Genomic DNA, 72,089 nt, shown 5'->3' on the forward strand with positions numbered 1-72,089 from the left:
AGGGGTGATGGAGCGGGCTGAAACCACACCGTCGCTACACACTGTAATGGCCGCCATTTTGGAGCTCCACACACGATTCACCGCCACCTTCCAGGAGATGATCATAATTGTCGATCGTATAGCTTGGGACCGGACTCCGGCCCTTTGTTCCTGGAGAGCCGAGATACTTCTTCCGCGGAGAACGCCTTGATTGTTACCGAGGACCCTGTGCAGGATACCGCCACGGAAATCTACTGCGACCCTAAGATGGCGGCTATCGAGCCCGATGGAGCTGGACGTTTCTTTAGCCCTATGTCGACCCCGCCCGAGATGGAAGTGCCTATCTTTGTAAGCCATTGTGACTTCTCCAACGTCTGTCGGACTACACCTTTGCCTCTTTTTGTGAGTGATCAAAACCGCTTTGCTGATTTTTCGCTGGAGGGCAGTGGATTTGCTTTGACTTTTGAACTCTGTGCCCGTCTTTCCTGCTTTCCCTCCTATCGAATTGATCTTGACACTCTACTATTTTCTGTTAATCTTGTTGTGATGGCGGTTCGGCTGGACAGAGCCTGCGTGGAGAAACGCAGCGACCTATTTGTACTGGACGGGTCATCGTGATGGATCGCGAGGGTTTGGGCTGAACTTGATTGGACTTTGATGCACTGTTTCTTTTGTCTTTGCTGGGTGGTATCTGAGGGAGCGAGGGCCAGATGTGAATCTGATTGTCTGATTATTAGTCTGATATGCTCGGGAAGGGCTTTGCTGCCTCTGCGGTGCCGGGGGTCGGGTGGGATGGTCCTTTTTCTGTTTGCGGCTCCCCTACGGACTGTCTTTTGATTTTCTGAACTTTGCTTGATACTACGGTGGGGGGTGTCTGCTTTTGGCGGGGGGATGGGAGTCCGGGAGCTCGTATCATTTTGCAACATTCTCCTCCTCCAACTTTTTCCCTTCCTTGGGGCGTAGTTTAGGGGGCGACAGGCACGCTGCTAGTGGGGTTAGGTCGTAGCCATCTGCAGGGGTGTAGGGTGGGGGGTTGTGGGGGGGGGGGGTTTATTTTTCCTTTGTTATTTTCTATGACCATTCTATTTCCCTTTTCCTTTCTTCAACAAGAGATGTGGCGTATTCTCCTGATTTTTGCCTAAACGTATCTGGGTGTCATATGTCTGCCTCGTATATCCTGTGCTCCTGGTGGGTGGGTACTGTGGGGGGGGTGCCTGCGGTCATTGCTACCTCATTGTTTTGCTTCTGCTTTACGCTGGTATTGATTTCTTTGCTGATTCTGACTGTACGGTATTTCTTCACTTCGCTTGCCCGTCGACAGCTGTGTTGTATTTGTTTATGCCATCTGATATGTATATTTCTCCTCCTGTGTTATAATAATAAAAAGATTTATAAAAAAAAAAAAAATAATCTATATGGGGACCCATCAGTTACTGTCTTAGACATTAACATCGAACAGTATATGGTGAGGCCGCATACTAACACAAGTAGTTAGATGAAGGAAAATGAACATTATAACGTAGTCAAACCATTAGTAACCGAGACATTACAAGAAGAATTAGTCAAAATGGCCATAAGTGGGATTAGATCAAATGGGGCTCCGGGTCCCAACAGGATACAAACTCTGTTTTTAAAGCGAAAATAGTTCTCTGGTCAGAAATGTTCACCTTACTGTTCAAAGACGTTATAAAATCTAAAATGGTCCACAATCATGGCAAGGCAATATAATTAAGCCAATCTATAAAAGCGGCCCATAATCCAGTTAACTATCGGTTAATTGCCCTAACAGATATTGAGGCGAAAATCTTTCCTACATGTTTGCTTAAGGACTTGGAAGACTGGGCTGCAAAAGAAGAAACCAATCCAATATCCCAAACTGGTTTTCATAGGGTCAAGTCAACGATCTCGAACTTGATGTCTCTGACGTTGCTGGCAGAAAGAGCAAAGCATAAAAAGCAAAAGATATACATCTGTTTCGTAGACCTTAAGGCAGCTTTTAACTCTGTTCCCTGTAACCTTCTTTGGGCAAAGCTAGCTGCATGGGGTATTCCTAAACAATTGTTAGGCATGATTTTGTTGTTATACTCTAATACATAGGTCCTGGTCAAAGTGGGGGATGGCATATGCACTACTCACCACCTGTAAACCCAAGGTGGTCTTAAACAAGGATGTGTTGTAGCGCTATGACTTTTTAACCTTTTTATGGAGGACAAAATATAAAATATTTACAGTATGCAGATGATAATATATTGCTAAGCCATACTGCTATAGGCCTGCAAAGTTTGATAGAATTATTTCATAATTATACTCTAGCCAATGGTTTACAAATGAACACAGAAATGTTATCCAGGTAAGCAGCGCTGAATTACTCCATCCAGGACAATACCTGGTTGACCAGTCTCTGGAATGTGGCAGAGGCGTTCTTCAACCCAAAGGGCATGACACAGAACTGGAAGTGCCCCTCTGGCACTGAAAACGCAGACCTAACTCTTTCCCCATAGGTCAAGGCAATCTGTCAGTACCCAGACAATAGATCAAACGTGCTAAGGTACCAGGCAGCTCCCAGCCGATCAATGAGCTCATCAGCTCTGGTGATGGGTGCGCGTCAGTCCTGGTGATGGCATGGAGCCCACAGTAGCCTACGCAAAATCAGAGTTTAGAAGTGGAACCGGGTGCAGCAGCTTTCAGAACCAAGACCCCTGGGCTAACCCAGGGGCTACTGGAGGGCTTTATCATCCCTAACACCAACATTTTGGAACCTCTTCCTTAATGCTGGCCCTGACTTTGTCAGTTACTCTACAAATGTTATGCTTCACAAGTAAACTGTCTCCAGTGTCCACAATATGGACACACCAATTGGTCATTCCTGGAGTAAGAGAGAACAGGGAGGCAAACTGTCCGAGCACTTGGTGACAGTTCCTCTGCTGCTCTGGGGTCAGGTTGGGAGAGAGCTTCACTCCATCCCCTGCCCTCATGTTCATTGGCTGACAGGAGATCAGTAAGAGGCTCACTCTCCTCTTCCATTCCATCATCTGTAGCCAGGAGCATTGTCACTTCAGACCTTTCAAAGTGAGGTTTGAGGCGGTTCACATGTAGGACCCTCAAAGGAGTCCTAGGAGTCCGCAAGTCAACCAGGTAGGTTACATCACTCTTGCGTTCCACCACCTCAAATGGACCAGTCCACTTGTCTTGGAGTGCACAAGGCTCCACTGGTGCATTCACCCACACTTTCTGGCCAGGCTGAAACTTAACCAGAGTGGCATTCTGGACGTACCATTGTTTCATCTCCTCTTGGCTGGCTTCCAGATTTGCCTGAGCAATGTTCCTGAAGCTTTGAGTCTGGTTTCTGAAGCCCAGCATGTAGCTGAACACATCTTGGGGGTCTTACCCGGAGTTTTCACCCAGCCCTCCTTCACCAGACTCAGAGGTCCTCTCACAGGGTGCCCATACAGCAATTCAAAGGGACTGAACCCTAAGGATTTCTGCAGTACCTCTCTGTAGGCAAACAACAGGCATGGTAGAAAGACGTCCCACTTACATCTCATGGGTTCTGCAAGACCCTTTATCATGCCTTTCAGGGTTTGGTTGAATCTCTCAACCAACCCATTCCCTTGGGGATGGGGATAGTAAGGAGTGGTAAATGTGTACAATAAATCGCACTCCTCCCACAGTGACTCATTTATACCTGGAAATGAAGTTTGTATCACGGTCAGAGATCACCTCTCTGGAGAACCCTACTCAAGAAAAGATCACCATCAATGCACGGCTCACCACTGGGACCATGATTGTCCTGAGAGGGACAGGTTCCAGGTACCGGGTGGCATGGTCCACCAAGACCAAGATAAACTTGTTGCCTAAGGCTGTCTTGGGTTCCAGTGCCCCACAATGTCGATGCCCACCCGCTTGAAAGGGGTGCTCACCACAGGAAAGGGTGAGAGGGGAGCCTTAAACTTCCCTCCAGTCTTGCCACTTGCCTGGCCAATCTGACGAGACCTACAATGTGTGCCAACATGTCTCTGCATTTGGAGCCAGTAAAAGTAGGTGACAAGCCTGTGATAGGTCTTGTCGCACCCCAAATGTCCTGCAAAAGGCACATTGTGAGCCAGACCCAGTAAGAAGGTCCTGTAGCACTCAGGTACCACCAGCATACAGGCTGCCCTGGGTTCGGCAACCGTAGGGTCACTGTAAAGGAGACCATTCTCCCAATAAAATAAATGGGATCCAAATGGACCACCTGCTACCTGGTCTGCAGCCTGCTGATGCAGACGAACAAGAGTAGGGCATTCCATCTGCACCTTGCAGAACTTCTCCCGGGAGGGACCTCCTTCCTGCTGCCAATGGGTCAGCTCAAGCAGGGTGCCTAGTTTGGCCACTTGTTGCCCTGTAGGTTCCAGGGCATTCCCCTCAGGTTCTGCCTCCTCCAGGACTGTGGGCACTTTGAGGGCTGGTTTCCCATGCCCCCTGCCCCCTGCCCTTCCTCTTTCTGGAAGGTACCTGGGTCACTCTTTCATGCTCCAAGTCCACTTAATCACCCTTACTGATTGTCATTGACCGAGTGGTAACACAGGCCCACTCAGGCAGTCCCAACATTGTTAAATGAGCCTGGCGCCCCACCTCCCTCCAAGGCGTGCTCTCCAGATCATTGCCAAGCAGCCAGTCAACAGGCATGGATAGACTTACAACGACCTTCAAGGAACATGAGACTCCCCCCCCCACTCAAAGGGAACCTGTGCCACCTTACACGGGTGCTCAGAGTTGTCTGCAGCAACTACAGGGTGAAGTACATTGGGGATGACCTGCTCTTCAGACACCCATTGACAAGTGGTAGATGTCACACTGGCTCCTGTGTCTCTCAGAGTCTCCACCCTCCTCCCATTGATGGTCACCCACTTTGGGTCCTTTTTAGTGTTATCCAGCAGGCAGGGTTCCAGGACCATCTCTCTATCTCCTAATGAGATACAGCTCATCACAACTGGCTCCCCACAATCACTAGGAACCAGCTCCTACTCCACCACTACACTAACTAACCCCAGTGATGGTGCACTAGTGGGTGCTGGTGGTACCTTGGGGAACTAGTGATCATTCTGCATGTAACCCTCCTAACCACATGCATAACACTTACGTGGACCCCATGTTGTCTGGCATACCTTCGGGGGTGATGGCTTATTAGAACTGGGGGGCTGGGATTATTTACCCGGGGAACTATTTTTGGGACCTTTAGAGAACTCATTTTGGTTACCCTTGCCACCCCACTCTTCTGCTGGGGACCCTGCCCACATTTGGCTGGGTTTCCCACATACCCCTTATGGACCCTGGTACTGGTCCAGTAGTCTGCCTACTGAACAAGCTTCCTGGAGCTTAATATCCATCAGATGTTGGTGCAGATCTGGAACACAAAGACTACTCAAGTGCTCCTAACCAATCAGAATGTACAATCCTTGGTAATCAGTTACCTTGCTGCCGTTTATCCAACCATTCAGTGCTCTGCAATAAATGTTCACACACTCAACCTAAGTATTGAACTCAAGTTTCTTGAAGTACCTAAACATGTCCCTGAGCTGCTCAGGTGTGAGCCCATACCTGAGGCCATAATGCCTCCTTCAAATTGGGATAGGTCAGAGCACCCGCTTCCTCCAAAGGTGCCAGGTGTTCCTCCCACTGGCCTCAAAGTGTCTGCACAGGCCCGCCCCCCAATTCTTCTCACAGTCCTCATTCATTTGCAGAAAATGTCTCATAAGATGCACACCATGCATAAATATCCTCTCCTTCTGGAAATTCTGTACAAGGTCCTTGGGAATGTAAACCTTGCCCATTTGAATGTGTACTGGACTCCACCTGTTTAGCTTTAGTGACCAGTTCTCTCATGCTAAACTTATTGGACCAGATCAATTTCTTTTCCTCCAAAGCACAAGTATTATTGCTCTCCTCTGCCTTGGTCTAGAGCCTCAAGACCTCCAAATCATTATCTCTGGCCCCGCGCCTTTCCTCCATTTCCTCTGGCGCCCAATTTCTGGAAGAATGATTGCTGCCAGACCTAGAGGCTGCTCTCCCAACAGGCAAATCCTGGGATCTGAAACCATTATCTGGCGCACCCCCATTCACATCTGCATCCCCTGTCTCTTCAGCTTGTCTGGCCTCCCTCCAGGACCCTAAGGCCTTCTGTAGCTCCTGTTTCCTAGAGTTGCTCTTTGTGGGATATCCAAAGCTCTTGCAGAATTGCTTGAGTTGCTCTACTTTGTAACTAATTAACATTTCAATGTCAAAGTCCAATTCTGCAGGCTCACTAGCTGATTTACCATTTAGAGACATGATACATCGATAACTCAAGGGTCAGATCAAAAATAGAACCAAAAATAAAACACAGAATGTGGTTGCTAGTGATGTACACCAATGATTGTGGGTCAAGTACAAATACAAGTTCAAATCCTTACCACTGAACACCAATGTTAGACATGGGGGTCTCTAGTTGGCAAAGGTAGGTACCTTTGTCCAAATAGGGACCCTTGATTCTAGTCAGGGTAAGGGGGGATTGTTGGACTTGGCCCTTTTCCCAAACTTTTTTGCTTTTCGACCCCCGGTTTGAGGATGTCTCCCCCATGGTAGAGAAATATATAGGTCATATGTGGTGTGAGATGCCATGTTGAATGTAATGCAATGGTGTACGCACCTATAATTCCCCCATCATAAGAATGCACCCTGGTGAAATGTCACTTTTAAAATGGATGCCATGGCTGTGTGTGGTGCCACCTGACTGTGGTGAGTTAGCAGTCTAGTTGTTGTTTCCCAGCACCCCTAGCTTTTCGAGGGCATCCTGGCACCCAAGGAGCTCTACTCATCCCCCTGAGACAGTTAAAACCAGTTCCCCAGACACTTCTAGAAGCTTCTGGAACTGTCTGCTAGGTGGGGTGAGGGGCGTATAAATAAGGGGACTGGGCCACCATGTCCTCAGTCAGAGCGTGGACCTGAGAGAGAGGGGACCTTCTGCCCTCCACTGACCACAGGGCCAGTGAGATCCCGATGCTGGAGTTCAGGCTGCTGTACAGGAGGAGTGCCACGTTACAGAGGAGGATGGTTTCTAGGACCTACCGCCCTGTCGTTATGAGTGCCCACTGACTGCTGACCTGGCCCAGTAGTGCTTGCTGCTCTCCTGCCTAATGACTTGTGAGCGCTACCCCTGGGCCCTGACTGCTGGCAAGCGCCTGGAGAAGAAGTGCGCTTTACCTGACTGCCAAGGAGCACCTTTGACTGTGCTCAGAAGGAGGTGAGGAGCGCGACCTGTTGGTCCTGAGTCTGCTGGTGGACCTAGCGCTTCATGAGCGCTATAGTTGGTGGGCGCTATACTCCAGTGACTGTCTCCTGCCCTAGCACCATGGGGAGTGCCATACTCAAAGTGCCAGTAAAGAGGAGTGCTCCCACCCCAACCTGCGATGCTGTGCCGGGAAGTGCTGATTGAGTGCTGCATTGGATGTGCCAGGGGAAGAGGAGCTGAGGCCTAAGCGCTGTATTAAGAGAACTATGCCCCCTCCCTGTGCTGTGCTCCTACAGCGCTGTCCCCTAAGAGCGGTGTGGCCGAGAAGAACTGTTTTATTTGAAAGCGCCACGGGTGCCTACCCCGCGTGATCGCGCCCTTCACACTATTCAAATTTCCGCGGTAGCCTACACCACGTTGTCACTGCTAGCGGGGGCCTACCCCGCATGTGTGCCCCCTGGGTAGTCTATTTTTCACAGCGGGTGCCCCCCCCACGTAATGGCGGCCCTTGGCACGTATCAAAATTAGGCGGGAGCCTAGCACGCACTTCGCCGCCACTGGAACTAGCCCGGCAATTACCCCATTGACCCAAGGCCTGGACTAGGGCCGCCGCATTGCCTACGGCGGCCTGGAAGAGAAGAGGAGTGACCATGAAGTTGGCGGGGCTCCCCGTGTGCTAGGAGAGGTCCGAGAAGAAGGGGAATCGCCAAGGATCACCGCTGTGGGCCCTGGGAGACCCCTAGTGCTGCATGAGCTGAGGCCAGAACGGAGGGCGAGCGCCTACCCCACCTCCGCCGGTGCAGGAGAAGCTGTGGGAAGTTGGCAGGGCTGCCGTGGGGAAGGGAGCGCCCCGCAGTGCCCGGAGTTGCCTGGAAAAGTATGAAGGGGGGCCTCGAGGCACATTGTCGGTGCCTGCCCCCTCCGCCTTGAAGTACTGGAGACGGCCCGGGCAGGGAGAGATAGGAGCCACGCACGAGGAGCCGGGTGAGTGGGGCTGCGTGCCGGGCCCAGGGGGGGTTGGTCAAGGCACGGGATCGGTGCCTTCCCCCCGTGGCCCCAGCCCTCGAGGAGGTAATAATCTTGTTCCCTCCAGCTGCCCCGACCAGCAGTGGGCAGCTGCAATGTTCCACCATAGTTGTTTGGAGTCCCCATGGGGCCGCCCTATGGACAAGGCCACACAAATAGTGGGGGCACATTCTGAGTAAAGAGAGGAGCCTGGAAGTGGCATGGTGGTTGGGGGTGAGTCGGGGCACATTGTCGGTACCCGCCTCCGGTGCTGAGTACCCAGCTCGCCCTGTCTGACAGTGGCAGCTTCACGGTGTTTGGGCCTTCGTGAGTTTAGAGGCCCCTTTGTGACTGTGCAGTGCGCCAGAACCTCATCTGCAGCGTAGGGGGCCAGGACTGTAGGCGTTGTTGCAAGCTGACTGCGATGATGTTCATGCCAATGGTTTATGTCCCCCTACCAATGTGATTTAGGCTGACGCAGTAAGCCCCCATGTTAAATGTGTTTATGCTAATGAGGTTATTTTCCCTGTTGGGACTTGTGCCTAATGTCTTGCTCAATGTTATACCTAAGATTGTGTTTTATACCTTGTGCCCCTGGTTCTATGCCTGAAGTGTATGCCTACTACTAACTAGGTACAGGCAAAATGTACAAATGCTGACAGGAGTAGGTAGGAGATGTTTATGCTCCTGGGAAACCTCACCTAAGGTTGTCTAAAAGGAACTGGGTGCAGGTCTGACATTGACGCCCCATGTACTACATGAGGTGATTTATGCGGGTAACCAGGCCTGATGCCATTCACCATGTGTCTGATGCCCCTAATGGTGCCTAGAGTGATGTTGCCCACCCGTATGGTGGCCTATGCTACTGCGTGACCTACTAGGAAGGTTTAGGTTAAACCTGGTGCTCCTGGGCCTCAATATCATTCATGTTTATGGCTTCATGATTTAAGCCTACTGCATTTCTATGCCAAATCTAATGTTTTCCTCTTACAGCTTTCCTGCCTCAGGGGTTGTTCATGTTGCTCATGCATAATGTTAGGCCTGCTCTCATGCCCCATGTTAATGTCTTATGCTGAGGTAATGTTTTCGTTATATGCCTAGCGACCGCTTTCATGCCCTGATGTTTTCATTACAGGATTGAGACTGATGGACTTACTTTTTTCTCTTTTTCTTTGTCCTTCGCAATGGTCTGGCAGCAGCGCGATTGGCCCTGCCGTGTAAATAATCCCCCTGTAAATATTGCCTTGGTGCCAGTTGGCGCAGTATAGCGATTATTGTGATTACTATTGTATGTTTGACACAATACAAAAGTTATTCTTCTCACCTAATCTGGTGTGGTCTCTTTTTGTGGTGTGCCTTGTGTGTCGCCTGTGTGTACTGCGTGAATGCTTTGCACATGTCCTCTGGAGTTTGGCCCGCCCGCTCTGCACCATGCTACCCTAGCTCTAACAGGGATATACACTTTAGATAACCCCTGCTCACCCCTTGGGTAGCTTGGCATGAGCAGACAGCCCTATCCCAAAGGCAATGTGTAAATTATTTTTACTCAAAACACACAGTAATACAGTGATAACACCACAAATGGACACCACAACAGTTTAGAAAAATAAAGTATCTTTATCTAAACTCAACAAGACCAAAACAACAAAAATCCAATATACAAGTATTAAGAATATGAATTTGAAAAGGTTTCAAACAACTTGGTCCATAGACAGGTATGGATGCGTAATTTCTCTGAAAGTACCTGTAGTTGCAACAAGGCCCAATAGCCGCAGAGTTGGGAAGCTTCAGAAAACAAAGATGCGTCAGTTCCTGAGACCATGGGGAGGCGATGTGACAGTTCTGTTGCACACAGGAGAAGTGATGCGACTAATCCCGTCTGAAGGGGGAAGAGATGCATCAATTTTGAGATGGTTCTGGTCCACAAGTGATGCATCAGGAAAACTTGCAGCACAGGTACGATGCGTGGAAATCAAGGATGCATCGGCATCAGTTTCTTCAGCCGCAATCCATCAATGCCTTAGTTCTTGCAGCGACGACAGGCCTTGTGTCAGTTTTAGCAGCAGTGCTGAGATGCATGGAGATTCTTCTCGCACAGCAGGACTGCCTCGGAAAAACAGCCGCAAGTAGAGCGATGCGTCAAGTTTCATAGTTCTTCAGGCTTCTTCCAGTTCCCAGCAGCAAGCAAAACCTCAAGTGGCCCAGAACTGGAACAGGCACCTCCTGGCAGGTTCAGAACAGCCAGTAGAGTTCAGGGGAGATGGGGGTGAAGTCTTTGTGGCCCATAGACTTCAGAACAGGAGGCCAGCACACACAGGTCCTTGGAGATCACAAAGCAGGTTCAAAGCAAAGCTCCAGTCTTTGTCCTCTCCTTTGGGAGAAACAGCAACTACAGGCAAACCCCACATAGCACACAGCAAAAGGGCAGCACTCCTTCTCACAGCTCTTCAATTTTTCTCCTTAGCAGAGGTTCCTCTTGATTCCAGAAGTAGTCTAAAGTTCTGGGGTTTTAGGTCTAATACTTATACCCCAAAATATATTTGTTCTCTTTGTGCAAGGGCCTCCGAGCCCAGTCCAAACCAGTTCTTTCCTCATGGGTGTAGTATGACCACAGAGGGTGGAGACAGCATTGTGCAAGGGAGACGGGCCCTATTCAGGTGCAAAGAAATCTCCTCTCACTACTCTAAATTCAGCCAGGGTCTATTCAGCCCAGCTCTGAATCATCCTGGATGTTCCAGGCACACCTCAACGCCCCAGTGGCTGTCTAAAGTGAATGCACATCCCCAGCCCCTGTCACTTCAAAACCAGAGAGCCAATACACAAACAGGCAGAGGCACACAAAATGGTTGGACAAGAAAATACTTACTTTCTGAAAGTGGCCTTTTCAAACACACAATTTAAAAACCTTCTTTACTAAAAGATGTGTCATTAAATTCTGAGTTCAGAGGCTGAACTTTATTTCACTATCTTGTCCTAATGGGAAGTTATGCGTGAAAGATATTACGAAGCATTTTCCATTCTAGCCTATGTGCAAGATAGCCTTTCAATAGTGAAAAACTAAATTGGCAGTATTTCAATATCAGGACATGTCACACACACCAGTACATGGCCTACCTTTCACATACACTGCACTCTGCCCAGGGGGTACCTTGGGCCTACCATAGAGGTGCCTTACATGTAAGAAAAGGGTAGGTTAGGGCCTGGCAAGTAGGTGCACTTGCCAAGTCGACATGACAGTTCAAAACTGCGCACAGACATTGCAGTGACAGGTCTGAATTACCTTTTTAGAGCTACTGATGTGGGTGGCACAATCAGTGCTGCAGGCCCATTAGTAACAACAATAATAACCTAGGTTCCTGTGTCACTTAGATTCTATTCATTTTAAGAAGAGAAACCACACTATTTTCTGTTGGTGGTTGGGTCATTTATTTTACCCACATTTTTTCAAATTCATTCATATATGGTAAAAGGGGGCAACTGTTCTCCACAGATTTACACCCAAAATGTACCTACAAACATTTAGAAATACATACACTGCTTCATACATTTAACACAATTCAATGAGACAAATAAATTCCCAACTTTTTACACACAATGTTCACAATTACAGTCAATAATACAATGTGGGCCAAAAGAACATTTTTCGCACGGCCAATCAATTGCACTGCCAGTCTGTGTAAATTTGGACAATAAGAATGTTTTTCGCAAGGCTAATCAATTGCACTGCAAGTCTGCTTAGACAATAATCTCATATCAATCCAACTCGGCGGTATTCTCTCTGTGCCTCAGCGGTATTCTCGCTGTGCCTAACACAACTCAGCGGTATTCTCGCTGTGCCGACGCGTTTTGAGACACACTTCTGCCTTAGTGTGCTCTCATCAGGGCATCCTACTTATCCACATTTCGGTGTATCTGCCAATGTGGTAGAGCGTTATTTAACTGGGGTTTCTAGACCGCTGTGTCCAGTTCAAAATAAGCAATGATTCTTTTTTAATTTATGCCAGACTCGAATCGAAACTCCTTTGTTCTTGTTCCTCGTTGTTTCCTTATGGCGTGTGTTTTTCTCCTTCGCCTATTGCAATGAAACTCGGGAACTCGTACAGTTTCTTACTCAATTTCCCATGGACGTGTCTCAACCTCCTTCTATCATTATTTCGGCCGCGTAGCATGAATCAGCCATTAGCATTTAATTTACAGGCCCTGGCACACTTCAGTGCACTTTAATAGGGACTTACCAGTAAATCAAATATTGCAATCAGGGAGAACTAAGTGTAACAACAGTTTACACAGGGAGCACGTGCACTTTGATACTGATCAGCAGTGGCAACGTGCCGAAAGCATCTAAGCCAGCAAAAACGAAAACAAGCACAGCATCAAAAATACAGGAGGTAGAGTCAAAAAGTCAGGGGAACCCTCGCCAAAGATGCCAAATCTAACAACTGTTCATTCCCATGTTATATACTTGCAATGCTTCACATTACCATACACCATTCATTTAAAGCCAGACTTGTTGGCATTGACAATACTTGTTTGGTAAACCAGACACTATATATATATTTAAATTCTTGTTTCAAAAAATGAACTAATCCAAACCTCTTAGTGAAATCAGGACAACCAGAAAAACACAACACTGACAGTAAACTGACTCAGTGTCCTCAGACTCAACTACCACGTCAAGAAAGCATTTTTTGGGGGGTGTCTCACTCCAAAATTTAGCACTACAAAGCTATGCACCTTATTGCACTGCATTGCACCACACAAAAAGCATGCGCAAAGAGCAGGGATAATGCATCTGCTTCACATTTTTCTACATGAGTGCTATTTAAAGACAATATGGAACCTGAAAGTGTGTCTCAACCATTTATTTTACCAAAGCCGTTCATTTCGGTGTGTGTAAGTCAGCAACACTAAATTTGTTTCTCCTATGAAGTATGCAACATGCTATTTTTTTATAGTAGCGAAATTGTGAATAGGAGAGCAAAAGAATTTGAAAAAATAATAGAAACATTAATAGAAATACTTTTTGCATCCAGGCAGAATTTATGAAAGCTTTATAAATGACTTGAAGGGACTCGCAGTCAAAGGAACCCACAGGCGTGGGGAGAAAGGGCAGCCAACACCAGCATTTCCTCGGACATCAGCCTGCTTCCCGCAGCCAGCCCGCCTGCTCGCCTGCCTCCCGCTGCCCCGCTCCTTTTCCATCTTGGAGCACGGTAGCCGAGCGGAGAGCGGGCCAGGGGACTCCAACCCTCAGAAGCCCCAGCGCCTTGACCGGCACCTGAACGCACCAGGAGGCGCATAAGTGCAGCATCGGCCCGGCAGAGCGGGGGGACTCGCAGTCAAAGGAACCCACAGGCGTGGGGAGAAAGGGCAGCCAACACCAGCATTTCCTCGGACATCAGCCTGCTTCCTGCAGCCAGCCCGCCTGCTCGCCTGCCTCTCGCTGCCCTGCTCCTTTTCCATCTTGGAGCACGGTAGCCGAGCGGAGAGCGGGCCAGGGGACTCCAACCCCCAGAAGCCCCAGCGCCTTGACCGGCACCTGAACGCACCAGGAGGCGCATAAGTGCAGCGTCGGCCCGGCAGAGTGGGGGGACTCGCAGTCAAAGGAACCCACAGGCGTAGGGAGAAAGGGCAGCCAACACCAGCATTTCCTCGGACATCAGCCTGCTTCCCGCAGCCAGCCCGCCTGCTCGCCTGCCTCCCGCTGCCCCGCTCCTTTTCCATCTTGGAGCACGGTAGCCGAGCGGAGAGCGGGCCAGGGGACTCCAACCCCCGGAAGCCTCAGCGCCTTGACCGGCACCTGAACGCGCCAGGAGGCGCATAAGTGCAGCGTCGGCCCCGCCTCACGGGACGCCAGCGGGACGCCGAGCGAAGCCCGGGCAAAGGGCAGGCCCTCTGTGGCCCTCAGAGGCCTGAGGAGGCTGGGCTGGGCCATCCCCCTAAGTCGTCAACATCAGGTGAGACACACCATTTATCGTAAATCATGGTGAAGCGTAACACCAATAATGTGCCACAAGCACCTGACAGATCCTCATCCCTCCAACCATCTCTGGAAAGCATGTTAGAAAACGCTTTCAGCATGGTATCCAATGAAATTGCTGACACTGAGAGGAGAATGTCAATGGGTCCCGTCAGCACGCAAACTGAGCCAGCATTGGCAAACACCAGCCCTGCCTTGCCGCTCTCACCTGCGGTTGTAGTAGTAAAAACATCTCTACCCACCAACCTTTCGGACCCCATGCCAGAGGGTAGTTGCCCCACCATTATAATAGATGCTCCATCAGATATAGTCGCGGATACTGCCACTGCTTCACCAACCCAAAAAAATAAACCCGGTGGCGAGAAAAGGAAAAGAGGTGCACCTAAACTAACAGTTAATAAGAGGAAGCTACCTCCGCGTCAGAAGAGCCAACCAACACCACAAAGCATGTGGAATAAAGGATATAAAGACCCAACAGGGGATGGGGTCGCCCCGAATGATTCCACACCACAAGACATAGTGGTTCTTGCTGTTCCCCCAGAAAGTCCTGCAATTGATGGCTATACTTCTGCTTGCACACAGACTGACTTACTATTTGATAGCACCAGCCAACTAAAGTCTAATGGGAATCTTATTGAGACTATTGTAGATACTATTTTTAAACAGTTAGAAAGTCAAATGATCAAGCAATTTAATACTATTTTTAAACGACTGGACAGATTGGAAAATCTTGTAAAAAAGGATGACATAAAAAGGAAGGGGTTGATTAGCTTAGATCTGATGAGGGGCGATCGCCTACTCAAGGAAATAGAGTCTGCTTGTAAGACCAATATGGGCAAAGGGACAAAGACCCCCAGTGACAGTACACCTGCACCTATTTCTGCAACTGGGAGTACTACTGCTGGCAAAACCCTAACCGCCACGAAACCACAGCACACTCCGGCCGTGGCGGCTGGGTCCACCAGCACTTCGAACACAGCCAGCAGCAAGCAAAAGGGCGTATCTGGACCAGCAGTCCCTAAATCAGGTGCGTTGATTACTAAAGCTACCGAACCTGATAAGGGACCTACTGCGACAGTAAGGGCCCCAAGATCTCTGGGTCCCGCCCTGCATTTACCAACGGATGCTTGCCCATATGTCCTGGTCCTAGCAGGCGTTCCATCACTCAAAGAAGGCCAAGGCGAGTCGTGGGTCCAGTCAAATAACAAATGTATAGATTGGCTATGCAAACACAAAGGGGTAGGCCATGATATTTCAAACGAAATTATGTCAGTACGCCGAGTAAGCTGGGTTGGTCCCTTATTTAAAAACATCAACGGCGACTGCATTGTAATTAATTTCCGGCACCCTGGCACAGCCAAATACATCCTTAACATCAATAATCATCCTGGCCCATCAACTCTTATAGCTTCATTTCCCCTGGCCCACTTTTACAGGCCCCCTCAGAGATCCTTCAACCAGGCCTCCCCACTTCTCCCCCTATTTAATAGGTTCAGTGCCTTATCTGAATTGAATAGCTTTGAGTGACTATCACCATCTACTGTCCTGCAAATAACATCTAATGACCAGCCATCTATAGCAGACCGCATAGCCGAACCATCTGGTGGCCCCAATGACCCTAGGGAACGTAATGATTTAGATGCATTTCCATCTCCTGTCACAAGCTTAACAGCTCCCAAGGCCACCACCTCTTCCTTGTTTTCAAATGATCTGTCTATTTTGAGCTGGAACATTGCTGGCCTCAAAGCTAAAACACAAATCAAGGAATGGACAGAGTGGGTCATTGACTTTGATGTTCTGATGTTCCAGGAGACCTGGTGTATAAGTCCATTACTCCTGGAAGGATACAGCTGTTTTAATCAGGTAGTACCCACTCCGTCTATGGGACGTCCAAGTGGAGGATTATCTATTTGGACTAAGATCATGGCAGGAGTCAGAATTGAAACTTTACCTGTTAATGACACGAACTTTCAGGCACTGACATATATTTGTAAGATAAAGTTATGTCTAATCAATTTTTATAACAATGATTTTATAACCCATCCCAACGCAAATTTCATAAAACTGTTTAATTTTATTGATGAAATCACCGCCGGTCATAAATATGGTGTTTTTGATGGTATTTGCATAGGGGGGACTTTAATGCCCATATTCATTCAAGAACCCCCAGCTGTAAAAGAGGGGCTGAATTGCTCGATCATATAGCCACGCGTGACTTAGTTAATGCCATGGAGCTGGCGAATACTACCAGGACTGAAGAACCAGTGGCAACTTATGTAGGTCGAGGATGTTCAACAACAATTGATTATGTATTCATATCCTCCCCTCTAGAAGCACTTCTTTTTAAGGCAGAGGTTTGGAATGTCCCCTATAGTGATCATTATCCGATTTCAATTAGTTTTAAATCCATCAAGAGACAGAGGAATAAGAGGGAAATAGGAGCCCAAAATTTAGGGGTATCCACAGACAAACTCAGGGTGGTTTGGCGGGGGGTGGATAATAAGGGTGTTTTAATTCGCACCATTCAAAAACACCCCCAACTAGTGTCAGTTTGTTTATCTACTGACAGCCCTGAACATGTGATTATCGAGGCCTTTACGGATCTCTGTAAGGCCATAAAAGAAGAGATCTCTAAACCCGCTAGAACAACTAACCACACATTACCAAGGTGGTTTGATTCTTCATGTTCTAAAGCCAATCAGGAACTTAGGGCTGCCCTCACAGCGGTCCCACGAGATCAGTCAGCTGTGAGGAGACTAAGAGCCAGTTATAAGCACACTCTTAAAATAAGATCTGAGGAGCTAGTAAAAGATCACTGGGACTCCCTTGTGTGTTTTGCTACCCTGAGAGATGTCTCTGGGTTCTGGTCTGAAGTTAAGAGACAAAGATCACTCGGAACAGACATTACCCCCATAAATTGTAATATCACAGGAGATGTGTGGGTAGATCACTTCTCGAAAATCTATGAGACCCCCGCTGACTCTATGCTTACCACCCCCCGTCTATTATATTGAATATTTCTTTAACGGAGGTTGAAGATGCCATTTTAGAAAGTGCTGGGAACAAAGCCCCTGGCCCCGATGGTCTGTCTATTGACCAAATTAAATTGGAACCTGATTTCTGGGCACCATTACTGTGTAATGTTTTTAATAACTTATCACACACTTCCCTTCCGGTAACTTGGTCTAACAGCACTATTGTGCCTATTTTTAAAAAAGGAAATAGATCTGACCCTGCCTTTTATCGTCCAATATCTTTAATAGACAATACGTTGAAAATCTGAGGCAGGGTCCTTTTTAACAGGATTAGAGTTTGGGCAGAAGATAACTTAATTTTACACCCATGCCAGCTTGGCTTTAGAAGCCACGTTGGCACTGTGGAGCAATGCCTAAACTTAAATCTATTAATGGCAAAATATACCATTGCAAAAAAATCCCCCCTTTATTTAGGTTTTATGGATTTAAGTTCTGCATTTGATTTTGTTAATCGTTCCCGTTTATGGTCAGTTTTGCTTAGTTATGGGCTAGATGAATCCCTAGTTTATTTTTTGGCCCATTTGCACAGTGATTTGAGAGCGCGAGTCCATTTCAACACCTCTGGCGAAGTTTCTAATGATATTTTTATTGGCAGGGGGGTCAGACAGGGCTGTGTTCTGGCTCCCTTGCTTTTTATCTTGTATATAAATGAACTAAGCAGCTCTGTGTGTAAATTAACAACTGATGTCCCGCAAATCAATGGCAAATCATTTCCTACCCTTCTTTACGCAGATGATGCGGTCCTTATGGCCCGCACACCGAATGCCCTGCATATTTTAATTTCTGGGTTTGTCTCGTACATGGCAGATCTTGGCCTCTGCACGAATTTTAACAAATCATTTATAATGTGCAGTGGCCCAAAAAAACATAAGATCAATCAAATTTTGATAGGGAATAATGTTTTAAAATGCACAAGCACTTTTCCATACCTAGGCCTGCTGTTCACTGACTCTGGCTCATGGCAACCCCATGTTGCCCTGGGGAGAAACAAACTGGGCAAGGCCATTAACTCTGTAATTTCACTTCGACAACCCCTACACGCTGAGGCTATTACATCCCTGTTGCAAATTTATAAGACTCAATGCTTACCTACAGGCACCTATGGCGCCGAGGTGTGGGGTTATACGAATTGTACCAACATACAAACTATGGAGAATAGGTTCTGTAGAAAGATCCTGGGGGGGGGGTTATTTCTGCACCAACCTTTGTGTGTCATCGAGAACTTAGCCTCAAGTATACGGAGGATTTTATAAAATCTAGACCCGCTCTGTTCTGGCTGAAAATATGGACGAATCCATCTGCGTCATTGACACGAGACATCATTAAGGATTGTCTGAAAAGTGAACGGGCCAGTTATATACCGTGGCTGGGGGCAGTGGAAAAAATCTTAGTGAGTGTGGAGCAGGGCCATTTATTTACATCTCCCCACATAATAGGCCGCACACACAAGACCTTGGTAAAAAATGCACTTTATAACCTCTTTAAGACCGAAAGAGAGAAGAAAGAATTCGTAAGACCCGCTAGCTTAAGGTACATAGCCATCGTGGTACCCAGCGAGAGGCCTTATGATTTACAGCAGAGCTACCTGTGTAGAAAGATGAGCAAATGGAACAGGAGCCTGTTGTTCCGGTTTCGGGACGGGAGCATCAAAAATGTATTGTGTTTTCCACTGGGTTTTAACAAAAACTTAGAAAACTTAAACTGTCCATGTAATCATGGTGGGAAACAAGGCCTTCTACATTTCCTGTTCTTCTGCGGCTTCTATGAAAAATATACCAAACACCTCTTAATGCCATACCTCTGCAAAACAGCCCAGTTGGATTTTAACCTAGCTTTTGAAGACTTATTGAAGCTAGGTACAGATGAGGTGATTTTCAGAGTCAGTTGTTTTCTTGGAAATGCTGTTCGCTCTAGAGTATCTTTGAATATGGCATGAAAAGTTTTTGTTCATTATTGCCTAGTTTGCACTTTTGCTTATTTGCACAGATAACTCCCTGTTCTTGTAGGTATCACTGGCAGTATTGCAGTGATTGTCAGAGTATTGCTCCTTTAGAAATGATGTCGTTCTGGAGTATTATTCAATATGACACAAATAGATTATGCTTCATTACTGTCTAGTTTGCACTTTGCCTATTTGCACAAATAGCTGCTTTGCTCTTTTGTATATATTACTGACATTCCTGCAGTGCTTTTTAATCCCTGTATATATCATTGTGTGCCTTAAAATTACCGTTGGATTTTTCACGTAAACTTTTTTATCTTTTACCATACATTATAATGAATTACGTGTTTTTATTATGTGTCTTTTCTGATTGTGATATTTTGTGTTGTGGATGATGATGTGATTTTATGTACTGTTATGGATGTATCTACATCCGAATAAAGATCTTTGACTTGACTTGACTACTTGAAGAGAGCGCTTGTTTTTTTCAATCTTTTCGTTAGAAATTAAAGCTATCTCTTGGTCCTGGAAACTGAAAATGGTTTCTAACGCTTATTTACGATTGTAATGGAGTACTTAGTTAGACGTATTTTGTTTAGTATTTTGCCTATTGACTTTCAAACCTGTGAATGAGTTAGGGATGCGCAAACACTGTGTCACAAGCCCACATTTTTACAGCATGCCGCTTTCAAACTGTCATCCTCAAAGGCACTCGTAAAAAGGCTTGCCACACACGTCACCAAGAACAATAAAATCTGAAACCCATTCTTAGTTATTGAGTAGTGTAGAGAGCCGCCCAGGCAGGGTCCACGAACACGCCAAAACAATAAAAATAATAAAAACAGATAAATGACAGGGAGCGAGGCAATAAACATATGACTGACTCCGGAGGAATTACCCTGTTCTAAAATCTGATTGGGTGGACACAGGCGACAGGGGCCCAATCAGCACCAGGCCGGTCCCTGCTGGATTATAAAGCCCGGCCGGAGTTCCGATACCACAAACGGGACCAGGAAACTTCTGTGACCAGCCTTTGGATACAGTCAGCAGAGCTCCCCCGAGGTAGACATGTCGCACCAAGGACACCACCGCCACCACCACCACCAAGGTACCTACTGCAGCCAGGACCCCTGCGACAGGCCCTACCAGCCTTGTTATGACCGTAAGTGTCCCAACAATTAATTTTTCTGTTTTGCTTTCATTTATATAGCGCTCTTTGTGCCATCTACGGCCCAGTTGACTCTCTTAAAATTATAATCGTGTCAGAAAACGCTTTACAGGGCGTTTGAGATTGATAGCTTGACCTTCTCTTACGTCGGCAGTATTTATTCTGTCCTGCGAATATGGACAGTCAGAACTTTCTCTTGCTATTGTTTGCAATTATGGTAGGGGAACTTGTTTTTTGGAACGGTTGCTGCCACAGCCCTAGCGCGGTAAATGGTCACACATTTAATATATATACACATAACATTTAATATGCACACATATTTACGTAAAAACGCATAGTGCGATGATTAAAATGTATTTTTTGACCTTAGAAGTTTGCTCTCAGCAGACTGGTTATACTATTATACTATACTTGTTTGAAAACGAAAAATCCAATTTCTATCATGTATACATACGTTTGCTTTAATATGTGTGAGGTATTTCTATAGAGCAAACCAATCCAAAGGACAACGGAGCAATGTACAAGGTCAAAGACAAGCTTAAACTCAACAAGTAAGATGAGAGTAGGCTGATTCGTGGATGGGTAACACATTATCTGCAGGGCTGCTATCGCAGACATTTTAATTAGGATATTGCATTAAGCTTACCAGGTTGCAGGGACCACAATTGTTGCCCGTCCTTCCGGACTCCCTGTAGACGTCGAGCAGCAGCGCTGCTGATTGAAGGGATAGGAGGCAGGGAATGTGGCTGTGATTGGGCAGGCAGACTCAGTAATGGCACTTAAACACAGGTTGCCGTGACCGCACAGCGGACACCCTAAGGCAAGCCTGTCTGCGCCTGTCCGCGCTCGGACTCGGGCTCAGGGCCAGTCCCCCTGGTTCTGGGTCATTAGATGTGTTAAGATATTCACCAAGCATGCTCAGAAGCTTAGATCCAGAGGGAGGGGAAACCTGTTGCCCAAGGTTTCACCTAGCATTAGGCCTGGAGATTTGGCTGTTACGTGCACTCGATGTCACTGTCCTCTACCAGATATCCTGGCTTATCCCAGCAATTTTCCTTTCAGAGAGGTGGAGGGCCCTCGGAAGCCAGGCACAAATGCCCCCCCTTTGGAAATGCTTATTGTTAAACGCCAGATCGTTGGTTAAACACAGCCTGCAGTGTAGTCTGTTTGTGGAGGATTACCAAATCAAGATGGTGTTTATCATGGAGGCATGGACTGATAACACCTCAGGCCCTGATATTGTGAAGGTCCTGCCAGCAAACTTTGTGTGCCATACGTTGGACCGACCCTCCAGAAGAGGGGGAGGGCTTGCTGTTATCTATCATAGTAGCCTGGAGCCCTCTTTCTCTATAGCTTCTAATAATGCATGTGAAGCATTGTCCATTAGTGTCCGCCTCTCCCCCAGAATACCTTTAAAGTGATGTTAATTTATCGTCTTCCAGGGCCTAGAGGCATGTTTTTGGACTCGCTCAGTGCTCTGTTGGAAGAAGGGTTATGCGCAAACTCCTTCATGATTATGGGAGATTTTAATTGTCACTTGGAAGATGCGTTAGACTTGGACAACAAAAGACTTATGGATCTTATGGGAGGAGGAGGGCTTGACCAATGGGTGGCGGGCCCGTCACATATAGCTGGGCATACGCTGGATTGTATTTTTTCCAACAGTTCTGGCCTGGATATACTGGAAATGTTACCCCTTTCGTGGTCAGATCACGCAGCTATTATTTTCACACTCTCCCAGCTCCCTCAGAATCCAGCTATGCCCAAGCCCAGGGAAAAGATTTCTGTCCGGGCATGGAAAAATATAGATGGTGCTGAGATGGGTAATTTCCTGACATTGAATATTCCTAGCTTTCCAGCAAATGTAGATAAAGCAGAGGAGATGTACTCAAGATGGATTGAAGCGCGTGTGATAAGTTTGTGCCGGTAAAACCTTTCACTACCAGGCGAGCCCAGTCCTCTGCACCTTGGTTCTCTGACTTACTTCAAAAGCACAAAACAGATTGTAAGACGTTTGAGAGGATTTGGAGAAAGGGGTATTGCTCTAACAATAAAGAAAAGTATAAAGAAAGCCTCACCATATATAAGAAACTATTATTAGAGGCAAAAAGAGCCTATTTGTTTGAGCAGATACAGGAGGCCAACTCATCCTCCAGAGAACTGTTCAGAACCATCTCAAAACTGACTATCCCTACTAAACCCATCCCTCATAGTAGCCCGGCGGCCTTGTGTGAATCACTAGCCTCATTCTTTAGGAATAATATGGAGGGGATCTTTTCCTCCTTCTCCAATGCCAAAGGGGAGGCAGGGGAAGCAGCAAACAGCCTCAAATCAAGGCCAAAGATGTCTGCGGACAGATTCGAGGGTTTTAGTCCCCTACAGACCACGGAGGTCTTAAACCTACTGCGTGCGGCTCGGTCAGGATCTCCCAATGATCCTTGCCCGGTTGCGGTACTTAAAATTTGCCCTGAGGTCATTGCATTAACACTTACCCCCGTGTTTAACACGATCATTGATGTGGGTGAGTATCCTAGGAGGTGGAAGTCCGCTTCGATACTTCCCTTAATAAAAAAATCTAATTTGGATGAAAACGATCCTAATAGTTACAGACCAATATCACGACTCCCGCTTCGGCCACGTTGTTGGAAAGGCTATAAATCGGCAACTAAGCGCTTTCTTTCAGAGGACTAAGACACTCAACCCCAGGCAATTTGGGTTTCGTGCAGGTCACAGCACAGAGCTGGCCCTTATCAAGGCCACTAAGGAGGTTAGAGTGGCGGTTGACCAGGGAGGGGTAGCTGTTTTGATTCTGTTGGATTTGTCGGCAGCCTTCGACACGGTCCACCATGGGTGTTGATGGACCGGTTGTCGTGGGCGGGGGTGGATGGCTCGGCCTAGAGCCTCCTGAAATCCTTTTTGGCCGTCAGAATTCAAACAGCTGACCTGGGGTTGTACAAATCTAAACCTTTTGCCCTCCCTGGGTCCAACGCTCTTCAATATCTATGTCAGCCCGCTTGCGGCCTTGATAAGATCATTTGGTCTGCAACTTACATCGTATGCAGATGATACGCAAATTGTGTTATCCATACAACGAGGGTCCCAACAGGGTATGGCAGCGAGATGCCATGACTGTCTGAAAAACGTTGCTGGCTGGATGGCCTCCAACTGCCTTAAATTGAATGCGGAGAAGACCGAGGTATTCATATTCGGGAACAACCCCAACATCCGGACCCCTGATATGTGGCATGAGGACTTGGGAAAGATTTCAGTCCCCACTGAGAAGACAAAAAATCTGGGTGTTATTATGTACCAAAATCTTGACTTCGGGGATCAAGTTAGTGGAGTGGTTTCGACCAGCTTCCATATCCTTAGGATATTAAGAAAAACTTTCTTCCTGCCGATGGTTGTAGGACAGCAGTCTCGGCCCTCATTTTGTCGCGCTTGGACTACTGTAATAGTCTGTACCTGAATTTGAAAAAAAACCACGGGTACCGACTGCAGTTGGTTCCAAACACGGCAGCGAGACTGCTGACTGGAATCCCAAGGTTTAGCCTCAGGATAAGAGGGTCTCCGGCAACTACATTGGCTGCCTGTAACAAGACGTGCACAATTTAAAGCCCTGTGCACTGTCTTCATAGCCCTGATGGGCAGTGGCCCAGAGTTTTTTAGTAGGTGTTTTAAGTGGTATGTGCCGGGCAGAACGATTCGCTTGGCCGGAGGCAGACTAGTTGTGGTGCCACGAATAAAAAAGGCCAGTTGGGGAGAAAACCGCTTCTCCTACTGTGCGGCAAAAGCCTGGAACAGCCAGCCAGCGCATCTTAGGAATGCCTGAGAGCTCATCTCTTTTAGAAAGGGGCCTAAGACCTAGTTATTCAGGGATTAGACCCTTGTTGCTCTCTCGGGAGTCAGTATGTAGCCCCAGGACGCCCTTGGGTATATGTGCGCTTTATAAGCTCCTAATAATAATAATAATTATTAGTATGATGTAATATTCTTAAAAGCGCTGACTCTTCAACTCTTTCCTTAACTGAAGTAGCTTTGAGATGGTCCTGATGTCTCCTGGGTGCATAAATGCAAAAGTCCTGCTGTTTTGTGTTTTTTCTTTTTTACACTTCGTAGTCTGCTGTGTGATGGTGTCCTAGATGTAAGATGCACCTAAGGTGTGCCAGGGCTCAGTCTGGGAGGCCGTGAAGTAGGCCTTTGCCAGTATCCAGATGCCAGAGTGCAAGGGCTTGATCAGCAGTTCTGAGGTCACGTTGTGGAAGAAACAGTTTGACTTTCCTCAAAAGAGAGAGCTGGAAGAGGCTGTCTGTGTTTTTTGACAATGTACTTCTTGAGAGAGAGGTTGTTGTCCAGGGTTAATCCAAGTGATTTGACATTCAGTGAGATTTGGGGTTCAAAGCCCTCAAAATGCATGTCATTGAGACAAGTTTGTATTGTACCTTGTATCTTGTTCTTCACAAATATTAGGATTTCCGTTTTATATATGTTGAGCTTCAGATAAGTACTGGACATCCAGGTCTGGATGATGGGCAAGCAGAGTTTGAGGCACTGGAAGTCAGAAGCAGAGGAGACTTTCAAGTAGGGTTGTGTATCATTGGCATATTTGTGAATCTCCATTCCGTTATCTGTGAGTAGAGCACCAAGTTCTGTTATTTGTGAGAAGAGCACATGCATTTGTGGGCTCCGACAGGGCCCCCACTAGTGGCCTTGCCAGGAGCAGTCAGCAAATGGGATGCAGCAGAAGAGGGTGTGATCTGACAGGAAGAGGTGCGGGGAGTGCTCCGGCGCTGCTTCTCCACAGAATGGGCCGCGCTTTTGCACCATTTCCGACAACACATAGCAGGCGCCCAGCTACCCTCAACACTACCAGCCACCACTGGAGAATCTAGTCGGGACCCACCAGCCCAAGATCCCAAGAGAATCCCTGAAGCAGTAGAGATATCCACACACTATTTATGCACACAAACCACCATTATCCCCATAGAGTCAGATGCACCTCACAACATGCCCAATCTTGTTCAGCCCACAGCATAGCTTCCAACATTAAGTGCAACCCCGCCCACACACACATATCCCCTAACTACCCATCCCCGGTTTGATCCCAAGTTTGTAGATAATAGACCACACTCATAGTTCTACACACCAGACATATTCCAGGAAGGATAACCCCTTTTGAGGTGCAACAGAACAGAATGCAGCACACTCCAAATCTTATCTTACTTTCAGCATACATGTTGCTAGTCTGTAACTGTACTACCATCTTTGTATTACTGTTGGTTGAATAGCATGCATGTGAATTTTTATGTATGACATTGGACGCTGATCTGCAATCTGAAAAACTCAATAAAAAGGTGTACAAAAAATAAATAAATCTGTGAGTACTGCACCAAGTGACGACATGTAAAGGGTGAAGATGACCAGCGACAGTATGGAACCCTGGTGGACTCCACACATGATGAGAATCTTTTGTGACCTGCAGGTGCTCATGTGACCAAACTGGTGTTGGTTGGGAAGGTAGAAGGAATCCAATGATGGTCATTGACGTTATTCATATTCGTGACTTGATAGTGCATATGAGGGTGTGCGGTCGACTGCATTGAAGGCAGCTTAGAATTCTAGCAATATCAGGAGGTGGGGGTCATTCACATCTGTGGTCAGGTGGACATCATCTACGATGTGTAAGGTGGCAATCTCCATGGTGCAGCGTGATCTCAAGCCAGGCTCATAGTTGTGCAGGAGGTGGTTAGCATTAATGTGACCTTGGTATTGAACATAGACCACTTTTTCAATAATCTTGCTGATAAATAATAGGTGGGTGACTGGCCAGTTGTTGGCAAGGTATTCAGGGTCTAGTGTAGGTTTCCTCAGGAGTGGGAGGATCTTGCCAGTTTTAGAGCTTCTGGGAAGATGCCTTGAGTGAGGGAGGTATTCACAATGGAATACATTTTTGTGGATCTGAGAATTGTTCAGATCTGAAATGCAGCAAAGTGTGCAGACATTTGTTACATTTACATGTTTATTCTTACCTGTATCTTTCTTGGTACGACAGTACCGTGATGACATAAGTGAGAATCCTGCCTCTCTTGCGCTTGGAGTGCCATGTATCGTTAACAATACACCATTTGTCTCATGTGATCGCTCTTAGCTCCACAGTGGCATTCTTGCTGTGCAGCAGGTCTATGGTGAATGCCTTGCCACTGACTTTACGCAGCATCTCTAATTTGCTGGCCTTTAGGAAGGGCCTTAAAACTTGGCTCTTTGTCCTCTAGTATGTTCCCTCCTTGGATCTCCTGTTTTTTTTCCTTTTATTCTACTGTGTTAGGTTTGTACGCTTACGAGCTGCCAATAAAAAGCGCCGGGACACTCCATTGGAGTAGCCGTGCGCTATAGAAATCATAAATAACATAACATAACATTTGATTTCATGGGGCAATACCAAAGTCTGTTGAAGCAACAACAGTCTGTCTCCAGCTTGGGTGCATTTACAATAGCATGATATTGCAAGGATTTACAAAACTCCTGAACACATTACAATGTGGTTGGTTTTCATAAGCTCCACCAACCTGTACAATTCTATATGTCTCATTATTGCATACTTATCATCACACTGTATAAAGGAATGCGATTTTTTATAAAGCATAGTTTGTGAACTAACATCTCTAAGCGAAGACAATGTTTGGGATATAAAGGAACTGAGGTATAGGTTTAGGAAACGATCTGCACTGGATCAAACAATTTGATGACTCAAGGAAGAAAAACTGAACCCATATTGCCTTGTTCCAACAACAACAGTTTGGCCACAAGACCACATCTACTTGTCTAAGCCCAGATGCATTGCTCACATTTCATGTTCAATCGATTGGATATGGTAAAAGCACATAGAAACCCTCCTGAATGCCACATAATTAATGTACTGTTACCAACTGAGAACAGGCTTAGCCTCTCTAGCTTATCTGTGATAACACAGAGTAAAATCATGCTCAATAGATGTTTGTTTTCAGACTCAAAAGACTCCTTGTTATCATAGGACCATTCCTCCCGAAGATTCATTTTAATGAAATTGAATTTTTAAGTAGAACTAAAGAAATTAATGTTAGACTTGATATTTGAGTTACAGGGGTGTGTGAAGTATCAACTACAGTACAGTGGTGCAATAACATTTTTGAGTCCACAGAAATTTTAAGGGAACTGTGGCACAGGGAGCTATAGTGGCTTGTTCATCTCAGTCAATTGCATGAAGCCAGGATTTCCAACATTGCATGCACATAGCACTAGAATCTAAGAATACTCATTTGCTTGTATAGTGATTGAGAGTCTATTTAATATGTTACATAGAAAGTCACCATATAATACTTGGAGTTTACGATTCAAAGATAGTACCATCCCAGCTTGTCTGAAGCCTGCCAGCCAAAGCACTTCTGAGGTAGAGTCCATCTCCCAGTTCAGACAATCCTCCTGGAAATGAGAGGTGTTCAGGGTGGCCCTCCCAATCAGATATTGTCACTTTCACTGTCTTCAGTCAGTACATGCTCTGTGGAACCACATTCCCCTTTCCTTTTAACCCAGCTTATCGGAAACGTTTGCAAGGGCTGAGCAATAACTTACTGCAGGGTCCTCTGGACACTCCTACTGTAGGCAGGTGCCATAAGTACCTGTTTCTAGTTTTAAAAAGAATACGAACCCAGAAGAAGAGAAAACATGGCCTCCTACTGCATCTAGTGGCATGAATAAGAAATCTGCCTTTTTGTAAATAAAGGGGGCAGGTTTGCATTTAATGAAACATTTTGTAAATTTTGCTAAAGGAGCATAGAGCTCTAGGAGTGGGTTTTGTGGCATAATGCACCCTTGGCCTCCCCCCTTGTGAAGGCCCTGTCTTTAGCAATGTCGCAATTTGCCTCAACTAATGCCTTGCCCATGAAATCAATTTCACACTTCTGCATATGCTAAGGTTTCAGTGTGTACCCACTGCTCTTTATAAAGACATGTTTCACCCCTCAGAATTATTATAATTAGGTACAACTCTCAATGTTAAAAAGTGGAACGGATATTCCTTTGGTCTGTTTTGACCTACATTGAACTGAAAGAGCAATACACAATCTGAAAACAAAGATGGCATACATTTAGAAATAATATAATGAAGAAACCCATATGGACAAGTCCTTCATGACCAAAACGTCCTTTACAATTGATTGACAAGAATAAAAAAAGAATCATGAGATAAAAATAAATTGCTGAGTCTAGCAGCAACCCAGTCTCTAATCATAACCCTAACCCCTATTTAGATCTAGGCAATTTTGTTGCTGAAATATGGAAGTGGATAAATGCAATGAACTGCTTTTCCTCACTATAGGGTCACTATAGCAAATTTCACCATTCATGGTTCGTGGTGGTTCACTGTTGATCACTGGTTTGCATCTGGAATTGCTTAATTGGCACCAGAACTTTTAGTGCTCTGCACTGGGGCTTAATTCGTAACACTGTTCCTATGAGCGCTGATGGTCGATATTTCTGAGCAAAGCACGTTAGCAGATTATTTAACAAATCAGTGTACCTTAAAAAAATAATGCCAGCACGTCAAGGCCATTCTTACAGTTTTGGGTAATTCAAATAGTCCTTATTTTCACATTTTTAAGAGTTTGATGGATTAGTAGCAATCTATTGTACCCTCATTTGCCAGCTCGAATAATGGCAGTAGGTAGTGCAGGCTAGAGTGACCTCTGAGATATACCTCATACCATGGAACCTATTAGACAAATAAAGCACTGCATGCGTAGGGGTGGCGAAAAATGTCCCACAATTACACAAAACGTTTCAAATTCTGTGAAATCCACCTAGAAAAATACATTCATGATAAAATTGCAAATTCTTTCTGCCCGCAAGTTTTTTTATATGAGCAAAATGTCTGCATGTAGCATTTCACCACCATTTTCCGGCCCCTAATACTCATATTCTTATTATTCCTAACTAAAAGTGATTTCTAACCCTAATTCTTAACATCCGTATCTAATATAAAAAGTGATAATTCTCATTAGACTTTTTAACCTTAGTATACGTTTCCTCGTTTTAATTTCGTTTTCACAAACTCATGATATTACAATAGTCCAACAAAGTTAACATGAAGAAAACATGAGGTGAACACTGAAATATCTCTTTCCTCTGCCCATTAGTGCCAGACTCCAGCTTAGAGGAGTGCTGCGTTCTTCCAGTCAACCGAGTTGTTTGCTGCATGGTGGTTGCCTGTCTGTGCTCAGAGAGAAGACCCCACTCCTTCCACTTTCCATAATGCTGGCACCACAGATTTCATTTATACTGGGACAGTTTAAGGAGAGATATTTCCTCCCACAACATCATCATTTTTAGTGAGGCAAACATTGCGTTATTACTGAGGACTGGGAACATGATATTGAAATGTGACTAAAAAAAGTAATGTAAAAAAAGACGGATTTCACATTTTAATCTTTTTCTTTTCAGCATGCAGACCAGGGCAATACCACCATCAAGCCTACAACTACAAGTGTGACAGACCAGGTATGAAATGTGAAGAAAGTGTAACCTCTGTAAATTATATATCACCCATATGCAGCTCTAAAACTAGCATATGTACGCAACCCGGTCTCTAAAGGGTTTTCCTAAAAGAAACTATGTTGCTAGACCAGGAGTCCTAGCCTGCTGTATTTACATGTAAGGAACATTTCCAGAGTGGCTGGTTCAAGCTGTGACATCAGAGAGTTGGGTGTCGTCCATCGAAGGCTACAAGCTCCTGGAAAACCCCAGTCTCATGTATGAGAGTGAGACAGATTTTGAGTTCTTATTGAGCCTTTCACTCCCATTGAGGCATAAGCAGTGGCGTCTCACAGAGGAAATTCTGTGGGGTGGTGGGGCGAGGTGGTGCAGGGTAGGGGGTAGTAGAGTCAGACATATGACGGCAAGGGGTGAAGTAGGTAAATACATAAATAAAACTACTTACCTTGCGCTCGCTGCATTACCAAGTCGGCGATGCAGCTAGCACAATGTTTTCTTTATTTATTTACTTACTTTACTCCTTTCCGACGTATGTCCGACTCCACTACCACCCCAACCCTGCGAGCCATCACTGGGCATAAGTAACAGTTAGTGGGTTCTGTGGGGGACGATGTACTTATACATTTTTTTATTTCAAAAGATTTTATTGAACATTTTCAAAATTAAATGAACAGAGGAGGGAGAAACAACAAGGTAATAAAAAAGGTGAATATTAAGGAGTCCAGGCCTGGTATAGAGGAACCCGGATAGTAGGTTAACATAGGAAATCATGAACATATAATAAAGCTAAGGCGGTTTGCATCAAATCAGAACAGTATAAAAGTTCTGCACCCAACAAAACAGGATGTATAAATCTTAATAATAAAAAATAAATTACCTGATACCAGTAGGCAATTGAGTGAGAAGTGATGTATAGAGAGAATCAGCACACATAGACTACATGGTACATTGTGTCAGGTATCTTGCAGTGAATAGCATAACATGAGTCACATAAATAGAACAGAGACAGAGATTGAGGAAGATAGTGTCAACCAGAATTGAGGAGCAGATAGAATGCCTGTTCAGGGCAGAGGCATACATGAGGCAATAGGCAGCAAGGAATAGATCCAGCTACTCACGCAATAGGTTTATAAGGAGGTTTGGTGGAGGCAAAGTAGTTGTCGAGGGCTGTCCAGAAAGAGGTATTGCAGACTATCCAAGGAGAGTTTCAGAGGGAGAACTTGTCAGCACCTCTCAAGAAGGAGACCCAGTTTAACCAAGATCGGAAAGAGGTGGCTTCTGTGTTTTTCCAGTTAGCGAGTACTGTTTTGCAGGCATCTGTTAGGAGAATATAAATCAAGAGGCTATCACCACGGGAGGTAATTTTTGCATCCTGGAATTCATGGACCAGAGATAAGAAATTATTTTCTAGTTCGACCCCCACATATTGTGTGAATGAAGTTGAACACCAAGTCTGAGAATGGATTTACTGCCCTGCAGTAGAATAATAATTATAATAATAAAGTCATTTATAAATGGCACAGCTACCTTGACTGAGGTGTCCCGGTGCTAAAGCGGATAATAACAGAGCAGAGCCGACGAAGAGCTAGTCCCTATGCCTGAACAGCCAGGTCTTCAAGGCATTTCTGAACTCCTGTTCAGAGTGCATCACACGAAGATGAAGAGGCAAGTCATTCCAGACTTTAGATGGTCCCACCTCAAACATTCTGCCCCCCATCCTCGCTTTAGCAAATCGGGGGATGGTGAGGTAGTGTTTATGGTTGGACCTCAGAGATCTGCCCTGCTGCCGAGGGCGAAGTCTCTTCCTCATATAGTTAGGGCCTCTGTCCTGATAGGCCTGGAAAGCAAACGTGAGGGCCTTGAATTCAACTCTCTTGGCCACTGAGAGTCAATGAAGTTGTCTGAGGTGGGGGGAGAAATGCTGGTGGAGAGGAACCTTATAGACCAATCTAGCAATAGCATTTTGCACTATCTGCAGCCTTTGAATCAAGCCACTAGGCAAGCCTAGGTAGAGTCTGTTGGCGTAGTTAAGATGTGAGGTGAGTTACGCATGCACTACCGTTTACGGGATTTCTCTGGCAAGCAGTCAATTAATTTTCCAATGCTTTTCAACTTGCTAAAGCAGGCTGCAGATTTGTGCTGGACATGGGAAGAAAGGGATAAGTCTTTGTCCCATCTGACTCCAAGGTTCTTGACCGAGTCCTTAGGTACTGAAGCACACAAGCCACCAGAAGAGGAGGTGGGGAAGGTCACCAGTCGAGTTATTACAATTCCAGCCCAATGGATTATCTCTGAGGGATAGCTTGTGAAGACGGTACGGTGTCCAGAAGGTTCTGTGCTTATACTTTTTTAATTTAACAAAAAAAGTTTTCCTATTTTTAGTTACAAGACAGCTGACACAGGAATTATTTGAGAGAGTTAAGAAGCTTCAACTTAAGTGAAAGGAAGGGAGTCTCTTGTGTTGTGAAGTTTGGAAGGGAGGGAGGGGGTGTAACCAGCTAAAACAAGAAGCATTCATTCTTGCCTGGTTGCTTTCTGTCAGAAAAAAGTAGACATGTGTGCTATTGGTTAATTTGCAAATGTAAAGGTTGCTTGGAAATTTGTATTGGTTTAATTGATGAAATCACTTGAAGTTTTGTGATGCCAAATATTTACTATTTTTGATTGCCATTGTTGGATATTACCAGCTGACCTATGGTATGTGTGCTTTCAATGGAAAGTTATGAAAAATGTTTGCACTAGGCACAATCTGTAGATTACTAAAACCTATATTTTGGAAGCACTTTTTTTCACTTAAACACAAATGTTTTTCCATTTTTTTGTGGCAGCCTATCTTATACTGTGTGTAATGCAAGTTTAAAATAATGACTTTATTATCCATAGTGTTATCGGTCACAGGCGGGGACCTTGTAGCACTGAAAATATACATGCACTATTTCCCACTTCACAAATCAGCATTGCATTCTGTGGCTCCACAGACAGACATCTCCAGTGATCAAATTAGGAAATACAGGTTTCTTAAAGTAAAATAGTGATTTTCCCACTGATTAGTTTACTTGTATCTATTTTCCATTTAATTTGGGTGCTAATTTATACGCAGTTAACTGAACGTGAAAGACCAACAAAATAGTTACAGACTATTTTGTTCTTGTTAGCAATGCCTTAGGTTTCGTCCCATGCCCTCTGACCCTGCCCATAGCACTGAGGATCACAGTTCCCATACTTAATTTAATTCACTGTGACTGCTGCAGGAAGGTGAATCTTAAACCAACTGAGGAGAGCTGGAAACTGACCTCCTGTGTTCAGCTGTTGATAGAGCCTATCTATTGGCACAGCTGCTCCTGACAGGATAAGAGGTGCCAAAGGTTGCACCCCCAGAACTCTCTTCTTCCTAGAAGAGGGTCGGGTAATCTGTGCTGTGTTCTGATTGATAGTTTGCATTTGTACACACTTATGGCTACATTTAAAGCTGGATGGACAGACTGACTGATTGCTGGGATGGTGTAAGCACCAACACAGCAGGAACACTTTAGTTGAAAATAAATTAACGGACGCCCCACTTTTTCTTGATAACTCGTTTGGCATTTTTGGCACTCCTGCCACAAACATGAAAAATATGCTTCGATGGCCTTTGTTTCTTAAAGTGTTCTTTCCAAAACACTCCAGTGCTAGTTCTGAAGTGAAATCATTTATGGAAAGAGCTTCCAAAGGCAGAGCCAGTATCAGCACTTAATTTGTTAAAAGATAAGTGACAAGGCCCTTGTCAGGGGTCACTGCCACTTGCACCCCCCATTACCCCTACCAGCACTGCCAATGACAATACCAACACAACTACTAACCATCACACACATACAAGTGCAACATTTCAAAATATTCCAAGCCCTCAAAGCTATAAGAATAACTTGGGTGGCAGGTTTTAGCCAACTTATTGTATATTAAAATTAATTGATAAACCACTGTTGTTGTGCTGATCTCTAAATTAGGCAAACTGTGCCACCAAGTGGCAGACTGTTACAAGTGCTGATGTTGACATTTATGTGCAGGTGCCGGGCACCAGAAATCGCTGGCTCAGATTAAGCACTGAGCCAGCTGAACTCCTCAATAAGAAACTATGTGATTCTAGCAACTGTAAATAAAGCGTGGTGCTCCAAGAACTTAGCAGACAAGGTACTGCCAATCTTTAAATGATGCCCTTAATTTAGTGCAGGTTTAGCATTTACCTATTTTAGTAATATTTTGCTGACGTTTTTATTAATTTTCCTTCCGTAGCAATGAAAGCTCCTTCAAAATGGAGACAGTGTTTACTATTATTTTGTTTTTAACGAAAAATCATGCTTCCTTCTATGTGGAAAAATCCATATTACTGACTCCTTTGATATCATTACAAAGCACTTCTGTACTCTACACCACTGCCATTTAATCACTCTTGTGCAGTTCAAGATGCAGTGGGCAGTTCCATTGCAGAAAAGAGAGGAACGTGTTTTATATTTAACAGGTTATTCACAATGAAAACGTTATTTTTGGTACTGAAGCAAAATTATTATTGAAGCAAGCTCCCTCTTCTTAATCATGTGGTAATATAATTTACACTGCTTGTCCCTTCTGATATCATGCGATCTACAAATATGGTCTATTCCTTTAATGATTCCCCTTTCGTTTGTTTAGTTTGATGTGTATATATTAGTGAATGCCACAGAAAGCATCTTTTTGTTTATCTGCATTATGTCCTACTGAAAATTCATTCAACACCACTGAAAATAAATATGATAAATGTGGCCCAGTAAAACATGTTACTTACAGCAAATATAGTAATAACCTCATATTAACACATGTAGAGTCACAAATACATTGCTTTTTTCATGTTGCAAACGGCCCGATTCGCAGAATTGGACTGTTTGCAACCCGAAAAAAGCATTTTTCTATGTACATAGGCCCATTTTGCGATCCTGGAATCTTACCAAATTGCAAATTGGTTTAGCAATTCTCTATTTGGAAGGGGCTTGTTAAGAACGTTGCTTCCTTATAGCAGCTAGCAGTGGTATGTACGAATGTTTTACGACCTAAATACGGTCGCAAAATGTAAGCATTTTTCCCTCAACTTAAAGAGGGTGGTCACCCATTCGCGAATAGGACCCATTTGCAAATGGGACCCCTTCCCTTTGGTGAATGAAAGCAAAAACATTTTTTAAAAGAAGCTAGTGGTCCCACAGACCACTGCCTACTCTTAAAAATTGAAAAGAAACTTTAAATGACTGTTTTTGAAACGCATTCCATTTTCCTTGAAGGAAAAGGTGCTGCATTATTAAAAAAACGTTGCTTTATGTAAAAGGAAACAGAGCATGGTAGTCTGCTGTCCACCATCCCTGTGTTTTTAGCGATTCCCAATGGTTCGCAAATTTCGACCTAACTCATGAATATTAATGAGGTAGTTCAATTGCGACCCCTTTAGGAATCTTTCAATCTGTCAAAGACACATTAGTACAAAGGTGTTTGCGATTATCTAATAGCGAATCACACACATTCGCTATTAGGTAATCGCAAAATGAAACCTACGTACCTGTGGCCCTTAATTCTATAGGGTAATAATCCAAGTTCATTGTTATTACCACAGTTCAGCAAAATTGGCATGAGAAATCATAAGTTGCTGCCTCACATATTGCATTTTAAAGTCACTTTACACATGGAAACAACTTTGATAATAAGCATGAGGCCTCTTCTGTGTTATTTTGGCCCACTGCACAAATGTAAACTCTTGCATCCTTCTTTTGATAAATAGCTTTTTAAAATATGGCCAGGAAGGAGTAGGGTTGCAAAAAAAAAAATTTTTGCTAAATGTGCTTAAAATTTGCAAAATTAACCAAACTAAACAAAATATATGTAGCTGGTTTCTCGAGTAACCTTTCTCTGCAGGCACATAGCTCACATAGAAAAGTCATGCGATGTACCAGAATGAGACCGTATCAAGGAGAAAATTTATTTTTGAGAACCAGATTCCCAGAGGCAAAAATTACATGAAGGTTTGTGTGATGGGAAATGCCGAACATTTGGCACATTTCTCACAACGCACAATTAGAAGGGAGTTACATAAGATTACACCAGGTGATTTACACAGGCATCATGACGTCCAACTAAAAAATCAGATGTTATTAGGCAGAGGTGTTTCTCTCTGAGGAGTGGACAAATCAACGACAGCCCTAATTCAGATTTTGTGATTCCATTTTCAGAATATACAGAAATCGTTTTAAATCTGTCTGTAATGTGTAAGCGGATGCAACTTAACACTGTTTCCTTTTTCTCCCTCTTAGATCCATGCTGTCCCTGCCCCCCTCAACAATATGACCATGGCAGATTCTCTCACCATGGGGGTGGGTGTAAGAAGTGAGACTCTCCACACTGGGATGGCTCCATCAGTATGCAAGCCTGCTCGCATGTGCCATTCCAGGTGAATGGAAATGTGAAATTGGATACCTGAAACAGAAATCACTTTACGCTGCTGTTATCCTGAAGAAGAAAACAACTCACTCAAGCCTTCTACATCATCTTAGTGTACCTGTACCTGATTCTCCATTCTAACGATGATTTTGCTGCCACTGTTTCTAATTAATTAAACTTACTGATGCAACTCATGTATGCCTCCAAGTGTTTCATGTTCCTAATCCTTTATGCAAATCACTTGTTCAGTTTAATACTGTTTACATCAGACTCAATATATTATCAGTACTTTCTTCAGCTGGGTGCGGTTAATTGGAAAACTCCTAGGGCCAAAGCCGCAGGGCAATCCTCCTTATAACTCTTTCCTGGAATTACATACTATAACACAGTACTGGTGACTCCAGGGAATTAATTACTGGTGGATTGCATGTAGGACTGCAGTGGCCCCATTAGAAATGAAGAATTACATATGCGTTCTGGGTCCGATTCACCCCACCCCATACATGTAATTCCTAATTTCCCCCTGAAGTTCACCCTGTGTAAAACCAACCCGATCAACAGTGACTCCACAATTTTTCTAACTTAGATTGGGTTGGTAACTGTTGTTACTGGCCTTATGACAACTATGAATGCACATATAATGAGGGCCTTAGAAGCTGAACATGTATTCAAATTCCCACATTTTCTACCTGTGCTTCTTTTTTTTGTTGCCTGTGCATTTGGAGTTGTTTGTTGGCCTTTACATACTCAGACAACCAATTAAAAAATGTTATTCCCCCTTCCTGTCTCGCAGTCTTACCATCCCCACAATCCCACGTCTCTGTGTAGCTTTTCTTCTTCTCACTCAAAAGTCTACAGTGCACAAAAATGTCCCACTTTCACTAGTCCATTCCCCAATGCAGAATTTTGTCTGTCATTTTAAATTGCAAATCAGTTTTAGCTTACTCAATCACATCTTTCTTTGCATGCTGTTACTCGAGAACGTAGAATAAATATATCTGCAATCTCCAGAATGCAAAATGGAATCTGAGTTATCATTGGTCATATATGTTTTAGCGAGCAATTTATAGGGATTCCCAATTCTGCTTCTTCTGTCATAGATCAAATGCTCCCCTGCCGTGCTAGGTTGTCCTTTGTCCATGGATGTCAATTCATCAAAATTCTAAGGGTAGCAGACGGGAGTTCATACACCCTTTGACCTCAGTGACATCACAGGAAATAATATCACATCATCTTGGAGCCTGAATTGTAAAGAGAAGTGTTCTCAAATGATCTTAATCCTGATGACATCACAATAATTGACATTGCTTGATTTCCATAATAACTGCATTATTAATAAAAACCCAACACAGATACATGTTATTTTAGATCTCACATATTTTAAATAGGAAACTGACATGAAATGCTGGGAAACCTTTCTCTTTGTCTTAAAGGAAAATATATATGGTCATTTTAGGAGGATATCCTCCCACAAAACAACAGAACAATACAGGAACCTACGTTTTGTATGCCACTAACTGCCAACTTTGTATACCTCAACAAGAAATGTATTGGTAAATAACAGGGAGAAAAAGGGGATTTAAGAAATATAGTAGTTATGTTTACTTCTATTAATGGATATGGACCATGAAGCCTATTCACAAAGCTAAATGAATGTGTAAGGATAATGTCAAGAGAACTGAATTTAACTCAATTATGCCACTCCATAATTAAAGGGATTCGTATTAAGGATATGCCCTTTTGCGGATCCTGATTAATCAACCACAAGCGAAGCACTTTATGGTGCTGAGCTCTGGGGGCGTGGTGAGCTACACAAGCTAGCGGTGAGCAAGAATACATTTGCTAGGACCTTGATTCCAGTCCCAAAAAGTACCCCGTTGACGACTCTGTTTTTTTATCTAGGGCTTTGGAGAATTGCTGATGTAGCAGTAATTAAGCCACTTACTTACTGGTTATGTATTTGGTCCACTCCAGAGATAACCCAATACTGCAAATCTCTGAAAGAAGTTCTGAACCTAAGTGATGCCAAACGGATTCCCTGGTTTAGACATATAAAATCATAGTGCACACTGCTGAGGATGTCTCATTTGTGGGAAAGCCCAGAATCCATCAGTAAGAATGATATTCCAATATTGAAAGCTAAATACTGGGCTTACGTAGAATACCAACATGCAACAAATAGATCAGCAGGGTGCTTTACCTCTGAGTTCTTGAGCATCAAGCCCGATGCAGAATTTAAGCATTTTTACGATCAGATCTCACCACCTATGGCGAAAAAATATTTTTGGGAGATTTAGATTTGGCTGTTTACCTTTAAGGTCATTTTCTGTTTGGGGGTGGAATTTAGCAATAACTGTATTCCCAGCCTGTGGTGATGCACAGGAGACAATGGATCATATACTTTTATTTTGCACTGAATACTCTCTTTACCGCAGGAAATGGATTCATCCGATTTGTTGCAGACTGGGTATCACGCAATATAGGGTGGCTCTGAGAATACTAAGATCTGACACTACACCTTTCATTGTATTTGATGTGAGCAGATTTTTTGCTGCACTTCTACTTTATGCGCCAGGAGCTCTTGTCCCAGGTTGTAACTGAGTTTCCTGCAGTAACTGAGTTGGAAGCGTCGCCACAGTCAAAGTGATACTTATTCTATGGAATTCAACTTGAGTATGCTGTTGCCAAGAGACATATAGCACTTTATAGTTCTTAGTTAGAATGTATGAGGATAGAACTAATACTGTTATGTTTTGCACTGTTCTTTCGAAGGATTACAGTTAGGGTGACCAACCGTCCGTGAATTTCACGGACAGTCCGTAATTTCGGCCGTCTGTCCGTTGTCCATGAAGGAATCTTTAACGGACGCCATTTGTCTGTCATTTTAACAGGGCACCGGTTGCCTCACCCTAAAGCCGGCACAGCTTGCACCCACCTCCCTTCTTCACTCCGATGCTGCACCAAAGCTCATCAGATACTCAGCAGCATTGGAGAGGCGCAGCGGGATGGCAACCCGCACACCTCCAGCCCTTGATGACCTGTTAAGAGGTGCTTCGAAGGTGACAGAGGGAGGGGCTGCAGGTTCAGGAGCAGCGACATCTATTCACATGCAAACAGCCCTGAATGCATCATGTCTCTGCTATTTAGAGGGGGGCTCACACATTCCATTTCTACCCAGGGCCCCAAGCATCCGATACTCGGCCAGATTACACCCCTGATTACACCGAGGCAGCACGTGGTTCTCTTCACAGAGCGTAATTACTGTCACTAAATTGTAAGCAAACCTTGGTTCTTCAAACATGCAGTCTATAATGTAAGAAAATAAAGAAATGGCACAATCGCACCCACACTGATTAACAAAGTATGGAGGACAATCAGTTCAATCAGTTCTGTTAGCGTATCTCCTGTAAGTACTGTACATCACAGTGGGGGGCATTTTGGACAGAGAGCCTAGCCTGTCTTCTCGTTGTCTTGTGCAGGAGGGGGCGAGGAGACCAAGATGATACTAGAATACTGCATGCCCACCCCTGTGCCCACCCTGGTGGATCCTGTTTTCCTTTTCCTGTGATGGCTCCTGTCCCCCCATGTGGTGGCTCTGTAGTAAATACTCTGGAGTCTGTCTTGAAGTAAGCTGGATTTATTGCGCAGTTAACAACAAGCATCTTCATCAAGGAGCTGGTCAGGAACAACTGACTCAACTCAGAATCTCTAGAGAAGCACAGAACTATGCACATTCTGGAATACAGTGAGGTAAGAAAATGAAGGAAACAAAGGTAGGAATAATGTATAACACATCTCCTCTCATTGAACACAAAAGAACTAGGATCACTAAAGAAAGAAATTATCTATTAGTAACAGAAACAATCTATTTGTAACATAAGGAAAGTACATGACATAGAAAACACATTTCGCAGTCATTATAGAGAATATGTTTTGATTCATTTAGTCAATCAATCAATCACAACAATAATCATTAAGATATATGGGTGGTCTGCGAGACCGTAGACACCTTGAGGATGGCTGTAATCCATCTGAACTCTCCTCACTGGTCTGAGCTTCAATAGCATCACCACCACCACCCCTCCTATACTGGGAAATATCACCAATTGGAGAAAGTGTGCGGGAATCACCCCCACCGCCCCTTCTGCTTAAGTCTCCTACAGAGCTGGAGGGAATATCGGAAGGAATGAACATATAACCAGAAGAGACATCTTCAATTTCACTTGAGAAGAATCAGACTTTGAACCATGAGGGCTAGTAGAACAAGCTTTCTGATACAAAGCCACCCTCCTCAAATTCCATTTTTCTCCATTGGAAAGTACAACATAGTGAGGGTAAACCATCTTCACCGAAAAAGGGCCTCTAAATTTGGACAAACCCCCAGAAACCCTCCCGGACTTCACTTTCACAAGATCACCCTTATTAATTCTGCTCGATGTAGGTTCTGTTAGTCTCTTACCAGAAGTTACATGTGTCGGTAAAGGAAAAGACCCAGACACAGAACCATCCTTTGCCAAACCTGATTGGGAAACCAAATTCTTGAGCCAAGAAGGGGTCAATTTCGTGCTGGCAACCCTGCCTCTCATAATCTCAAAAGGAGATTTGTTCTGAGAACCATGAAGTGTAGTACAATAGGCATAAACCATCTCGCTAACCAAGGTAGAAGCTGATGAACTCTTAGATATAGCCATCTGAATGGTCCCCTTGACTAATCTATTCAGGCGCTCACAGAGTCCATTCCCTTGCGGGTTGTAGAGGGATGTTCTGTGATGAGAAATACCAGAGGCACTAAGAAAAGAACGCATCTCATGAGAAACTAACTGCGTCCCATTGTCAGTTATGATGACCCTCCATAAAGAATAAAGACCTTAGATACTTTATAGTCATTTCAGTAGTAATGTCCTTCAAAAATTCAACAGACAACCATTTTGAAAAACAGTCCACTACAACTATGGCAAACCTCTGAGAGACAGGTAATTCGTTCATAGGACCTATAAAATCCAGGCATATAGTATGCCATGGAACTTCAGGAAAGTTTAACTCTCCAACTTGAGATCCTGCTGAAACTTTCAACCGCTTTTCACCTACTTTACATGTAGGACATTCCTCAACCCAGGAAGAAACAGAGGAGTCTATACCTGGCCACCAAAAATTCAATTTAAGCCTTTGTTGTGTCAATGTTTGTCCCAGATGCCCCTCATGTGCTATGGCGATAAGTTTGGTTCTTAAGTTAGCAGGAGGAACAAATTTGTCTCCTCGCATTATAACATTTTCTTCACACACAGACAATTCGTCAATAATCTTCAAGAAAGGACGAACTGAAACATGCACACAACTTTCCCTTCTTGAACCCAACTTGATCAATTGGATAACTTCTTGTAACACACAATCATTGGACATGGCCTCTACCCAATTCTTATGCGTGAAAGAACTTGCACCAAGAGAGACAACATCGTTAATCCAAGCGATGTTTTCTTCTACACTTTCAAGATGGAACTCATCATCAGACAGATGTTTAGTCGAGATTGCTAATCTAGACAGACAATCAGCCTGTAAATTTTTCCAGCCTTGTATGTGAGAGATATCAAAATGATACTCTTGCAGTTTAGAGGCTAATCTTGCTAGCCTTGGAGAACTACAGGCTGCACCTCCAGGAGAGAGTATCCTTATAAGTGGTTTATGGTCGGTCTTTAGGTTAAAACGTGTACCCCACAAATAAGTGCGGAAATGGTGAGCGCCCCAGGCGGCAGCCAAAACCTCTTTCTCAATAACGGAGTAGTTCCGTTCACTTTGAGAAAGAGTGCGGGAAGCAAACGCAATGGGCCTCTCACCATCCTTGTGTGCCTGTACTAGAACAGCACCAAGACCACATGCGCTCGCATCAACCAACAAGGTAGAGACTTTCTTGGTATCAAACGGTGCCAATACTTTTGCACAGCAAATGGCATCCTTGATATTGTTGAAACATGTGTCCAATTCCTGCCCCCAAACAAATTTACAGCCTTTTTTAAGTAACGCTCTCAAAGGTAATGTCTTCTCAGAAAATTTTTCCACGAATTTAGAATAATATTCAATTAATCCCATGAAGGACCGTAATTGATCCTTGTCGGCTGGACAAGGAGCAGAGCGTATGGCTTCCAAGAGATCTTTTTTAGGTTTCACTCCCTTGGCGGATATTTCATGGCCTAAATATTCGATGTCTTGGACAAGAAAGTGACATTTCTCTTTCCGCAAGGTAAGCCCTGTATCCCAAATCCTATGTAATACATTCTTCAGAACTAGATTGTGTTCAGAAATGGATTCTCCAAATATCAAGATGTCATCTTGGAAAAACACCACATTTCTCAACCCCTTGAAAATCTCCGTGACTAACCTTTGAAACACACTTGCCGCCGATATCAAACCAAAGGGAAGGCGAGTAAATTGGAAAATACCTTCCGGAGTGATAAATGCGGTGAGGTGTTTCGAAGATTCATGAAGCCTGACCTGATGATAGGCACTCCTCAGGTCCAGCTTTGAGAAGTATTTTGCTCCCTGAAGGGTAGACACCATCTCTGAGATATTCGGTAGGGGAAAGGTGTCGGCAACAATACACTTATTTAGGGCCCTAAGGTCCACACAAAACCTGAGCTTGCCATCGGCCTTCTTAGAAATGACCACTGGGGAACCCAGGCTGATGCCTCTGTTGGTTCTATGACTCCTGACTGAAGCATTTCTTCAATCAACAACTTTACATCTTCACGAATAGAGATGGGAATTCTTCTGACACGGTGTTGTATGGGTAGACTATTCTTCTTCAGTTTGATAAGGTGAGAGTAACCCCTCAGCTAACCGAGTTCGGCTTTGAACACTGAACTAAATTCATTGAGAATGGACTCGATAGAATAATCATCTACTACCATGATCTGGTTCTTGGCTCTAGGGTTGATAACTATATACAAATCATATTGGTGGATCCAACCTAGAATGGGTGGACCATCAATAGAGACGTACACTTTCCCACGAGTGGATCTCTTCTCAAAGCTAATATCAGATTAAAAAAAACCAAGAATTTCAATCTTCTGTCCATTAAAACCCTTTGCTGAAATGTCACTCTCATTCAAGTTCATCCCCTGCCAGAAGGTGTCAAAAGTAACTCTAGGAATAATGGTATGACGTGACCCTGTGTCCACCATCAATGATACTTCATGGGAGTCAATTGTGAAGACAGCTTTCGGTCTGTTCTGTCTGGGATCATCACCAACCACATCGACTTCATCCACTACTAAGAATCTTTCCGCTTCATTCTCATGCGGATAGTCCTCAACCGTAGCAACCCTTTGCTTAGATTTAGTCTTGCACATCTTTGAGAAGTGGCCCATTTTACCACATTTGAGGCATTCTTTATTTGCCGCAAAGCAGAATTTCGCTTCTGAAGAGTGGCTATTGCTTCCACATCTGCTGCATAGTTTGCTGGCAATTAAGTTTTTCTTTTGTGGAAATCTCGGTTTGTTTCTTACTACTGCAACATTGTCACTCCCACAATGTTCACATTCAGTAGAATTATTCCTATCAGAAACTACTGAAACTTCCTGTTGTGGACTCGCTTTGTGAGAATCAAGTGTCTTCATACACTTGCTAGATTCCTCAATGACCTTTGCTAGATCTATGGCATCCTTGAGCGAAGGATTCTTTGCCGCCCACAACCTCTCCTGAATTTTCTTGTTCGAACACTGTACTATAAGTTGGTCTCTTATGAGTTCCTCATTCATGACACCGAATTTACATTTAATAGACAACTCTCTGAGTCGGGCCACAAAGTCATCTATGGACTCAGATTCTTTTTGTCGCTGGGTGTAAAACTTGTATCGGTTCATGACTAGGTTCTCCTCCTTCGAGAACCTAACTTCCAACCTTGCTACAGCTTCCTTGAACTCATCATCCATGTCTTGTCCGTTAGCTCTTAAGGCTATGGGTAAAAATCTGAAAACTCTCTGCCCTTCTTTGCCCAGCGTGCTCAAAAGGATGGCTTTTTTCCTCTTGGCCGAAAATTCTTGACCGTCAAGTGCTTCGAGGTAGTTGTCAAACATAATGTACCAATCTTCCCATGGTATCTCTGGTGTACCAGGTTCAGGTAGGAATTGTGGAGGTAATGTGACCAGGATTTGTTGTGCCATATTGATAAGTTCAATTTTATTAAATTAAAACTTTGAGTAACGATGGAACAATGTAAATTTTTTTTTTTTTTTTTTTTTAGTATAATATGAAAACGTACCTCTGTATATGTATTGTATATAGGAGAGCTTGTTTTGTTATATTGATGGTCAATCTGCTGATGAGAAAGCTTCTCCCCGACAGCCGGTCACAAACGAAGAAAATTGCACTTTAAAAATGTAAACACTTAATAAAATGGCCGCTATGCCAAAACGAGGCTTGGATTGTCTGAGGAGGAGGCGTGAAATGCAAGGGACGTCACAGCGCGCTTGCGTGTAGAGTTCCCTTGACTCAGTCACAGTGTAAGGACAATGCGTCTAGCAACACCGCCGGCGTCACATTGAGTGCGCATGCGCGCAGAGCTTTCCACTGCTCTCCGTAGGTGTGACGTCAGGCAACAGCGCGAGGGTAGCGCGCCTAGCAACACCACCGGTTGGATAGCGCTCGCGCTAAAGGCAGATTTTTTACTCACGGTTCCTCCGCAAATGAGAAATTTAGCAAAACGCTGGCAGGGCAGAGAGGTTGCACACGTGGAGTTCTTTATTTTCCTTGAAGAAGTCTTCTGTTCGTTGTTAGCTCTGCGCTCTCCGAATGACAACCCAAATTCTCACGGTCCGTGGGAGAATACCAAGAGTATCTCTGACCAGCTACAAATCGTCGCCATAAATTGTAGTAAATACTCTGGAGTCTGTCTTGAAGTAAGCTGGATTTATTGCGCAGTTAACAACAAGCATCTTCATCAAGGAGCTGGTCAGGAACAACTGACTCAACTCAGAATCTCTAGAGAAGCACAGAACTATGCACATTCTGGAATACAGTGAGGTAAAAAAAATGAAGGAAACAAAGGTAGGAATAATGTATAACAGGCTCCAGTCCACCCCCCGCCTGTGATGGCTCCTGTCCCCCATGTTGTGGCTCCAGTCCACCCCCACCTGTGATGGCTCTTGCCCCCCCCCTGTGGTGGATCCTGTCTCCGCCCTGGGTGGCTTCTGTCCCAGTCCTGGAACGGCCCCTGCAGCGAGGGTGAAGTTCTTGATGGGCCCCTTCTCAAAAGGGCTCAGCTCAAAATTAATATGGAAAGGTCGGCGAGTAAGTAATAAGGGATGGGTGAATGGCTGGATGAATTAGTGAAAGGGTGAATGGATGAATGAAAGATTGAATAAATGGATAATGAGAGAGGATGGATGGATTGATGAGTGAGGGGAAGGATGGAATGAAAATGTAAATAGCTGGATGTATGGGTGGAAGGGTAGCTGGATGATGGATGAGGGGAAAGATAGATGAGGGGAAAGATGGATGAGGGGAAGGATGATGGATGGAGGGGAAGGATGGATGGATGAGGGGAAGGATGGATGGATGGATGATGGATGGATGGAGGAGAAGGATGGATGGATGGATGGATGAGGGGAAGGATAAATGGATGGGATGGATGGATGGATGGGTGAGGGGAAGGATGGATGATGGATGAAAGGAAGGATGGATGAGGGGAAGGATGGATGGATGAGGGGAAGGATGGATGGATGATGAGTGGGTGGGTAGAAGGATGGATGGATGGATGATGAGGGAAAAGGATGGATGGATGATGAGGGAAAAGGATGGATGGATGATGAGGGGAAGGATGGATGATGAGGGGAAGGACGGATGGATGGATGGATGGATGATGGGTGGGTGAAAGGATTGATGGATGGAGAGTCGGTGGGTGAAAGGATGGATGGATGATGAGTGGGTGGGTGGATAGTGGGTGGGTGAAAGGATGGATCAGTGGATTTGATGGTGGGTGGGTGAAAGGATGGATGGATGAGTGGGTGGGTGGATGGCTGGGTGGATGATGGGTGGGTAGGTGGATGAAAGAAATGATGGATGGATTGATGGATTGATAAGTGCAAAGGTGAATGAATGGACGTATGAGTGAAAGGGTGGATGTAAGGATGGATGAGTGAGTGAAAGGGAGGGTAGGTGGACAAAAGGATGAATAGATGTGTGAAGGAGTGAAATGATAGATGGATGAGTGATAGGGTCAATGGATGGATTCATGAGTGGATGAGTAGATGGATGGATGGGTGGGTGGATGGAAGGAAGGAAGGATGGCTAAGTGAAAGGGTCGATGGAGAGAGAAAGGGAGGATGGATGGAGGACTAAAATAGTGGATGGGTGGAAGGATTAGTAAGTGAAAGGATGGCTAGATTGGTGAAAGGGTAAATGGCTGAATGGATGAGTGAATGGATGGATGGGATGAAGAGTGGATGGATAAGTGTACAGAAGGATAGGGTGAAAGGGTGGATGGATAATGGAGATGAGTGAAAGGATGGATGAGGGGATGGATGAAGGGATGGATGAGTGAAATGATAGATGGAAGGATACATGATGGATAGGTTTGCAAACGGTTGAATATGTTTGGAAATGGCTGGGCTTACTTATATACTATTGCGTGACCTCTGATGTGTCTGTAAAACGTACCTATTGTCCTGAAGTTTTGTCCTGAATTTTGACCTCCTGTCCTGAATTTTGACCCTTTGTCCTGAATTTTTACACTCACCGTCCTGAATTTGCACAAATGCCAGTTGGTCACCCTAATTACAGTAACCTTTCATGACAGATATATATGCTATATACCGATTTAAATAACTTGTTTTATTGCTCACAACATGTACTGATGTACTCCCAGTATGAAGGATTGAGAGAGACAGAAGAGAGTTATCATGCATCTGTCGATAAGTGGGTAGTGTCCCAGCTAAGTGAACACATTTTTATCATTGTATATATAGATGCTGTCTTAATGTGTTTGTAAGAGTTTTTATATGTTTTATTATATTTATTATTATGCACTTTAATGGTCATTTGACAAAATAAAGTGATATAGATAAGTAAATATATTGGTAAGTCACAAAGAGAGAAAAAGGGGATTTAAAAAATGTTGTAATTATGTCCACTTGTAATAATTGATATGGACCATTGACCCTATTCACAAAGCTAAATAAATGTGTAAGGATAATGTCAAGAGAACTGAATTTAACTCAATTATGACACTCCAGAATTAAAGGGATACGTATTAGGGATAATATATTTTGCGGATCCTGATAACTCTGCCACGAGTGGGATGTTCTTTGCACCCGTAAATTCCACTCAAGGGATGGGAATGTGGGTTTTGTTGTGTGCTTTAAGTTGTGGTTTGCATTGGAAGTTTGTGAACGTCAACAAACGAGTATTTTTGATTGCATTCACAAACTCCTTTCAGCCATGTTTCCAGCTGGGAATGTGTCAAATTTTTACTCTGATCAAGTGATGGCATAAATATGTTTTCAGAGTGGAAATGTGAATGGATCACTACCAAATTTGGTGAGAATGCAAGGGAAATAGGTTTCATCACCATAAACATATATTTTAATGGCAGAGAAAAATGAAAGAGAAAATGTGCGTTTACACAGGGTAAAGTGTTTCAATGAGAATAGATTTTACATTTGGCGTTCCTACCATTTCCCAATGAATCTACATGGAGACCTGTGTCAGGCACAGCTTTGTGTGCAGGTGCAAACGTAATTGGTGAATTCCAAAAAGTTGTTTATCTCTTTAGCTGCTGAGGTTTCCCCGCTCAAGTGTTGTGTCTTTTTTTTATGTTTGGGGCACTTTGTGCTTAAGGCTTAATAACTTTTTTTCCCAGAAATGATACCCATGCCAAATGTAAGTCTTTTTTCGCTGCATGTAGGGCATTCTAAAGATATCCAGTATTTGATGGTTCTCCTGGAGGAAACTGAGAAAATAGCCAAAATGTCACAAAATTGTATTTTCTTGGGAAAACGTAGGAGAAAATTGCTGTGCAAGACAGCAAATATATATATATAGATATCATTTCACCTCGTGTACATCCTACTGCTAGCGGAAAAAAGACGAGCGCTGACCTCCAATGGTGCAATTGTTATTTTATTTTCAGTCTTCTGCCATAACGCGTTTCGGCCATCCAAGCGGTCTTGATCACATATATATATATATTTCTTTTTTTTTCAATGACACCAACAACAGGTATCCTTGCTTTCAGAAGTCAAAATTTTACCGCCATTTTTGCATTTCTTTGATAGCCTATTTTTTCTATTTTTTGTGGTCTTGACCTACTTGCTGCTTGAGTAGAAAACAGATATGAAAGCCAAAGGGGGGACTAGGAAAACTATACAATACTGAAAATGAGGCAAAATTCCAAATCTGTTCATTTCTGTAGATTGTGTAAATTGTTCATGGTTTTCCAGAAACAGAAATAAATGGTAAAAATTGCTTTTGGTGATGTTTTAATCTGCAATAGTTTGCCCTTATGGTCGATAACATTCTCCTGGAGGAAACTGAGAAAATAGCCAAAATGTCACAAAATTGTATTTTCTTGGGAAAACGTAGGAGAAAATTGCTGTGCAAGACAGCAAATATATATATATAGATATCATTTCACCTCGTGTACATCCTACTGCTTGCGGAAAAAAGACGAGCGCTGACCTCCAATGGTGCAATTGTTATTTTATTTTCAGTCTTCTGCCATAACGCGTTTCGGCCATCCAAGCGGTCTTGATCACATATATATATATATATTTCTTTTTTTTTTCAATGAAACCAACAACAGGTATCCTTGCATTCAGAAGTCAAAATTTTACCGCCATTTTTGCATTTCTTTGATAGCCTATTTTTTGTGGTCTTGACCTACTTGCTGCTTGAGTAGAAAACAGATATGAAAGCCAAAGGGGGGACTAGGAAAACTATACAATACTGAAAATTAGGCAAAATTCCAAATCTGTTAATTTCTGTAGATTGTGTAAATTGTTCATGGTTTTCCAGAAACAGAAATAAATGGTAAAAATTGCTTTTGGTGATGTTTTAATCTGCAATAGTTTGCCCTTATGGTCGATAACATACCATTACATCTGTCAGAACCTTCTAGTCACAGGGATACATAGTGATTGTTGGTAGTGCTTGATACCCTGAGCTTTTCAGTGTGTACCAACCATGCATATCCTATCATATAGCAAAATCTAATGAATAAAAAAATGGGTATGATGGAAAGCTATATATTATTTTTAAATGTGCACTAGATAGTTGAGTTAAGGAATATTATACACCTACCCATGCTACCAGGTGATTCTGAAGGAATTTTGCAACATCTTTTCTATTTTGCACACTGGCTTATGTTTGAAAGCCAAAATGGAAGAGAAATCTAATTGGTAATAACAATTTCTCACTATTCAGCTTTCCCACGTGTCTCCTGTTGAAAATTGTATTCCACTTACATATCTGGACTAAGAGTACCAAACACAAGAAAGGCCCGAAAACATAATGAAGACACATCAAATTTTAAGCATCAAATATCACCTTTTTTGGCAATGTGGGTAGCTGTGGCATTTGGACCCTAGCTCGGCCGCCATTCAGGGAAACCTACTATACCCATACTATAGTGTAGTTACTATATTCCCAATAGGCTCTGCGCATTGGAATAATATATCCTATAGATTGGACGTAGGACTGAGGTCAACTAGGTCTCTATCGAATATACTAAACTTAATTGTGTGTGTGCCAGCTAACTCAGAGGTCACAAGAAACTTTCTCAAATACACAAGAAGGGATTAGTTTCTGACAACCGCATAACCATGACAACTTTGTTTCCCAAGAATAAGACTATTATGGGCCCGATGTAGGTAAAACGCATTTACCGATTTTAAAATACCGATCCGTACCGAATCGGTATTTCAAAATCGGAAAATGATATGTAGGAAATAATCATCGGAAAAATACCGAATCGGTAGCATTCGGTATCGAGAGTCGATACGTACCGATTCGCCAACTACCGAATCGGTATAGGCCGGGTCGGACAAGTCCGAATCGGAAAAAAAAAAATGCGGAACCAACCGAATCGGTAAACGCCGATTCGGAATAATAAATACGCCCCATGGGCCGAAAGGCCAATAGGAAGGCATTATACATTCCGAATCGGTATTTACCGAACACATTCGGAAAATACCGAATCGGAAAATACCGATTCGGAGAATGCCGTTTTGCCGAGCTGGTTGAGTGACACTGAAGACATCAGCCAATGAGCTGTAAGCACCCTCCCCCACAGGGTGTGGCAACCCGGACATTGGACATTCCTACCCCTTGTTGTTTAACTTTTCTTTTGTTGCACATCAGTGCAGTAACGTTGATGCAACATTATTAAATTTAATTTCTGAACACATACATTGACCTGTTTGTGCATCTGTACTCACTCAGAAATAGTTGTCTGTGATCTCCTGACGCCTGTATCTGCCGTCAGATGGTGCAGAGACTCCAGCAGGTAGTGGTAGTGGGACAGCATTGTCATCATCAGGGTCCTCGTAGTCGGATAACTCTACCTCAGTGCCTTTCCTGACTGCAAGGTTGTGCAACATTGCACACACAGCAATAATCTTGCAGCAGGTGATGGGGGTGTATTGTCTTGCACCTCCGCTCTTGTGCAGACATCTGAACCTGCTCTTCCAGATGCCAAAGGTCCTTTCCACTACGTTCCTCGTGCTTTTGTGTGCACGGTTGTACCTCCTTTGGCTGGGTGTTGAGGGGTTGAGGTAAGGTGTGAGAATGAACGAGCGTAGGGCATATGCACTGTCGCCTGGAAGGAGAAGGGGTAACATTACTCACATGCATACATGTATTACACACTGCAATTTTGGTAATGGGGGTCTGACACTGTGTCTTACCTAGGAGGTATCCTTCGCCAAATTCCCCTGCCATCAGCCGTGCATAAATCCCGCTACTCTGGAAGATATAGGAGTCATGGGTACTCCCCGGAAACTTTGCAACCAGGTCAGTGATCACACACTTGGCATTGCATATCACTTGCACATTTATGGTGTGCCGTGACTTCCGATTGCGGTATACGTATTCGGTGTCAGCAGGGGGGCAAATCGGTATGTGTGTGCCATCTATGCAGCCAATGATGTGGGGGAATCTTGCCATCTGATAGAATTCAGCTTTTGTCTGTGCCAGTTCTGCATGGGTGGAAGGGAAGGAGATGTAGTGGGCCATCCTCTGGATCATGGCATCAAGGAACTTGTGGAAGAACCTTGACAGGCTGCTCTGGGTCACCCCTCCTGCCACAGCAACTACACTTTGATAGCTGCCAGACGCCAGAAGATGTAGGCAGCATAGCACCTGCACCTGCACAGGGATTGCATGTGCCCTTGGGGTGGGGTGCTGCAACAGGGGTTGGAGGTCCCTGATGAGGTCTCTGATGGTGTCTGCCTCCAGCCTGTACCTCTGTAGGATCTCTGGATCTGTCAGCATGCACAGGGTCACCCTCTGCCTGTACACCTGCTCCCGTCTCAGCCATTCCCTCTCACCTTCCTGCTGTAGCCGTAGCCGTCTAGCTATGACATAGAAAGCTGCCATGTTGCAAGTAGAACTGCATTTTGGGTCTTTTTTTATAGGTTGCACCTGGTTACCACCTGATTCAAATCCATGGTAATTTCCGAGTCAGAAATACCGATTTTAGAGCAAAATCGGTATTTCTGTGCTTACCTACATCTCAATCTTAGGGTTTTCGCATGGAATCGGATTTTCACCGATTCGGAATATATACCAATTCGGCGATTTTACCGATTCGGAAAGTCACCGAGTCGGTCGGATTCCGAATCGGGAAAAAGTAGTAATCGGAATAAATCTCCGATTCGGTAGATTACCTAATCGGAGATTTTTTCCGATTCCTACATTTTTCCGATTCGGAATCCGACCGACTCGGTGATTTTCCGAATCGGTAAAATCGCCGATTTCGCAGGATTTCGGCCTCCTACATCCCGTTGTCTGTATTCCGATCGGTAACGGCCGAAAATACCGATTTTCGGCCGTTACCGACCGACCTACATCGGGCCCTATATCTCTCAGAGTTGCGGAAACAATAGATAAGTATTTCACTCAGTCAAACGTGCATGCTTCGTTTCTACAGAGCTGCAGAGAAATAGTGAGATGGGCGTTTTCAATAAAAGGTTTTTTGAACAGTCTTCTTTCTCATGCAAGAGAAGTGAACTGCTACAATCGTTATGCAGACTGCAAAGTATAATGCGTACAGCGTAAACAGTAATATGAAATAATACGGTAAGAGCATTGTATGGTTTCTAAGCCATATAAAAATACATACATAAATAACATTGACTGAAATACTCAACTGGTGCTTCTAAAATACACCTACCCTAATGATCCTAACATAAGTCTAGTACGAGGGAAGAAGTAAGTATTGTTTAGCATAGGTTTAGTTTTTTGCCAAGAATCTACCAAAGCATTCTCTAGGTTCTAATCAGCTCCATACCTTGGTTTAGAATAAAGGAGGTCTGGTATCTCTGTCTCAGGACTTGATTTCCAAACACCCCGCAAGAGGAGCCGGAAACACTGGAGCTGGATTCTCGGCAGGAGAAGGGCAGCTTCCTGATCACTGCGTCAGCTTGAGAGTCGGCTTCTTTCTGCACTTGCTGCACTTGCTGTAGCCAGCTGCCTTGGGCAAGCAGGTCTTCGAACTGCTCCGAACCACCGTATCTTGCACCGTGCCTTGAAGGTGTTTAGGAATGCCATGGTTTTTGACATAAAATCGGGCATATGAAAGTCAGGAAAGAACCCCTAGGGAATAGTTGTTCTTTGTAAAGTAACTGAGTTCTTTGACAAATTAATATTCAAGCAAGAGGAAGTTCCCTAACTGCTTAAGCCGGTTTTCCAAGAAATCGTTGTGACATTTGGTACGGGTGGAAGTAGCTATGCCTGTATTTGGGTAGCATGGGCTATGCCTATATAAGGGCTTGATTTCTATGCCTATATAAGGGCAATGTGAATTTTACCTATATAAGGGCATGAATTGGGAAAATTCAGTCGGAGCTTAAAATGCCACACAACAATACATTTCTGAAAACTAGACTCCCAGGGTTGTCAATAGTGCTCTGGCATGTCTGGATCCCACTACTTCTCATAGGACAATGCCTCACAAGCTTCAAACTTTGAATAGAATTGCCCATTTTGCTCATATTTCTTTAAGGAAAACTTGGGAATCTGTGGGGGTATGCAAAGGTCCTACCACCCAGCACTTCCACTCTGTTGGACCTGGGGTCTCCAGACTACATAGGGTAGCTTGGCGCGAAGTGGGTAGGTCTAACCCAAAGGCAATAAGTGTAAAGCTTGCGTAGTACCCTGATAGTAACACAGTGACCATCCACTCAAAAAAGACACTACACCGTAATTTTATAAAAGTAGAAAAGCTTTATCTTTCCTTCAGTGTGTTTATCAGTTGCACTTCATTCAATACATCACATAATAATCATTACTTCTGAAGTACTGGCATTTGCAGGTCTTATACTCAAGTACCCAGTCATATTTAATAGGCGAATCCTTTCAGCTTCCACTATATCAGGAAGAGTAGTTTGGTTATCAACAGAAACTCATTACATTACCCCTTTCGCCAGAGAACAAATTTCAATAGTAAATCTACAGCACTGGTATCTTGTCACAGGAATCAAATAGTTGTTAGTCTAAAAGGCCGCCTGCAGACTAGAGCAATAGATCATTTACATGGTGAATACATTCCTCGTTCATTTAAGGAGAAAATTCACAAAGGCAAATCATACAGGTAGGAAATTGTTGGTGAACACATTCACATTAAATGGTCAGTTCAATAATTCAATCTAATTAAATAAGGAGGTGGATATTTTCAAGGAATTATGGCTACACCTCGGCTTTAGCCTGTTAATAGAACTCCCTCGGCGGATCTGCCAAGATTCAAGTTCAAATTAGCTTCAGTCAGGCTCTGATTCCACCCGTAGGGTAACTCTGCTGTCGCCAGCACCCAGGGCCTCTACACGCTCTCTCTCGATGAGTCACAGAGAGAGCGAACCAAGAATGGGCCCCGCAGAGTGCTCCTGTTTACACTGGTTCGTCAACCCAACTCCCAGCTTACTTCAGTGCCTGAGACGCTAACATCGTCCTCGAGAATCCACGGTCCGAGGTCTTCTCTTCTGCTGCCCTTTTCCGGGGAGGAAGGACCCGAGCCGCTTAAAGCTTCAGGGAGGAAACCACTCGCCTCGCAGGTCACCCTCTCACTTGCGCGTCCCTCACCTGAGCGTCGGAGCGTACAAGGAACCACCCTTGGGGCGGGGAGTACTCGCTCGGGGTTGGCTTCCTACGATTCCGCCCCTTCTCTCCCAGACGCTCCCTCCCGTCAGCGCAGGGGCGGGTCTTTACTTCGCCTCACCTCTGACTTCCTTGTTGTCGGCGGAAGCGGCACTTGAAGCGGCACTTGCCCCTCTCGCTGGCCCCCTTCAGATTCACCTTAGCTGACCCGCAGTCGGCGGACTGTAGAAGCGGCGCCTGCCTCACACGTTGCAGAGGCCGGGGACAGAAAGGTAAGCCGGTGCCAGATGTGCTGATGAAGCTGGGGACTGCAGTACTGCCTGAGATCCGGAACTGATGAGGCAGTCTCCGGGGGTTTTCTGACAGGACAGCCAGGAGGCGGGCAGCCCAGGCCACAAGGGTGAAAGTAAAACGGCAGGACTTGTAATCCCTTCCTGGCGATTGTGACACTCTTCTGTCTGTCAACTCGTATGCCCTCTCACCTCGGATAGTGTCCCGAACAAAGTCACCCAGAGGGATAAGGAACTAACGGAAAGGGCAGGGCCAGGTCAGCTCAAAGGGGATGGCATCAATATAGCAAGGTAGCAACCCCTAAGGACAGTCAAACCTCCACTTTACGCACCAATCTCCCTTCCCAGTTGCCTAAGCTCCTGCCAAGACTCCTTCCCTCGCCACAACAACCCAAAATGGCCGCCCAACATTCCGCCTTATATAGGCTGACCCCAGGCTGTCCAGAGGAGTCCAGAAGGTTCTGGAAACCCCCATTCTGTCCTATGGACCTGGATCCTGAGGTACCCAGATAGGTGGCAGTTGGAAGCCACCATTTTGTGAGTCTTGTCAGAAAGGCGCCTAGGCCTCAGGAAAAAGGACTATGAGGGCAAAGAGCACCTAACCCCTAGGTCAACACCTCAAAAATCCAGTGGGCATCAAAAATGAAAGGTTATGAGGGGCAAAAAGGGGACAAAATAAATAAATGACAGGAGGGACCACCCAAAGGGCTGACAGGTCTAACACACTCCAATAAAAGCAGTATCCCACTTGCGGTGTTGGGTCTAGTGCCCATGACTGGAAAGACACCAAAGCACAATTTGTAGACATCAAATTGTAGGGTTCAAAACCTACTGTTTTTGGTGATGTGGACAGCTGTGGAATTTTGTTGGACGTGTCAGCCTTAGGGCTGTCTCCCCATACATTTTTGCCCTTTCTGCCTCCCACTTGACCACACATGTTTGTTGGACTTAGGACTCGGGGTACCTTCCCACTGCTAAACAGTGATAAGGTGCAGGTGCTCTCCTCTAAAAACATGGTGACATTGGCATACCTGGCTACCGCAGTGAGGCCTACCCCTCCATTGGGAACCCCTCCTAGGTATGTCATGTTTGGAATTTTTACAATTGTGGCGGGGAACCCTTTTTAGTAAAATATGGGATTTGGGCACTACTACTTTAGAAATCCCTCTTTTAGAAAGTGAACATGTTCCTGCCTGCACTTAGTTTGTGCACTGCAGACTCCCACCTCCCATCTGCATGCTGATAGCCTACATGGGCTGTGAGGAGGGAGTGGTGATTCACACCTTTACACATGAATAGGCTGGGCCTGGCTGCCCAACAATAGGCTTAACAACCCTGCCTTTGTCACTGTAGACAGACAGGAGCCATGTCAGGGAAGACAGGGAACACCCCAGAAACCTCTAGACCCTTCCAGAAGCTTCTAACCACTTTTTGTTTCTGACTGGGTGCCAGGGTATAAAAGGGAGGGTCCTGGCCACACATTCTTGTTACACTACTGGACCAGGAAGAATCTCTGCTGGAGTGAAGACTGTTGCGCCAGGATGATTGCTACACTGTTGAGACTGACTGCCCCCAGAAATTGCTGCCCCAAACCTGCTAAGCTGTCCTGCTGCCTGCTGATCTTGCCCTGCCAGGGAGATTGAAGCAACATCCCCAGAGTGTCTCCACAAATTGCTGCTGACTGTTCCCCTGCCTTGTGGGGATTCCTAAAGACTACCACATGTTAGTTCCTTTATGAGACTGCCTCTGCAGCCCAGGGTGTGTAAAACTGTTTTTATTGACCACCCCCGAAATTACTGCTGCCGGCCTGGGCACCTGACTGCATTGTGTCCTGGAAGAGCTGTGAGGGAAAGTGTTGTTTTAGCCGGAATCATCGCTGCCGGCCCGGGCACCTGACTGCGTTGGTGACCAGTGCACGCTGCGAAGGAAAGTGCTGTGTTCCCGTAATCACCAACGCTGGCCAGGTTGCCATGAGAGCACTGTGCTGCCTGCCCCACCGCCGGCCCAGAGTCCGCCTACATCAGAGTAGAGCCACGCTGGTATTGGAAGCCGGCGCAGGGTGTTGCTTGGCAACAAGGGGGTTCGGCGATCGGGAAAGCCGCGTGCGCGGAAATCACGGAAGGGGGAAGCAGCCCGTCACCGTCCCCTGCAAACAGCTGAGTTCCCCAACAGAAGAGGGAGAGACTCTGGGCTGAAGACTGCCCCGGAAAACTCCACAGCAAGAGACCAGCTCCCGGTAACCAGTACTCAACCCACACTGCCGCTTGTTGTGTTGACTGGGCGGGCTGGGGGGTCCGTGGGACTGCTGATCGTGCAGCTGGGAATCGGGTTTTGGAAGGGCCTAACTCCTTTACAGCCACTCGGTGCACAAGGGGAGCACCTGGAGTGGAAGGGTCCCCTGATTTATAACATGCGTTGGAGTGTGTGTTGGGCACATCGCTATGGCTAGTCACCTTTAAGCAAACGTTAATGACGGGGGCATATTGACTTTGAAATAAGACGCATTGTTGCTATAAGCACAACGCAGTCATATTGACATTGACATCAGCCACATTCTTGCTATAAGCATGGTGGGGGCCCATTAACACTGAACACTTAACCCTTTACTGCAGTATTTCGGTAGGAAAACTCCTTACTCGACCTAAATCTGATCAAAGGAGGGAAACAGTCCCTGCACACGTTCCTTTACTCTATAAACTCTGAGACTGAACTAGTAATTTCCTGAACATTGCCCTGAAAGACTCACAGAACCTGCATGTCTATTCCATGGCTATACTGCACAAGAAAAGCCTTGGCATATATGAATTTCCTGTGATTTGATCTTGCCTAAAACCTGAGACAAAGATACCCATATTTTTATAAGTAACTGATGTGGTGACTATTTGTGGTGATTCGCTGTGTTATGGTGGGTGGGTGTTGCACAAGTACATTACACATTGCCTCCTGAGGTTAGCCTACCTGCTCTGCATGAAGCTACCAGAAGGTGGTCCTGGTGCTTTTGGACCTACCTTGTCGGAATCGGTGGTCCCTATTTGGACTAGGGTAGTATACGCCTGCCAACTAGAGACCCTGTTTCTAACAAATTTGGACTGGACTTGGATGCCACTGAGAGAAACCTACCAAATCCAGACATTTCTGACACCCAGAAGAGTGCAAAATAGTCTGACTTGCATGGATACCAGTAGTTCTTTTTTTTACCTGCAATGGAATGTAAACTTCAAATGTTTGCCAAAACCCACATTTCCCTCACATTTCTAGGTGGGAACCTTCTGGAATCTGCAAGAATCTACAAAATTCCCATTATTACATTGAAGTGTCTTATCACTTATTTTGGTGATTCAAAGCCGGAGAAAATTTGTTTTTGGTTGGAAGTGGATTGTGCTGTTTGTTATGAGAACGCTTGGGGCCGTTTCTTCCCATTCAACCTGGTCAATAGACCTTTGCAGTAGCCTAAGAGGAAGAGGCTTGAAAAAAATGTACATCTCAAAATACAGTGTGATCATAAGACCACACATTAAAATCTGAATCACTAACTTTCAGTCAAGAAGGTTTATTGCAAACTCTAAGCCAGAATTATATAAATCAATCTAAAAAACATAGTATAAAAGTATAGAAGAACCAAAGGAGATCAAAGTGTCTTACAATAATGGTCCTCAACAGCAAAGAACATATATGGATCTTGCCATACATGAAAAAGATTTGCAGCATCCACTAAATCCTACACTAACCTAACTATAGGGGAAGCCCTATTGAATCAAGGAAGCAAGAAAGGCATCAGAATCAGAACCTCTGCAAAAGTTATATAAGTAAAGGGTCATGTATAGCATTAAACCACATAATCAGAGATGTCGAGAGAGGTACGTACCTCTCCAAGTCTAGAGGGAATTTGACTAACCCAAGGTGGGTTCACTAATTAAAATTGACAGAGAACATTAGAGAAATATGACCTCATACACATCACAGTAGTTCTCCAGTTCCCAAAAAAGAACATGGCACCTTGAACCCTACTCCCATATTCCACTTCCAAGGTGTCCATGGATTCCTCCCTTTGTTTGATAGTACCAACTGGCAACACTCGCTTATTTCTTCATTAAAATTACTTTACCCGGCCAATTCTTCCCTGTCTCACTATCTCGGAAACACAATGTGATTTTCACTGACTAATGAATGCCTTTGGTCTGAACCTGCAGAGAAGAAAAACATGCAGAAAAACAACTGTCACGTTAATGTTAAATGTCTCAACTGTAAGTTTAAGTCCCACAATCGTGCTAACTTAATTATCATTAAATGCATATTAGTTCTTCAACCTACATGTAATCCAATAAATTAAATCTTTAATAAAGGGATCAGCTATTTTATTCTGTACTCGTATATGTGACACAATATACTAATACCTGTATTATTAACCAAAAACAACAACTGGTCACAATTTAAAAAGAAAGCATGAAACACACCTATGAAATATTATCACTAATCCCTGGCAAATGCACAGTTTTACTTGCATTTTAGCACTCTGCTTTACAATCTAAACCTATAGAAAATTAAGATCAGCAACCAGATGTCTCTGAAAAAGTAAATGTTACTATGCACACACATATATCACATAACACACATTATATGCACTTTCTGTATCTTTGGTGCATCATATCTCCTTAGTATTAATACATCACAAGAGTACATAAGGCCAAATGTATATATATATATATATCTATATATATATATATATATATATTACCTACTGGCAGTCGCCAGTAGGTAGGTATAGTTAGAACCTACTTTCCATAGGATATCCGCAACATTCTATTTGGAATAACATTGGCGCCGGTGGTCGAATCTTCGCGAATTTCTCCAAGAAAATGGCCTGCTCCGTTCCGCTCCTTCCTTGAAAGTTTGGGGGTGATTCGTCAAGTGGGGCCGAGAAAAAAGGGGGGTCCCAAAATGTGTTTTCCCCATGCAATTTTCCAGAAGACCTTTAGCCAGGGCTACAGCCCGAACGGCTGAACGGAATTACACCAAATTTGGCAAAAAGGTAGAACTCGGTTCGCAGATCACGCTAGAAAATTATAAGTAAAATCATAAGTTTATCCATAGGAGCTCACCGTAAGCTTACTGTACTCTATACCTTCCCGAGCACGAGCTGAATGCTAATTGGCTGTCAACACTCCAAACCAGGAAGTGTTCGCAGCCATCTTGTGCCTCGGTAGAACCGAGGCACAAGAAAGCAGAGAAACAAATGTGAGAAACGCAAAAAGGGGGCAGGGTAGAAACACCCTGACCCCCTAGGCCTGCTCAGGGGGTCCCACAACGACCCCCAAGGCCCAAAAAAACCTTGTCTGCTGTTTCAAAAATTAGCCCCCGGGGGCAAAATGATTAAAAGTGTTGGGGGGTCCCAATCCCCCCACACTGCCCCGGGGACCGCCACCCCCGGGCAAAGTCATTGTGATTGCAGGCGGCATAGAGCCCCCCGCATCCCCGGGGACCGCCACCCCCCAGGGCCGGCTCCTGAAGTGTCCCGGGGTGCCCACCCCTGAGACACTGCTGTTTGCTGTGGTAGGACGGGAGCCTCGCAGCTCCTACCCTACCACAGCAAACACGTTATAGTTAGGAATTAGCCTTGGAAAAAACCTGCAAATTAATTGAAAAAACCATAGGTTTCACACATGTTAAAGTTAGCTGGACATTTCACTCATACAAAACCATTGAAATTCCCCCGTTATAGTTAGTTTCGCTAAATATAACTCGCACGCCCGCAATGCACTGCTGATGACGTCACATATTACATCACTCATGACATGGTCAGTGACATCACTCATGACATCACTGATGACATCTCAAATTACATCACTGATGACATCATCTTTGTGAAAGAGTGGCAGTCCTCCTCTCACCCTAATATAAGCTTTGATACACACATTCAAAAATAGAAACTAAAATTTTCAAAAAAATGGGGATACCAATACCAGTTACAACAACCTATTAGGCAAATCCAACATCTACATACACATCCACTCATTCACCAACAGTTCTATATAGTCACTCATACATGTACTCACTCATCATATGTACTCATACACCTATACATCCTGCTACACACCGATACTCATCCATAGAGTTACTCACACACATACTCACGCATGCAAATAAACTATCTAACATCCATTTACTTGCATATACAGCTATACACACACCACTACACTTACTTTTACAGAAATGTACACATACTTACTCTCTTAAACAATCACTTATAGAAACACATACTTATTTATACAGGAACTCTTCCAATATCTCACTCTCACATATAGTCACTTATATACATCAATACTCACATATACTAGTTTAAAATAAACGTACTCATACAGACACTATTGAGACAGTCAATCACCCACAAACACACCCATACACACACTCATCCACTCATACAGTCCTGCACACATGCTCTCTTCAAAACACATACAAACAGTGAGTCAATCATTCATGCATCTGTGCGCTAAGTAATATCCCCCACCGACCCATACAGACACTCATACGGATACTCCAAAAAAAACTTATAAACCCATATACACACTCATGTAGCTACTCGCCAACCCATGCAGCCACTTCTACACAAAGTGAGACACTGATACAGATATTTACATATTTAAACAATACTCGCTAATACATCTATTCACTAAGATACACTTAATAAGTCAGTTATACAATAATTTTTACAAAAAAACATGCATTTAGACACTTATTTACACATTTATTCTTCCATCGACCTTTAGATATACATATATGAAAAATATTTATTTTTCAGAAAGACACACATTTACTGGATGATGTCATCAGTGATGTCATCAGTGATGTCATTTGAGATGTCATCAGTGATGTCATGAGTGATGTCACTGACCATGTCATGAGTGATGTAATATGTGACATCATCAGCAGTGCATTGCGGGCATGCGAGTTATAGTTAGCTGAACTAACTATAACAGAGAAATTTCAAGGGTTTTGTATGAGTGAAAGTCCAGCTAACTATAACATGTGTGAAACCTATGGTTTTTTCAGTGAATTTGCAAGGTTTTTTAAATGCTAATTCCTCACTATAACGTGTGTGAAACCTATCGTTTTTTCAGTGAAAAAAAAAAATATATATATATATATCGAGTCAGCAACTCCCAGATGCTTTTGGCAAAAAATAGAAACGGATGCTTTGCTTCTCTCTTGAAATGGCAGGTAATTTTATTTTCAAAAGATTTTCAAGTGAACCGCAAAGTGCAAAAGTAACCCAGACGCGTTTCGGCGAACGCAGTCGCCTTGCTCACTGGAATAAAGTGCATAGTGACCCAACATGATTTAAAACACCACAAGCCAATCCGGTGTTTGGAAGTCACATTACCTGTAGACAAACATGGTAAAAAGACTCTGTACATCACGCGTAATCCAACAAGGACACTGGCGATACTGATTGTAAAATACATTTAAAACACTTTATCCAAAATGTATGAAATCTAAATGGCAGAGGTTTCAATGTTACTTGATCTGACAAATAATACACACATTCAAAAAATAATAACTGTACGAATACATGGAGACTGTTCCATTCGAGAACAATCATATTAACATCGTTATTACAGATGATCAAAATTTGCAATCGCATATAATATTCATGAACAAAAATATCCTTACTGCATAATACAAAGTCCTATTTCTTATCTGAACTTCAATTAGTGAATATATCATGATTAATTCAATTGCATTTTACAAACAAAACACAAATTATCCCCATGATGCGAAAGCGAACAATTTTTTTACAAAAAGTAAACACCCTATCTAAATGATGACTTCCAAAAAGTGCTAGTGCTAAAGTGTATTATGCATATTAATTTTTTTTGTTTTTTAGATTTATAAAAATCCAAAACTAAATCAACCCCAATTTATATATATTTTGACATGGGACTTATCCTGAAATGTCCCAAGATCCCAGCTGGGATCTATTTAAATGGGTTGAGGTGTTGGGCAGAGAGAAAGTGGGAAGAGCGATTAACTAATTCACATTGTGATCTTCCTAACAAATAAAGTAATTATCCTTAATTAAAAATAAGTATCATCGACAATCGATCTCTATTGATAGATTAAATTCTACAAATAAAGGATATTTACCAACTTGTATATTTAGAGCAAAGGATTGGAAATTCATGGAACGAGTGCAGAAACCAAAACACTTTCTAATACATTTCAAATTGAGACCAAACTTACATTCCAATAGGCGTGGTAATATTAGTCATGACAAAAACAGTCAATAGATCCGTGCAAGTATGCCAGTAAACAGCATAAAACCAGTCATTCATAAAAATAATTCATAAATTCATGGTAAAACACATATAAATTGACCACAAGACTAACCTAAAAAAACAATTGATATAGAAATGACTAGAAACATAATTTGAATGGATTTAAAAGTCAGAATATAAGACCTTAAAAAAACCATACAAACCACAATTTTATGTATAGACACCTACTGATCAGCCAAGCGAATAAAACCTCTGGCACTATAAATAATAATGCAGATCCTCGCAAATATTGAGCCCCTCGGGTTTTTAGTGTCGAGCTCAATGATGTATTTCGTTTCAAGTTGCCTGAGGGTCCTCTCCCTGTTGCCTCCCCTCTTATTCTGTGAAACACTGTCAATTACAAAATATTGCAGACCATTGAGATTGTTATTGTGTTCTGCTTTGACATGTCTGGCAACAGGGTATGATGGATCTGAATTGACCGTCGCCCTCAGATGCTGTAAAATACGTGCATGTACTTGAAGCTTTGTGCTCCCCACATATTGCAGTCCACAAATGCATTTTAAAACATAAAAGGCATAATCAGTTCTGCAAGTAAAATGCCAGGAGATTTTAATCGGAACCCCCGAAAAGGCATTGGAGTATGAATTAGTGTTGACTCAAAACTTGCATGCCCGGCATGTACTGCATTTAAAAAAAAACTCCTTTGGGGACAACCAATGGCTCTTATTATAAAGCTCAGCCAATCGTAATAGGATGGAGCCAAAATTATGCTACTCCAGTTGTGTATCCTGTACTTAGGATCATTCTCTTTAAGGTGATGCCATTGAGCTTTTTAGTAGTGGAATTATCTACCCTATATTTGTCTGTTTGGATATACATTTGCAATTGACTGCATAGTGACAAATTCAAAGTATATCATTATTTTATTTTGGGAATAGTATTTGCTTTCTTCTTCGGTTATGTTCAGTAGTTCAGTGTAAGTAATGTTCTAGTTGTGTGGTCGTTTATTGTGTGTGATGGGGTTTATTGTTTTCTTGCAATTGCCCATGGATGGTGTATTGCTGGCAAATAAAGATGGACTTGTCTTAATAGTTCAATTTATGGGCCCTGTTAGACCTGGCATCATTGGTGTGAGTCTCCCTTCCATTTTGTTGGATTGCCTTCTCTGTTTTTGATATGTTGTTCCTGGTTATATGCTTTGGGAACTGTGCCACTGCTATTCAGTGCTACAGTGCAAGTGCTCCCTATGTTAAATTGATGTACTAATTAGTGATTCCATGATTGGGGTATTTGATTTACTTGTCAGATCCTAGTACAGTGCACCATGTGTGCACAGGGCTTGTAAATCAAATGCTGCTGGTGGGCTTGCAGCACTGGTTGTGCCATCCACAGAAGCAGCTTGTAAAGTATGTCTCAGGCCTGCCATTTCAGAGCCTATGTGCAGTCTAGTATTGCCATGTCGACTTGGCCAGTGCACCCACTTGCCAGTCACTTTCCCTTTCCTTCATATCAGATACCCCTATGGTAGGCCCAAGGGCAGGGTGCATTGTAAGTATAAGGTAGGACATGCCCTGGTGTATGTAGCATGTCCTAATGGTGAATTACAGCCATTTTCGTTTTCACTATTGCAAAGCTAACTGTTTTCCATAGGCCAGAAATGGGCAGTTAGATTGTTACATCTTATAATCCTAACTGACTCAGGGAACATGGTAGAAATTCGAATTTAGTATGCCTGAACTCAGAATTATAAAATACCTATTTTAATAAAGTTGGTTTTAACATTCTGTGTTTGAAAATACCACTTTTAGAAAGTAGGTATTTTCTTGTCTAACTGTCCAAGCCTGCCTCTGATAGGTTGAGTATTCCTTGTTGGAGTTTGAGTGACAGGGCTGGGTGATTCCAGGAGACAGAATGATTCAGCCCAGTGGTGAAAATGGAGATCTGCATCTAGGTGGGAGGGAGGATTTGCACCTGGGACCTGAATTGGGCTGGGCCTTCCCTCCACAATGCTGGCTCCACCCCCTGGGGTGCGGCTGATGTGTCTTCCCTGCACTGTGAAAGAAGAGAAGGAATCATGTCAACAAAGTGCTCCAGGGCTGTGCTTTCCCTCCACAATGCTGGCTCCACCTCCTGTGGGGCATCTGATGTTTCTGCCCTGCACTGTGAAAGGAAAGAAGGAGTCATGTCAACAGAGTGCTTCAGGACTGGTTTGGACTGGACAAAGGCCCCTCTGCCTTCAGAGAACAAAGAGAAAAGTAGTATAAATATTGGGACCCAGACGCAAGAACTTTAGATCACTTCTGGGAACTAGACAACCCTTTTGCCAAGGAGAAGAACCAAGGAAGCTGCAGAAGTTTTGGACTGCCTCTCTGCCAGTGTGCTGTTTACTGGGTTGGCCTGCAGTGGTTTCTTTATTGCTAAGGAACAGAGAAGGAACTTACATAGGACTTTCATTATCTTGCAGAATATTTCCCCAAGTGCTTGAACTTGTGTTTGCCTCCTGCTGAAGTCTCAGGGACAAAAGACTTCATCTCCTGCTCCCCTCTGAATTTCCTTGCTGGGAATTCTATCTGCAGAAGCCTGCGTGTAGCTGGGAGCTGGAAGCGCGACGCAACGAGAAGCAGCAGGATGCTGCCACAGCTGTAATCGTCGCATCGCCGGAGAAGCGTGCCATCGCCGCATCTCCCAGGAAGCGTGTCTTCATCAAAGCTGTCTGCTGTCGCATCACTGGAGAAGCGTGACGCCATTGAGAGGGTCGCAATTGCATCGCTGGAGAAGCGTGTCGCAGTGCCTGTCGCAGCTCCAAAGTACAGAGTCGCCGCAAGGATGCCAGGGCATGAACGCATTGTTGTTGCATCATCGCATCAAGAGTGCCATCTTCTCGCATCGCACGAGGATTCTCTCATCGCATCGAGGCGTCATCTTGAGCATCGCAACCGGGCCGCATGCCAAGAACCTACGCATCACTCCCGCACCAGTAAGGATCGCAAGGCATCCCCTACTCTGCGCAAGCATTGAGGCGTTACGCATCATCTCGGAACCGACGCATCTCCCTCTGCGAGCATTTTGTTTGTTTTGCATTATGCATCCAGGTACTTTTGTGAGAACTGTGTTGCATTTATCACCAACTTGAACTAAGTAACTTCTACCATCTTTAAGTCAATCTTAAGTACAGTATTGTGGATTTTTGTTGTTTGTGGTCTTGAGTTAAGTCCATATAAAGAATACTTATTTTTATAAAACCTGTGTTGTGTCCATCTGTAGTGTTTTCACTGTATTACTGTGTATATTCACAAATGCTTAACACACTGCCTCTGGGATAAGCCTGTCTGTTCGTGCCAAGCTACCAAGCGGGTGAGCAGGGTTTATCCAGGAGTGTAATCCCCTTATCCTGACTTAGAAGCAAGGGTCCCTATTCGGACAATGGTGTATACCATTGCCAACTAGAGACCCCCAGTTCTAACAGGCCATGATTGCTATGTTTGTATTTTTGAGTTTATCATATAGTATGACATCCACTCTGGTGTGGGTTACAATGAGGCATTTCTGACATCTAGCTCTGAAAAAGATTTTGGTGCTGGGATAGCTATTCTTTCTCTTCCTCTTTTTCTCAATATTGTTCAGTTTAAATTTGGTTCAGAGGGTAATTGGGCTGTACAATGAGCAGGTAATCTATGAACGTAGTCATTAAATACTATTCCCTCAGAGCTCTGTAACTTGATGAAGCCTTTTTTAAGTCCTGAATTATATTGTCGACCTCACTTTCTACCGTATTTGGTTGGTGATTATGCTCAGTTGTATTTTCAACTTTTTTCCTATGTTGGTTGCTTTATAACATAGGCCTTCTTTTTCTTTAGTTTACGATGCTATGATATTGTTTTCTCCTTTTATGCAGCCATGAAGGTAAACAATTTTTTTATAGATCATGTATTTATTATATTTTGTTGATACTAATATTTTAAAAGTTACTTTTTAAAAGTTCTAGTGTTAATAATATTTTAATAATGTTACTTACATTTTGTAGCAGATTTCTTTATATATTAGGACAGCATGACTAGCCTCTGAGTTCTCCATAGGTTGCAGGAACAAATTACATTATTTTGTTGTTTCATTTATACTGCTCTTTTAAAATAATTTTTTGTTTGGATGTGCTAACAGTGTTTCTTTTGAATTTGCTTTGTCAGATCAATTTACTTTTGCTTTTACATCTTCAGTGTACTGGAATATTTTATTTTATTTTAGGTTTATAAATTATTTTGCCAATAATAGCTTTACCATTTTTTTGTTTTCATTAATTTTGTATGGTTTTATCTGAAGATAGGATTATCAGCATTATATATTTCTATATTTTTTCTATCAATATAATTTTACTTGTGATATATGCTTGGTAAAATGGTATGTTATTTTTTTGTTGTACATAAAGTTAATGTAACATTGATATTGTGCTACTCGATATTTTCAACAGATATTTCTATATCATGATATTTTTGTGGTTCATATTCCATAAGAATATTGGCAACACACAGGGAAGCAAAAAACAAAAAGAGCACATTGCTAGTTCAGACTACACGATATGGTACCAGGATATCATGGTTTTCATATACCCCCAGAAGCACCAAGCATCCATCTTGCAATTCCTTATTAGCGAAAAATAGGGAATAGCTAATAAGGAATAGCAAAATGGTATGCAAGAAGAACTTGCTCAAAAAATATCGATTTCTTTAAATTCCTTAATTGCGACTAGCAAATTGCGAGTCGAAATTAAGGAATACCTCCCCATTCATGGGAAGACATTCTCAATTTACGAATCGCAATTAGCGAATCGCAAATTGAGAATGCATTTTCAATGGTGCAGGGGTGTTCAAAGGACACCCTGTTGCACCCCTGAAATTGATCTGCGCACATATGTTGCGCACACACATGCCCTTAGGGCATGTGTGTGTGCAACATGAAACTTTGAAAAATGCACAAAAGTGCATTTTTTAAAGTTTTTGCAAATTACCATGAAGTTGAACTTCATGGTAATTTGCTACTCTTATTAGTGAAATCGCTAATTTTTTAACCTTGATGCATTGCATTTAAGGAATCTCAAGTTGAGATTCCTTAAATGCAAGAAATCGCAATTTTATCGAATTCTTAATTTGCGATTTTTGCATTTGGGATGATGAATCCTAAATGCAAAAATACTGGTCGCAAATGGGCAGATTCTGAGAATCTGCCCCTTTGCGAGCGGATTTTACCTTGATGCATCTGGGCCATAGTTCTGTATAAATATATATTGGTAAGTATAGGTTAACTATACTTAACTCCACAACTATGTACTGTGTTTCACAGTACATAGACGTTCAGGTAAGAATAGTAAATCTATATTTGCCTATATAGAATTGATATTGTGGCTACAATAGTCTTGTAGGATGACATTAACATTCTCAGTATTCTAGCATGCAACTGACTACATGGGCTGCTACAAAGAAGAGACAATGGGATATTACCAATCTATGCTATAATCACCATGTCCATGGAAAGGAGAACATTCCTACAGGGTAAACACACTACACTCATAACACACATCCCACTTCATGCTACACCTAATCAGAAAGAAGTGAAGGGCCAAGGTAATGCGGAGTTTACGATTTTAACAAAGGAGGCTGCACTTCCTGCTCTAAGAGGTACAACTAGAAAGGCAGAAATGTCTATGACCCTGCCCATACCTTTCCTGTGACCAATGGTCAATGTCCTCTTTCTCTTATAAAAAAGAGTAATGTCCTCACCTATGGGTGGAGTAGTGGTACACTCTGGGTGTTCCTCTAATCCAGCATAGTTGTGTACTTTGCAGGCAGGCCCCTTGAGAAAATAAATACAGAAGAAGTGCAAAAACTACAGACATATTGCAGGATGGAATGGCTGACTGCTTAGACAGGGACTTGTGTCCTTACAGTGAGGATCCTGGTCCGGGTGAACTTTGACTACAGGCTTCAGATTAATTATATTCTTTTTATGTGGTGCAGGCAACTTGACAATTATACATTTAAATGTATTCCTCTGATAATATTTTATACTATGCCTGCTTTCTGGGACACTGGTGGGCAGATAAGGAGGCAAATGGAAATTTGACATCACTATATACTCTATAATATCAAGCTGTGTATTGTACAAGGAAGTGTAAGCACTTCCGTTGTGCCCTAAAAAATGCCACTGATAATAATGGCTTGTTTAGTGTATGATCATTGGTCATATTACGGAGAACAATTAGACAGTGACTATGCAATAATCTCCAGCACATCACTCTTGATGTCATATGCATCTGGGGAAGGCTGAAAAATCCCAAAGAACATAGTCTGGTACACTATACTGTTTCCACCCTTAACTGCATTTTGAATTCACCTGCCTGGTTGTTTGTCATTTCTATCCACATTACAACTTGTCCTTCTCCGTTGAATCCCCCATTAGAGTTTCTCAGACTAGATGCAAAATACATAATTTAAGCCTCGGGCTTCATTTTATAACCCTGAGGTGAACGGTATCCCAATAATTTCCAATTTACCCATCTATAATTTTACATTGTATAAGCCTCCCATCACACCGCCAAAGCTATGAACAAGCCGCCCGCCAGATTAGAAGTTTCTTCCTGTCTGGCAGGCTTTGTTTTTGACGTTCCCATGGCGGTACACTAAAAATGGGCACCACAATGGGAACGCTGAAAACAGTTCTTGCATGGCATGGACCGAAAAGTCCATGCCATACAGGAACTGGGGTGCATGCATTTTCTGACCTCCCCTGCATGCATCCACAGGCAGAGGAGGCACAGTGGGCCCTGCAGGACCCCCTTTGTTTCCTCTCAACCATGGTGTTCAAGGAGTAGGAACCTCCATGACATCGCCGGTGGAGAGAAAACTCCTAATATGCTTGGCGAGATTGTGGCATTCCTGCCAAGCAAATTGATGGCTTGTGGCTGCTGAAACACTGCCAGGCAGCTGAGGCAGGGCAATGGTGGTCTGGAAGCCCTAATCATAATTGGGCGGTCGGGAGGCTGTTGCCAAAGGGCCCCCACAAGTCTGCCGGTCCATGGACTGTCAGACTCATAATTGAGCCCAAAGTGTGTCCTAGATAATCCACCTGCATCTCCCCAAACTTGCATTTGTCCATGCTGACAGTCAAGCCAGCTTCCTGTATTTTGTCTAACACCTCATCCAATATGTGATCATGATGTTTCACATCAGCGCCTCACACTAAAATGGCATCTCGAATACCTAGTACATCCCTTATAATACACTGCTATTGAGCCTCTGAAAGACTTCAGATGCTGACGCCAGCCCAAACAGTATACAAACAAACTAAAAAGCACCTTCAGGGTTTAAGAACAATGTGCGGTGTTTCGACTCTGAATCCAACTACTTTACTTTGAAGTAGTATTTATTGTGATGGGCGTTTAAAAAAAATCATGTTCAGTTCAATTCTTCATATTGGGGTTAGATTTCCAGGTTAGTGCCAGAAACTGTGTATGTCTGTCCGGATTCGTAATGTTCACACATGTGCCTGTGGGTGTCAGAGGGCACGGACTTTCTATATGTTGAACAATGTTGTAGCTGGGCTGCAACCCAAATACTGGAAGCGTGTTATGCAATTTATATAACAAAACGTTCAGTGAATGCTGCTTTGGAGCCAAGAACGATACAGAAAAGGGGGTGGTGATGAACAGAGTGTCTGAATTAAGCAGACCACTCTTACCCAGTCCAAAGATCAGGGCTTGATCCATCACCGTTATTTATCTCACTGCCCCATCCCAGCTCAGAACCTGGCTATATGCAAATTAGTCTGTCCCTGGCCCAGTGCATCATGGGAACAGGGCAGACCAAACTACCAAGCCAATTCTTCACCAGAAAGGAGACAAGCTACCGGGGACCGGTTTCTGGCATTTCAGCCTCTTCGGCCCGGCTTGCTTGAATCCTGATGGAGCAGTGAGAAAGGGACTCATGTCTGAGTATACCCTGCCACACCTATAGTGGCCAAAAACGATACAGAAAAGGGGGTGGTGATGAACAGAGTGTCTGAATTAAGCAGACCACTCTTACCCAGTCCAAAGATCAGGGCTTGATCCATCACCGTTATTTATCTCACTGCCCCATCCCAGCTCAGAACCTGGCTATATGCAAATTAGTCTGTCCCTGGCCCAGTGCATCATGGGAACAGGGCAGACCAAACTACCAAGCCAATTCTTCACCAGAAAGGAGACAAGCTACCGGGGACCGGTTTCTGGCATTTCAGCCTCTTCGGCCCGGCTTGCTTGAATCCTGATGGAGCAGTGAGAAAGGGACTCATGTCTGAGTATACCCTGCCACACCTATATATGTTCATCACCACCCCCTTTTCTGAATCATTTTGTCCACCATAAGCGTGGAAGGGTATACTCAGATGTGAGTCCCTTGCTCATTGCACCATCAGGATTCAAGCAAGCCGGGCCGAAGACGCCTGAAATGGCAGAAACCGGTCCCCGGAAGCTTGTTTCCTTCCCAGTACAAGAATTGGCTTGGTAGTTTGGTTTGCCCTGTTCCCATCATGCACTGGGACAGGAACAGACTAATTTGCATATAGCCAAGTTCTGAGCTGGGATGGTGCAGTGAGCTAAAAAACGGTGATGGATCAAGCCCTGATCTTTGGACTGGACCTTTTCTGAATCGCTTTGGAGCCAAGGGCATTGCGTGTCACAACATTCAAGTAAGACTTGCGCAGTATTCAGAGCTCTGTGTATACTTTCCGCTTACATAGTTATGATTTAAGCAAACATCGCCGGTGCAGGCGTGGGGGTCCCCCCTGGCTGGGGAGACAGACCCAGAATTAATTCTTCTGCCGCTATAGTTAACATGTTGTGTTTGTCTGCTACAGCTAAAAGCACCTTTCCATTTAAGGG

At 43.9% G+C, this 72,089-nt stretch overlaps 1 long non-coding RNA gene across 1 annotated transcript; it reads left to right on the plus strand.

Annotated features, from left to right (window-relative positions):
* Positions 1-20,208: 20,208 nt before the first annotated feature.
* On the plus strand, positions 20,209-36,509 carry LOC144753402 (uncharacterized). The gene is made up of 3 exons (XR_013594337.1): positions 20,209-20,352; positions 29,833-29,889; positions 36,189-36,509. It is a non-coding gene; the product is annotated as an uncharacterized LOC144753402 (long non-coding RNA).
* Positions 36,510-72,089: the final 35,580 nt, after the last annotated feature.

This window comes from Lissotriton helveticus, chromosome 5_1, assembly GCF_964261635.1.
Source record: "Lissotriton helveticus chromosome 5_1, aLisHel1.1, whole genome shotgun sequence".
Taxonomy (NCBI): domain Eukaryota; kingdom Metazoa; phylum Chordata; class Amphibia; order Caudata; family Salamandridae; genus Lissotriton; species Lissotriton helveticus.